We start from the raw sequence: 72,089 nt of genomic DNA, 5'->3' as shown, positions 1-72,089 counted from the left end.
AAACAAAATATATTGCCATGAAAATAATAATACTCATTAAGAGTTGCTAAATTCTGGAAGGATCAAGTAGAGGGAAAAACAAAAAATGCTTTAAATATTGCTTATAAAGGTATAATTTACCAAATTGCTTTCAGAAAAAGTAAGTTTACAAGAAAATTCTTGTCCTTCTAACAAGTGAAAAAGAACCAAATTCCAACTCTGTATTACCTTACTTGTGATATTTATATTAATTTATTTAATTAAATTCATTCTTCAGCTTACCTATATAATTTTTTCTCAGGATTTCTCTTCACAAACCTGAAACTTTCCTCATCCCTTTTAGTTTGCCACTTCTTAACGCATTCAGAAATAACTAACTTTAGAGCAATTTATTTCTTTTCCTTCAAAAAGGTATCTCTGTACTTTATAGTTTCTATTACAAAAATCATACAGCTTCTAACTTGATTAAAATCCTTAACTCTTAGAAACCTCAATTTTTTTTTTTTAGATTTTATTTATTTTTAGAGAGAGGGGAAGAGAAGGAGAGAGGGAAACATCAATATATGGTTGTTTCTTGTGCGCCCCCTACTGGGGACCTGGCCCAAAACCCAGGCATGTGCCTTGACTGGGAAACACCCCGTGACCCTTTGGTTTTCAGGCCAGCACTCAATCCATAGCGTCATACCAGCCACTACAGAAACCTCAATTTTTAATGATAACTAAAATGTAAGCAGTTATCAATTTTTAGATTGATACTTTTATGAGCACATTTCATAACTTTTAGAAACATAAGCTCTTCCATTGGCAAACATACTCACTTTTAAGAGACATACTTCTAATAAAAGACATGTGTTAACAGCTCCAAGTCCATTTTCTAGTTTCTCGGTAATAAATATTCAAAAGTAGGTGAACTTAAGACTTCTCTAGCAATGTTTTAGCATTTTATGTTATTTCAAAATGTCTGGCTATTCAATATGTTTTTATCAAAATTCACTGATTTAGAAAGAGCTGAAATAAGTTAAATCGATCTGCTCAGATGTCTAAGGTTTTTTCCCTTTTGATGATTATTATCTCCCAGAAAACTACATTTAAAAAAATGGTCCAGTTAAGAGTTCTTGAAGAAGACCAAGTATTTATATCTCAAAGGTACAAGGAAAGAAATGAAAGTTCCTCTTGGAAGAACTTTGGTTTTACAAAGCCAATTATCTACAAGATTTTTGAGAAAAGTGACGGAGGTTTTGGGATAGGTGAAAGGATTTGGTGGGAATTGTTTCTGGAGTCACACACCCAGCCTCGTAAGGACTTAATTTGTAAACAAGGGCAGTTGTTTTTAACACCTTCAAGAATTGGTTTGTGACCCAAATGTTGGCAAAGGACCGTCAAATCCATTCACCCATGTTTGGATTTCTTTCTTCCATCTGGTTCATTTTTCTACTTTTCAGGTAGTACTGTCATCAAACAGCACTTGAGGTTCTGCTGCCTTCTGCCACCCTCTAGGCAAAAATTCCCGAGGCAAAGGTTCGGTGATAAAAGGAAAGGAGTCTTTATTCAAAAGCAGTTACTTAAGCCTATCAGGTCACCGCTTCAATCACTTAAACTATCAATTAAAGCTAAACTCTAACACCTGGGTTCTCCTAGCATTTTCCCCTATTAGTTTTTAGTTATTGTAGGGTAAGTGGAGGCAGTTTGGCTTCCCCATCCAGGTGTCTGGGTAACTAAGGGAAGCAGTGTTCTGATAACCTTGAAGGGGCCTGATAAGTAGTGTTCTCATGGCCTGGAAACTGGGTCCAGTAAACTGTTTCCATAACATCAAGTGGGCTCGCATGCGCAGAATTTTGCTTTAAATAATTTTCTGACTGTTTGCATCTAGTACTTAAGGCAGTAGGGGCTCCTTGCTGGGTGCCGTGCTGGGGAGCAAGGGCCACGACATGTGCCACGCAGAGACACGCAGGGAGACACACAGCTTGCCGTGTGTGTGGCTCTCCCCCCCACCCCGTGAATAAAGGCATGTCAGACATCCCAACGGCTCTGTGAATATTTTTCTGTCTGCCCAAATACTGTGAACCTGTCAGGCCTCGAATAGTTGCAACATAGTTATCTTATTTCTATACAGTTAGTTTACAAACTAAAACAACATAAAATACAAAAGCTAACATAATTTTGGAAGAATGGCAGGCTTCTGCCTCATAGGTTGTCCCCCCTAGAACACCTGAAGAAGAATAACCCTGCCACCCTCTGCCAGGCCAGTCCAACCCCAGGCTGTGCCTGGAGTCCCTTCCCATCCAAAATGCCATCCATTGGGCAATGTAGGCAGCTGTAGCATGATCATCCAGGTATGCTTGAGGAAGAGAGGCCGAGAGCCAGGGCCAGCCAGTCCAGGAACAGGAGAGCTCAAGCCACCACTTGAGAGCCCTTCTTTATTTCAAATCTTCTTGCCCATAACTCCCTGTGCTCTGGAGTTACTCAGTTTCTCAGCCAATCCTGTCCTAGACTGTTTACCGTTGACTTGGCAAACTCCTCCTATGGCCCCTCCCTACTTCTCCCCAGTGATCTGATCAGATCTCTCTGTATTAGTACAAAGTTTAGGATCATCCTTGAGAGGCATAAAATCTTGGATTTATGAAACTTCCACCCATTTTCTCTTGTGATAGAAAAATAGGTCTAGCTGCATCAGTATTAAAATTAATGATGCTATTAACTGGCCAAACCTCGCCATAACCCAATTTATACTGGGGCCAGGCTGTGTTGTAAAAGATTAGCCTTTTTCATAAGGGACTTAGGATCAATATTCTCCCAGTTGGTGAGTATGCACCCCAAAAGGAGTCTCTCAGGGCCCTGGGGACTGCTTCCCCATATACAAAGATACAGATATGTAACAGGCCACGAGATAGAGGCGTCTCTCCAAATCTCTGAGTGTAGACTTAGCAACTGTCACAGTGGTGATCAGGCATGGTGACAATGAACTTACTCCACTCAGACAGGTGAACGTGGCTGCACATGAACCTCCTTTCCTCAAGTGAGGCATCTCTGCTCGACAGCCTCTGACCTTAGCTGACCTCACTGGAGGTCTCCCATCATGCCTAGTACCCCTGCTGCTTCAGGTGGAAAGCTCTGACCTTGAGTCATTGAGCTAGTTGGCCTGTTTCCCTGCCTTTCATGTTCCCAGCAGCCTTGGTCTTTTAAGAGGCCCAGTAGGGAGAGGGCAGCTGCCCTTAGTGGGAAAGAGAGGGTCCCTGCTAAGCTGTTTCTGAGACTCTCAGAGAAGTTAATAATGAACAAAATATGGTTAGCAAACATTCAGTCAGCCTAAAATTAGTTTTCTTTTGTGGAGGCTTCTTTAAAATCATTATTTTTCCAGTTATTTCAGTTTCTGATTCATTTAGTTCTAAATATATTTTACCCTCATGGAAAAAAGATATGTGGGCATCATTGATTTCAAGAAAATCTCACCCTATCAGGTGATTTGACTTATGTATATATTCCATATATATAATTCCCCCCGCCCCCAAACATTCCCTAGTTGGAAGGGAACAGGTTCTGATTTAAAAGCAGACATTGGTTGCTCGCTTCTGTTTCTTTTCTCTTTCTAAATTCCATGTTGGTTTTCTATAGCCCTTCTTAACATGACCTGGCTTTCTACAATAAAAACAGACTCCTCTACAGAAGTGTCCCAGCAAACCCCATTTAGTAATTCTGTTGTTTTGCTCCCAGAAACCAGTAGGTATATTAATTGGAACAGGTCAGAATAGCCAGGATCACCTGTCCTAACAGTCAAATTCCTTTGTGAATGCATCAGGGTTCTGGAGAAAGTTGGGGAAATCTCTATAATCACTTGTTTCCCTCTGCCTGAGATCAGTTTTTCTGTAATGAAGCTACCATAATTTTTTTTCCTCTAGTCTCTTCTGGTCTTGTTTTCCACTGTGAGTGTTCCCTAGGTCAGTGGGGAGCTGCAGTGGAGGATCTGAGAAAAGAAAGAGGAGAGGAAGGAGGAAAGAAGAGTAAGTCCGGACAACAAAGTAAAGGGTGCAGCAGGGCAGCTGGGGAAGAGGGAAAGTGGGGTGGGTGGTGTTGGCACTGAGCTGCTTCAGAGACAGGCTCTAAAAGTTCTTACTAACTTCTTGCAGAAAAGAGAATTTATCTGTGCTCCTCCTAGAAGCCTCTAACTTCCAATGAAGTTAAGCTTCCTATTTCTGTAAGTACTTGTAAGTAAATGCTTCGTCTTTGTTGAGTATGTGCAGGAGTATTAGTGGTGGCTGGGGTCTGGGAGTTTTAGCCTTGGGGGTGTGATTTCCCATGTTAATTTTAGTTTTACTTGAGATCTGTAGAGTCTAAACAAAATTTCTAGGGATACTATGTAGTGGGTTGAAGTGTGCTGCTTTTGGGTTGAGTTGCAAGGGGCTGTCCCCTCCCGAGTCATCTCAACCCTCTTATGTGTCTCGGTTTCTCTCCCCGGCTGTGGAATACAGCTGTGAGGGCTGGGAGCACTAGGTAGCCCACCGTTTTGTGCACATGCCTGGATGGGTCAGTTATCTAATTACGGTTGAGTGGGAATTCCCTACGGGGCTTCTGCACATCCTGAGGGGTACCCTCTGACACCTCCACAAAGACTCTTAGTCACCGGAGAATACCCAGGGTTCGAGCTGGGGGAGGAATGCTCCTTATCTTTGGAACCAAGCAAGTTCAGTCTCTCATTTATTCACCAAAAAGTTTTGTTCAAACTCTCAGAAAGCAATTCCAATCAAAAAGCCAAAGTTAAAAAACAGCCACCCATTTTTTCCCCTGTCCTAAGTTATCTCAATCCTTCATCTGTAGCTTCATCTTAGGGATTTTTTAAGAAAACAGCTTAAACAAAGTTGGAGTCTCCTACCTTGCAACAAGGAGGTCTGGAATTCCAAGAAAACTCACCCAAGTTCACCTGATGCAAAGCAAGGTGCCGGTCAGACACGATGGGACCCTGCTGGTACCAAGCATGGGTCCAGGTCTGCAAGGTCACCCTGGTGGGCCCCTTTGGAACCCTGCTGCACCGCACCATGGTAACACCCTCCAAACACCACCCAAGTCACGGCACCATTTGGATCCTGTTTTTTTTTTTTAAACTGGTCTGAGAGTCTGGCCTTTTGATTGGATTGTTTAGTCCATTCACATTTGTTATTAAACATCTGAATTTATACTTGCCATTGTAGTTATTGTTTTCTATATGCCTCAAGTTTTTTGTTTATCTTTTTCTTCTTTATTGCTGTTTTGTATTAATGAAATATTTTCTAATATTGTATTTTAATTTAAAAAATGATTTTATTACTATATTTTTTAAGTTATTTCCTTAGTGGTTGTTTTAGTACTTACCATATTCAACTTAATTACCAAAAATCGCTTCAGAATTACATTAACAATTCTAGTGAGATGATAGAAACATCATTCCCGTATAGGTCTATTCTCTTCTCCTTCTTATTGTTATATGTATTATCTCTGTACATGTTATAAGCTCAATAGTACATTGTTCTAATGATTATTATTTTGCACATTTTTTTGTCTTTTCAGGAAGCTGGGAGGAGAGAGAAGACTGAGCATATTTATAGCTTTTGTTATATTAGCCACCTTACTTATCATTTCAGGTTCTCTGCATTTGTTTCCATATATTCGAGTTAATATCTAGAGTCGATTCTTAGCCTAGTACAGCTTTGTTCTCACCCACCTTCTTTTTCTGTTCTTGGCAAATATATTCTAGTGAAGTTTCCTCCCCACACCCCCTCCGCCTTCCATCCTCTCTCTCTCACACACGCACAATGAAGAAGCGTGTGCTCTGGGAGAACTGTGACTTTTGTAGGGCTCTCTGTCTTCCTGGTGACCTGACCACACCCACCTGTGAAGTTCCACTAATTGCTGGGTGATTGCTCTGTGTGAAAATGCTCTGGGGAATAAAATGCTCTACACACTAATCTAATCGAATTCAGGCTCCTTTATAGGGACAGTTCCTGAGGTCACTGAGGTTTTATTCAGGCTCTAGGAAGGCTCTTCCAGTTGTTTCTTTTCTCAGTTTTCTACAGCAGCTAGCTGGCTTACCGTTTTGCCTGTATCTCCAGTGACTCTATTCATCTCCTCCCAGTTGCCTTTTATCCAAAGTTCTATTGTTTCTCAAAGCACCCTTTGGCTTGAACATTATACTCTGTTGCAAATGAAGTTGGTTCTTTTGGGGAGAGATTTTGAGCTCTGTTTTATGGCCTGCTTTTCATCCCTTGCAAAATCTTCCTCCGGTGCTGGGAGAAGGGACGATAGGTCACTTCTCTCTAAGTGACACCCCAGCTTAAAGAACTGAGCCCTCAGTGGATGTCCCTGGCTTGTCTCCCTGCCCTCTGAGCTGAGGCAAGTGTGGTTGGGACCTCACTGTGCTGTACCCAAGGTAGAGCCTTTGACCTATGAGTGGGGGCTCGGTGGAAGAATGAAGTCCCCACCTCTTTGTTGCACTTGCCCAGAGCTTTGCCTCAGCAAGTGTCTGGAGGACGAATAAGAGATGCTGAAGTCTTGTCTCTCTCAGGAAGACAGCCCTCCACCTGGGAGCTGGGTGGAGTCAGAACCTTGTATTTTTGTCTGTGCCAGTCTGGTGGAGTTCCCATCTTGTGGAATTTGGAATGGGGAGAGAGGATTTTGGTTCAAACACCACAGACTCTTGCAGTCTTATGGAGTTTTATAAAATATTTTTCAATAAATATTTCCTCATATGCTGTATGACCGTACATCATCCATTTTTAAATGGTTGTTTAAAAAATAATTTTATCAGTTTTGCTGAGAAGTGAGTGGGTTGCAGACTGTCATTCCAGAAGTGGAACCAGGAAGAAGAAACTTTGATTCATTAGAGGTGAGCATTGTCTTTAGCTGAGTGCTTGAAGTACCTTTGGTTGCTAGTGGAAGGCCTAAAATGTGTTTGTAACAACAGCCACAATAGTTTCCTGAGAGTAGCATCCCAGAAGCGAATTCTAAGATGGAAATTCCTGTAGGTGATTATTGAGGGAGTCCTCTTAGAAGAAAGCTTTAGAGAAGTAGTGACATGGGAGGACTTCAGATGCCAGGCTTCTCCTGGGGGAGGTGGTGGGAGCCTGTAGCAGCCACCACCCATAGCATCTGGGAAGGGATGCTCTGTCCTAGTAAAGAGATTCAGAGTGAAGTTCAGCAGCAGCTGCTGCACAAATCTAAGTCAACCTCAGAAAATAATCATCGTACTAGTAATAAAAATAATATAACAGCTTCTTTTATGGGCCTATTTCTACTTTTTTAGAACTTTACATGATTATCTAACTCTCATAACAATACAGTAAATTAGATATCACTCCATTTCTATAGGTGAAAAGATGAGACCTGACCTGGTCTAGCTCACTTAGCTTGTTTATAGAGCTTAATCTCAGAGATAGCCTGTGTGACTCCAAGGCTGGTCTTCTGTTTATTACCTACAGAAACCATCCAAGAGAAACTAAGAGAGAGAAATAAAAGGAAAGTAAAGGAAAGAAAAGAATAAAATAGTAAACAAAAAACAGGTCATGCTTCGGAGAGCCCAGACAAGACCAATTTTCCCACTGGCCACTCAGTGATACAAATGCCCTTGACTTTGGCCTAAGCTTTCTCAGATCAGCCTTGTCAAGCTCAGCAATGCTGAAATATCTTGATTAATATCAACCGAGGAGTGAGAATTTTGCAAACATTGCACATGGGTCCATTTCCCACTCAATATACTTAAATTACTTGATATAGCAAGGAGTAGAGCTATTTTCTAAGCAAGATCCCTGTATGGCAAATATTTTTCTTCAAGTTAATTGGCCATGGAGAGGCTTCAAGTGGTGCTACATAACCCCTAATCCTCGTTGTGGTTCAAGTGCTAAATATTAAGGTGTTACATGAACAAGCAATTTCTTCAGGAGCTGTGTGTTTGTAAATAGAGTACGCATGCACCTGGTCTCTCTTTGATAAGTGACAATGTGACATTTCTTAATAAGAACAAAGTGAAAGAGGACTTACAGATTGATCTGTACTCATTGTTATAGGTTATAAATGCTTTCTTCTGTCGCTGAAGATCTTTCATGAAGTAGATCGTAGAAACCATTTTAAAACCTTTGCTTTTAAAAATTAGGTTAAAGAGAAACTTTCATTCATTAAGAATAAGATTCCAGGTGTGACTCAGTGGCCTGAGCACCGGCCTGAGAACTGAAAGGTCACTGGTTCTATTCCTGGTCAGGGCACGTGCCTAAGTTGCAGGCCAGGTCCCTGGGTAGGGGCGTGCGAAAGGCAACCAATCTATGTACCTCTGGCACATCAATGTTTTTCTCCCTTTCTTTCTCCTTCCCTTCTCCTTCTCTAAAAAAATAAATAAATAAAATCTTAAAAAAAAGAAAAGATTCTACTTAAATTATCTTAGGTGCCTAACTAAACAGATCTATGCCAGTGAACCCGTAGTAGGAGTTAGATATTACTTTCTCGCTTTGTCATGCTAATGTAAAATAAATTAGCAGATAAACAACTCTCTCAACTAGCACCTGTGACTCCAAATGGTACACTATTCAAATACCAAAGAAATATTTGAAAGTGGTGATTTTAATCACAAAACAGTAACTCTTATATTCTCCTAAAACAGAAGTTATGATTTTAGACCCAGAAAGAAGCAATGCAATCCGACAAGTTAATAACTCCCAAAATAAAAATCACAAAGATCTCATTGGCATATGAATATTGTGAGAGTTATAACAAAAATACGTGAGAAAAATTTAGAGCTATTATATTCAAATGGAATACTTTCTACAATTTCCTCTAACATCTGCGTTTTCAATGCCAGACAAGATTGGTGATATGATTGCACCGTATTTTTAATCTCTTGGGTTTCACATTGTTTAAATTTGTCATGCCAGAATATTTTTTAACAGATGGCATTTCAATGTTTTTTAAAGGCTCTTTATACAGTTTCCAGGAGAACTTAAAACTAAATTCTCCTTAGGAAATGATTTCTTATCTGTACCTATAAAAATAGATTCAGAAATCACAGCTTGATTAAGTAGAACATGTGAAGCAATGGTACTAATTAGTGACGGGTTTCTATCGATAGATGACTACTTTTGATGTTTAATTCCCTACAAAGTTAGACTGATCTGTAGTTCACCATTATTCCATTAACATTGTGATTTTATGGTGTAGCTAGAATAGTAGACAGTACTTTATGACAATAACAATGTAATAAAATAATACCCCCTACTTTGCATATACCAATTTTTAATATTTCTACATGTTTTCTCTCAGATATATTCCATTTGCAGTGAATTTTTATCTTCAGTAGCCCTATCTTCTGCCTCTATGTCCCAAAACTCCAGACACAGTCAACTCTTAGGGGAGGGGCTCAGACTCCCTGCATGCTTCCAATCTCGTGTCTCCTCTTGTTAGCCCTTGGGACTCTGCCCTAGTTACATCCATTTGAGAAGTGTCTGTCAGTGGCTGATAATGCTGAATATTTGCAAAGATCAACAAAAAGTCATTGAGCATCTACTATGCACTAGATGTAGTGTACGCTTATGTCCTGTGTTATTACGCGCACACACACACACACACACACACACAGATATTACCACAGAAGACGGAAGTGTGACAATGGTCCCAAGATTTTGAATAAGTCAAATATTAGTATTTCCCTGACAATGATATGTTTTCAGATATGAAATATAAACATAATATAATACTCTTTTCCAGAGTCTACTTATGAGTAAGTATGTCATTATTACCTCACAAGGAAATAAGAAGAGATATATCCCATTTTAGGCAAAGTTTTCATATAGCATTCAAAGACTTCATATTGTAAACCAGATTAATTAGGGGGGGGTATTTGTTTTAAGCAAGGGCACTTCACAGAATTTTAAAAAGTGAACTCTGATTTCACCACCATTATTACTAATTAGATACGAAAAATTCGCGTGTGCACTGGCTGTCGGTGTGTACCTGTTACTATTCTAGCTGCATAGATTCACCTGTCTGAGCTACTTTCTGAAAAACATGTCCATCGGGGCAGAGTTTTAAATTTCAGTCAAATTATTTTTCAAAGATTTAAAAACATTGTATTCAGTTCTCTTGCAACACTGAGGGTAGAGAAGAAGGAAGCAGGAGTAACTGACATTTATCTAACATTTAATTTGTCCAGACTCTTCTTCCTGTGTGCCCCATTTAGCATCAGAGCAGCTTCTGAGGTGCGCGTTCCCGTCCTCACTTTGTGGATCAGGAGGAGAGGCTATGGCCGTGCAGCCAGTAAGAACTGGAAAGAAGTTCAGAATGCAGGTCTTTAAATTACAAGACTTAAAAAAAAATGTATCAACCATAACAAAAATAAAAGCAAATAAAAAAAAAAACCCTTACTTTAGAACAGAAATAACAAATAAATATTTTTGGCTACGAAGGGCCAGATCGTTACACTTAACTACATGTAAAATAGCTTTTCTTTTCAAGTTAGCTAGCTATAAGATAATAAACAATTTAGGTTCTTGTAAATTGTGGGTTTAGCCTTTTGAAAAACACTGCAAATTTACCGTGCATGAAGAAAACAATTCACTGGACCAATTATAGATAACTGGCATATTAAATGCTCAGTTTTTATGAGTAAGCCATGCCAAATACAGTCATTTGGCAGTTGCAGTCTGCCTTTATGCAAATAGAAGTTTGCTCTCATTGGTACCATCCCCAGCAATACAGATGAGCTATTTGTTGCATGGTGCCAGCCTGTAGAAAGATCTCAGAGTACCACAGATTGGTCAGCTGTTTGAGTTGGAGCTGAACCAACTACCATATGGCTCCAGTCATCCAATTTGATACTTAGTACTCTTCATTAGTATTCATGTTTGCTCCGGGGATTCAGTCCCACACAAAGGGTGGGCCCCTGAAAGCATCTGGCTTCCCCCTTTCATACCTCTGGTCTTGGATATTTTATTAATTGTAGTATGAATTGGCATCATTTACTAGTTTCAAATGCTCTACAGATGCCATCAGTATAAATATATCTTTGTTCCCACTTTATGAAAAAATCACGAGGCTAAAAATCTCTGGGCCATTATGGTGCTGTATTTTATTTCATTCTCAGTATGGAGTAAACATAGCCAATTTCTCAGAATGTGATGAAAGATTTTTGGTGCCTCACTAGGCATTTTCCTTGTAAGATTTCATTCTATACTGACTTCCCTTTAATCCACCCTGCCTACTCACGGAACTCCTCCTGTTGCTTCTCTTCAACTTTCAGTTCTTTTTCAATGTAATAAATGTCACATCTATGCCACTTCAGAACTTTCGTGTGTCCATATTCAAACAATGTCATGCACTACCCCTTTACCACTAAGTGAATATGGACCAAGAGGTACTCAGGCAACTGAGGGATCTAACCTATGAAATGACCCTTGACCCACTCAATCTCCAGGGTAAAGCCTGGAAAAACAGTCTTCAGACACAGGAAAATTCTGAAATGGCAGATGTGACATCTATTACTTTGAATGAATCCTATATGCTAGGGAAAAGCATTAGAACATCCTAGAACATCCCAGAATGACAGCAGTCCTAGATCCTGCCTCAGAGCCTGCACAACACAGAAGCCCCATGAGGCATAGAGAATGACACATTAGGGTGACACATCAGATATCAGCACAGATGCTGTTTCTCTACGTCAGCATCCATATTCTGGGCCTCGAGATGACATCGCTAGGATTCATTCATTCCTTGTTTTACTCTTCTGTTCACACAATAAATATTTATTGATTGCCTGCTATGTACTAGGAGCTAAGAATACAGCTCACAATCCTTTCATTGGCATCTGGTGGTCTTTCCCCTTCTCTCCCCAGGAATCATAATGATCCCAAAAAGCATTTGCCAAGCATTTGTACTGTGCTAAACACTGTGGTGGTTATCTACATAAGAGAACCTCATCAACATCATAACCTTGCATGGTAGATACTAATATTCCCATTTTATAACTGAGCAAACTGAGACTCAGAAAAACTAGTTGATTATTTCAAAGTAAGAGGTGGAGCCTTGATGCTGTGGACCTGAGTTCTGTTGGACTCCAAGCTCAACTGTATTACTTTTTCCCTCATGAGTGGTAGAAAACCCGTCTGGACAGAGTTAAAATGCTTGACACGCCAGACCCAACAGCCTCCCGCAGCACGTGGGAGCTGTCCCAGCTGTTATCTAAACAGGACCAAGTTCAGGCTTCCTTCCCTCTCCAGGGCTTCTGCTGCCGAAGGTTCTCCAGGAACCAGTCTTTTTCTCTTGTGTCTTTTGCCAAATGTTGTCCAGTTGTCCAGTTAGTAGATTCAACTGTTTTCCTCTTTATTGCTTTTCTTACCTGTGTGTCAACAAATTTAATACCGTTAGTTCTTACTTGTCTTTCCTTTTCCTAAAATACACTTCGCCTTCTTCTTCTATACATGGCTTAAGTTTTCACTCACCATTTCTTGGTGAAAGTGTCTGCATTACATTATCAATTGTCCTACAAACTTCTGCAAGGCTGGGTCAAGTCTGTTCTCTTCTGCCAAAAAGCAATTAACATTGGGCCAGTTATCTAACTAGTATATGCCTCAATTTCTTCATTTCTATAGAAAATTAGTACGTACCTCATAGGGCTGTTGTAAGAAGCAAATACAATAATATAATACTTCACATAGTGACTAGAACTTAACAATATATTAATAAGTGTTAACTCATTAACATTGGGGTTAGACTAAGATTTCTAGTCCAATGTTAAGTAAGAGTGTGAAAGGGGACAACGCTGTCTTTTTCCTCCTCTTAAGGAAAATGCTTTTAGATTTTGCCCACGAGTATGATTTTGGCACTAGGTTTTTCATATATGGCCTTTATTACGTTGAGGTATGCTCCCTCTGTCCCTACTTTGGTGAGTGGTTTTATCATAAATCAATGCTGGATTTTATCAAATGCTTTTTCTACATCTATTGATATGATCATGTGATTTTTGTCTCTCGTTTATGTGACAAAACATAGGCAGTGAAATTTCAGATATCTCGTGTAGCAATATTTTTGCTGAAATATCTCCTATGGCCAGGAAAATAAAGAAAAAATAAACAAATGGGACTACATCAAATTTAAAAAGCTTCTGCACAGCTAAAGAAACCATCATGAAACTGAAAAGGGAACGGACTGTGTAGGAGAATGTAGGAGAAGGGTTTAATCTCCAAAATGTATAAAGAACTTATACAACTCAGCACCAGGAAGACAAGTAATTCAACTGAAAAATGGACAGAGGACCTGACTTCCCAAGGAGGGAAGACACTTCTCCAATGAGGACATACAGAGGGCCCAGAGACATGTGAAAAAATGCTCAACATCACTAACCATCAGAGAGATGCAAATTAAAGCCACAATGAGATATCACTTCACACCTGCCAAAATAGCTATCATTAATAAATCAACAAACAACAATGCTGGTAAAGATGTGGAGAAAAGGGAATCCTAGTGCACTGTTGGTGGGAATGAAGACTGGTGCAGCCACTGTGGAGAACAGTATGGAATTTCCTCAGAAAACTAAAAATGGAACTGCCTTTTGACCCAGCAATTCCGCTGCTGGGATTATACCCTAAGAATCCTGAATCACCAATCCAAAAGAACCTATGCACCCCAATGTTCATAGCAGCACAATTTACAATAGCCAAGTACTGGAAGGAACCTAAGTGCCTATCAGCAAATGAGTGGATAAAAAAATCTTTTAAATGTAAGACATTGTGGCTGTTGTTTATCATCATACTTTTTCATGATAGCAATGCAATTTTCCATTAAAATTTTTGTTTCTTCATAATTTAGCCTGAATGATATTTCCACTAGAATAAATACAACTGGTATATTGAATACACATAGTTTGAGAGATGCAATAAGAAAAGCAATTTTATTTTTTGCCTCCCACTGTCAGTTCAACATGTATTCAGCAAGATAAATGTTTTTCTTGCTGTTCGAAAAGCTCAAGAAGATTTGACAGAAAGTCCTATGATGGCTTTAACTTGCAAAACAGAGCTTGATTCAGAAATTAGTGTGTCTAGTCTAAAATTTTTATTTTTATTTAAAGGTAAGCTCTCCCTCTCTCCTCCCCCTTCCTATCTCTAGCTGCTTCCTAGCAGCCTTGGCAGCGAGGGACTGTGGGTTGCTTCTCCCACCTAAGCAACCTCAGGTCTCTCCTGAATGTTACACTATTAGTGTATAGCTCAGGGAGGGACAAGGGGGAAAGGCCAGAAAGTTTTTATTTGATCCATATTTTTGTTATGTCTTTTTGCTCTCTGTGATGGCTGATGTTTAAAGCTGCCTTTTTTTCTCTAGGACCATCTTGGATCTTTGACAGCTCGCCTGCTGGGCCCCCCTGACCTAAACTCCCCCAAGGTGAGCAGTGCCCCCCATCATGCTGACTACCAGTATCCCTTTGCTTCTAGTTTTCCACCAGTTCAGTCCAAGCCCAGACCCTGCTGGGAACTCTTGCCTTCTGGCCAAAGCCCTGGTTGAGCAGGTGGGATCTCTTTTAAAATGAGTCCAGGACAAGATTCTACTTACCAGCTCTCATTCTCTGTTGATGAGACAACAGCCGCAAATCTTTCAGATGTCTCTCTGACCCATAGCCACAGTGTCCTGCTATTGTCCTCAGACTCATGTCCCACCCTAGCCCAGTGTGGGTTTAAGGGTGGCCTTGGCTCATAGCTGTGGTTGTTGGCAAGAAGCTTCAGTTACTGACCATGTGGAGCACTCTAGGGATTGCTCATGATGTTCCTCCCTCCAGAGTGAGTGGTCTAAGAGAGAAAGAGAAAGTGGGGAGGGGAGGGGAGGGAGGGGGGGAGAGATAGAGAGAGAGAGAGAGAGAGAGAGAGAGAGAGAGAGAGAGAGAGTTCGATCCCCATAAAGAAGCTTCCAATTTATATAATCTAATTTTGGAAGAAACACACCATGACTTCTGTCCTATGCTCTCGGTTGCAAACCTACCCTGGTAAATAATGGGAGGAGACTACAAAAGACCACTGGGAGATAGAGATCATCACTGAGGATTCTAGGAAGCTGATTCACTTCCTCTCCTACTCTTACCTCTTCTTACAGCCCCATTCCAGTAGCAGACCAAGGTCCAGAATCTCATGGTCTAAGTCAGGTCCAGGCTCCTTGGGTGTATTTCCTTAGGTACAGTAGCTCAGTGACAGTGCCTCCTGATCTGTACACTTGTGAACAAAAGAGACAACTATCTGTCCCTCTTTAAAAAACCAATAAACCAGAGTGGGAAAGGCACAGCATAACTGCTACAGATATCCCTGTACAAAGAGGGAAATGGGAGTCACTGTTCAGAGCAACTACAAAACATGGTCAGTCATGCTTTGGAAGATCCTCAATTAGGTGTCTGGGCCTGGGACTACTTCTTTACGGTTCTCAGGGCCTTTTTCTGGGCTCTTGGCATTGTCCTCTGAGTCATCCTTCCTTTTAATGAAAGATAGCACGCGTTACAGCTGAGCAGTTTTATCAGCCTGCTTCCTTCCTGTGGAATTCACTAGTCCAAAGGCCACTTTTCATTAAGCATAGTCTTGCATTCGCAGCAAAAATGGACAACTCCTACTCTTACTGAGGGTTTTATCTTGTGGTTTCTTTCTCTCAGATTTGTGATTAAATGATATGTGAGCAAAGGGTTCCCATCACCTACCTTTTCTTTATAATTACTTCTTCTCTGTTGACTTCTTCTAGTTAACTTTGAACAATCTATTTCAACCTAAATAATTCTCTTATAAAGTTTATTAGTTTGAAAAAATAGATAAAAATGATATAAAAGCCACAATCAAGTATTATTACAGACGTGGCATAGACTGGGTATAGTTGTACCTTTCAGAGAGATACAGAAATGTTTTAGAATCTTGCCAACTATGTAATTCTCATTCACATTTTCAATTTTTTTTACACAGATGCAGAGCAAGGTAGTGTCAGTTCAATAAGTACAAGTAACATTCAATGATCGTAAAAGGTTGGAATGAGATAGAACAGTTACGTTGTCATACACTGTTCAGGCAGGACCTGGAGTTCACTAGGAAAACTGAGGGTAGAAGAAAGAAGCTTACTCCATTCTTCCCTAATATATCCACATGGGCTGTTTGGACTGAGTATTCAACGTCGGGTGATAAAAAAAAAAAGAAAAGAAGCCTATTTCCTAAGGAGAGTTGGCAAACAGGAAAAGTACTGCTATTGATTGACTTTTCAAAAATTAATTTACCCTTCTTGGCCCTGGCTGAATATTGCTTAGGATTTGGAATGAATGAAGAAGCACGGGCTGCCATGGATCTCAAGGCCTGGAATCAGCTACTCTGCCCCTCTCTCATCGCCCTCTTGTGTCCAGAGTTCAATCTTCTGATAGAATTGCTCCCTGGTTTCTCACAGATCCCTCTTGCAGAGTTACATCAAAAATAAAGAACTCTATTCTCTCTCTCATCAGTAAGTAAAAATTAAAAAATAAAGGATTATTGCTTACTCTTACAACCAACTCATTTGAAGCGGAGACCTAACTTTTATGAAGTCACCTGATTTATGTGTTCAACAGTTGCTTTCCTCAATGCATGACAACTACAAGCAGAAATTTAAGAAATCCCAATATACGTAGGTTGACAAAATCATAAGCTTGTGGGAGATTATAAAATTAATAATATCTCTAATTTTCCCAAGTCATTCAATTATCATGACATTGCAGTATATGAAACAATCTACAGCCATTGGAAATAAATAACATCATTTGATAGGTGAAGATACTCGATGGTGATTTGTAACTGTGATGAGAGAGGCACTTCCTAAGCTTGGTTTAATGCTCTGTTGTTGCTGCCTTGACATTCTTAATAATTTTATCCTGAAACTCATGTTTTGTAATTGAAGTCAGAGGGGATAAGAGCATGTGCATAAGCAGAGGAGAAAGGCACAATTGTGCATATTTAATTTTAACTTTGTACTATTGATTTCTAGCTTAATTCCGTTGTGGTGAGATAATATGCTCGGTGTGATTGCAGTTTTCGTAATTTGTGACTTGTTTTATGGCCGAGAGTTAAAAAAAATAAAAGGCTACCTGAAGTTGTTTGATGCAGTGTTTCATATATCAAGTAAACCATTACTGTGTTGTTCAAAACTTCTCTAGACTTAATAATATTTTTGTCTGGTTGTTCTAGTGGATGAGAGAGGCATGCTAAACATTCCCACTAAGCTTATGGACTTACGCATTTTTTCCTTGAAGATTGATCAATTTTTGCTCTGTATCTTTTGTGGCTAGATTATTGTTAGATGCATACAGATTTAGAATTATTGCAATTTTGTGGTGAATTGAAATTTTTATCATTATATGGTACTCCTTATCTATAGAAATGCTTTTTCTCTTAAAACATACTTTTTGATAGTAGTAGGGCTATATCAGTTTTATTTTGATTGGAGTATTTATGGTATATCATTTTTCCATCATTTTAATTTTAATTTTTCTTTATTTTTACATTTTAGAATGTATCTATTGTGAACAAAATAATGGGATTCTTTTTAAAATTTTATTATCCAGTCTCACAATCTTTCTCTTTTATTTGAAGCACTTAATCCATTTACATTTGATATAATTACTGATATATTTAGATTAAAGTCTTCCACCTTATAATTTGCTTTTCATTTTTCCTTCATTTTCCTACTTTTTTTTTCTCCTATCTTACCACTTTTGGGGATTGATTTTTAAAAATATTCACCTCACTCTGTAGGCCAGGAATTAATAATTATTTTACTGTCCTTCTAATATTAGAGATTATAATGTGCATTTTTGCTTATTAAAATATAACATTTTTTCCTATTAGTGGGCAATTCAAAAAGCAGAATGTTTGAACTTCATTTACCTTCCCTCCCAACTTAAATGTTTTTGTTATGATTATAATTTTCTGTATAATTTAAACTTAGAGATAACATTTTAAATTTTTACATTTTTAATTGTGGTAAAATACACATAAAATTTACCATTTTGCTCATCTTTAAGTGTACCACTTCACTGGTATCAAGTGAGAATTTTTCATCCATTATCTCTTCAAATATCCTTTCTGCTTCATTCTCTCATCCTTCTGAAACTCCAGTTAAGTGTATGTTAAACACCACTGTATCCCCCTACCTCATATAATTTACTATATTTTTCATCCTTTTTGTTCCTCTGTGATTTATTCTGGCTTTTTTTCTTATGATCTATTGTCCTCCTTACAAATTTTCTCTTCAGCAGTAATATAAGGTATTCTAACCTGCCTCTAACTTATTATCCATTGAGTTCTAAATTCTAGTGATTTTATATTATTTTTAAATTATAGAATTTCCATGTGATTCTTTTTCCTTTAACCATTTTTAGTGTGTACAGTTCAGTACATTTACACTGTTGTGCAGCCATCTCTACCACCCATCGCTGGAAATTTTTCACAGTCCCAAACTGAAACTTTACACCCATTAAATAATGACTCCTTATTTTCCCTTTTCCCCAGGCCCTGGCAACCACCATTTCACTCCCTGTCTTTGCTTCTGACTGCTTAGGTACCAAATAAAAGTGGAATCATACAACACTTGTCCTTTTGTGACTGGCTTATTTCACTTAGCACAATGTCTTTAGGGTTCATCCATGAAATATCATGTGTTAGAATTTCCTTCTTTTTTAGAGTTCCTGTGGGGGAAAAAAAAGGTTCCAGTTCTCTGCAAACATTCTCAATCTTTAAAAAACAATTCATTAACCATATTAATCATAACTTTAGAAAAGTACGTATTTGACCATTTATTATCTCTATTTCCTCAGGGTCTATTTTTTTTTTTTTAATTTGGTGCTTCTTTGTCTGCCTCATCATATGGTTTGCTACTTTTGATTGAGTATTGGACATTGGAAATTGTATCAGAAAATTATAGAGATTGTTAGAGGTTTAGGATGACATCATATTCTTCTAGGGAGGGTTGGTGTTTGCAAACCTAGATATCTAATCAGAAATTGATGTATTCAAAGCTGAACATCAGTCTCTGCGAGGTCCGTCCCTTTCTGATGTTACCTTTCTCCTATTGTAGGGTCCTTTGGGATTCCAGCAAAAAGCCAGTGGACTATCAAGATCCTCAGTCTTCAGCAGTTCCCAGAACACAGTTTTGACCCATTAACCATGTGAATTTGCTCACATCCTGGCTCAGCTTTTCAGTCCCTCACTTGTCTCTGCTGGAACTGGCAGATGTCCTCAAGTCCGTGATGTTCAGTGTGCCACAAGAATTTTTAAAACATGCAGTATCTGTTTAGTCAGGGACACTGACCTCTTTCCCTTTAGATGGTCAAATAAGAAAATGACAACAGCCAACACAACAATAGCCATATGGTGTGAATGACATGTCTTAAACCATAAATATATAGGAGTTGCATTTTATTGGTCACATTGAATAATAAGGTCATGACTGATTGGTTAATTCTTGGTACCAGAAATCCTTATATACAAGCATGATACCTGATATTTTAAAGTCACTTTGGAGCAAAAGGGTAGATAATTACTATTATTTCTTTTGTAAATCAATAAAAATTGTACTTATTTTTGTCAGATTGGCAAAAAACGTATTTTTTAGTGTGCCACAGAATTTTAGTAATTAGTTTATGTGTGCCATGAGATGCAAGCGGTAAAAATCGCTCCCCTGGGGAAAGTAACCCCAACTGCCTGCTTTAATTTTGCATTTATTTCTCCCAGAATTTGGCCAGCTAATCTTTCTCTACTTTTTTAGTGCTCTGATGCCTTGAGACATATGTTTACATGATTTTTCCCCACCTTTTTTATTTTTCTCAGTGAGAGGGCCAATCTGATTATTTTCTCATTGCTGGAGGTAGAAGACAGGACTTTAATTGAATGCTTAAAATATGGTGTGCTCTGCATAAAGTAACACATCTTTATAACTAAACATGTAATTCTGACTTTGAGTAAGAGAAGACTAAAGAACAAATGAATAAATGTGAGGGGGTTTCACATTTTATTCCTATGAAAAATTTCTTTATTTACTTAACTAAATGCCTCTGCCATGCTTGTAATACTTTGTAAGTAAATGTATTTTAATTATACCCATATGTTTCAGTTTTTTCCACTTGTAGTTCAAGGCTTGACGCAAAGGCCATTTCTACTGTGAAACCTTTTTTTGATGTTTCAAGGCAAAGCAGTTGCCTCTTTTTTAGGACCTCCATATTAATTTGTATAGCTATAAAATTACACTGTAATATTCTATCTTATCTAAATCTATTTTATTTCTACTATACAATTTAAACTCTTGGGAAGAAAAAATTGTGTCTCACTAAAATGTATAGACTCCAAAACACATGGCATAATATTTTGCATATAATAGGAGGTTAATATATGTTTGCACAATAAATGGAGTAGTGAATGAATAAATGAAGATACTGGAGGGCAGGGAAAGGAGTGTTGATCGAAATAAGAGCTGGGTCTATGTGCTGTCTCTGTCTTGGGCAAGTGTTTTCTAAATGTTTTCTCAGTGGCCTCATTTGTAAATTGGAATAAATGCTTGTGGAGTTTTGAGGCTTAAGGACATCATTTATCTTTTTATTTTTTATTTATTGATTTTAGAGAGAGAGAGGGAAGGGGAGAGAGAGAGAGAGAGAAACATTGATTTATTGTTCCACCTTTTCATGCATTCATTGGTAGATTCTTGGATGTGCCCTGACTGGGGGTGGAACCTACAATCTTGGCTTATCAGGGTGATGCTCTAACCAACTGAGCCACCTGGCCAGGGCCAGAACACAATTTATCTTAATGTGTATCATAGAAAATGTACAAGTATAAGGTCATTATTTATATTTTACAAACATGTGGGAAGAAGAAAGAAATGCCTGTAAAGGCATAAAGTAACTTTTGAAGAATACACAAGAAACTCTAGGCAGGGGAACTGGGCGGCGGGGTGATAGGACAGGGATTTGACTTTTAATATTATACTCATTTGAATTTTGAACCATATACATATTTAACTATTGTAAATAAAAGGAACACAATTTAAGAAAAAATACAATATATTCTTATTTCATTTTGTATCAGAGAACTTGGTTCAGCAAAAACACTTTGTGCTGTTAGTAATGATCAAGATCGAGAGCCTTATCTAAACAGTTTTACAGATAGAGGTTTAAATAATTTGCGCGTAAACTACTTTGATTTTCTTTCTTTATTAGAAAGTTATTACTTTTATTATTTATACTCTAGCTCAGAGCCTGGAGTACATATTGATTATTTATTAAATTCATTACATAGTTTGAGTTTGTTAGATTTTTACATAACTAGATTTGGAAGGGTCAAAAGACTAGAGCTTTCTGGAATGTGAGGTTCCTTGCCATTTAGTATAATTTAGAAAGGTTTCCTGAATGCCCTGTCACAAAGACTTTTTCAGGTCACCAAGAAGAGAGGCACATACTCTTGCATCTTCAGTGAGGAGGCCTGTCTCCTGGGTTGACCTTGCATTGGTAGAGATACATGTGACTTAATGAAAAGGGATGGGACCCTCAAAGTCACCCCACTCAACTATCATCCTTGGTGGTAAATGGAGCGATACATGTGGCAACCAAGTGCCCTGCACTCCAGAATTTCTGTAGAGGTTTTCTGAGTCAAATTCTCAGCCATGTAAAATATTTATTAATTATCCAGAAACCTTTCCTAGCTTTTGGTTTTGTTTATGTCCTGGTCATTCCCACTTCCACTAGATGACCAGGGAAGGCAGACTGGGATCTGAAATCCAACCTAGGAAATACTGCTCTCCTTAAATAGTTCTTGAGGAAGTTGACTGGAGGAGGGTTGGAAACTAATGCCTAGTATGAGGATGGTGGTAGCTTTGGAGCTCATCCATCTCTGTCCTTCCCAGGTTGGCAGGAATTAAAAAATACATATTTAATTATAAGATAATTTCTGACTTTTTAGAAGACTTTTCTTATTTTCCTTTCAAACTCTTCATCTTCAATAAATTCAATTTATGATGTTTTAAACTAAATAAACTAAAAAAGACTCTGGGAGGAATATTTTCTATTTATAATTCATTTAGGCATCCCAGTGTCTTAATCATATCTCTCAAAAGACTTGGGTTTTTTAAGTGAACCTTTCAATATCTGGTACATTACCCTTGAGAGGTAATTGGGACGTTTGTGCAGAGCCATGCAATTTCCAAATCTGAAAACAAAAATAAGTCATTATGGCATTATGCTGAAAAATTTATAGCCACCACTAAGCTGACAGTAAAAACTTATTTAGCTTCAGCTTGGTTAAAACTCCTAACAAGTCATTCTACATTCATGACTTTTGGTTCTGCTCCTCAGTGTAAAGTACAACGTGGGCCAACTTTCTAGGTGTTCAGTGGCGTATTGGTTCTGATTTGGGGTGGCTCATTAGAGATCAATAGGTAACTTAACAGGCAATAACAGCTATCCATTTTCTCATGATTTTGCAATTTGGGCAGGGCTTGGCGGGGATGGCTTGTCTTTGCTCCATATGGGCTGGAGTGACTCAGTTGGACCTGGAAGATCTACAAGCTTCATTTACATGTCTGGTGCCTCACCTGGGGTGGCTGGATCAACGAGGGGTCGACACGGCTTCTCTCTTCCTTCAGTGTCTCTTATTATCCAGGGCTTCTCTCGATACAAATGGTATCTATCTATCTATCTATCTATCCATCCATCCATCTATCATCTATGCTTTATCATCATTATCTGTCTATCCATCCATCCATCCATCCATCCATCCATTCATCCATCCATCCATCCATCAATGTACCCATTCATCCATGTAAATAGCTTCTCTCTCTAAATGATAGTTGAGCTTCTTTATATGGCTGCTACCTTGCAACAGAATGAAAATAGGAAATACCATGTTTTTTAAGGCATAAACCTGGAATTGTTAAAGAGTCACTTCTGCCATACACTTTTTGACAAAACAAGTCACAAAGACACGCCAGATTCAAAAGAGGAGAAAGAGATTCCACATCTTCAGGACAAGTGGCGTGGGTATCTAGAAGTGAGAGGATGGTGGCCATCTTTGGAAATAGTTTACTATGTTAAGACAATAAGACCAGCCCATTAAAATATCTCTTTTGCCCTGACTGGTGTGGCTCAGTGTGTTGAGCATCATCCCACAAACCAAAATGTCCAGGGCACATGCCTGGGTTGGGGGCATGGGAGAAGCAACCAATTGATGTTTCTCTCTCACATCGATATTTTCCTTCTTTTTCTCCCTTCCTTCCTCTCTTTCTAAAAACAAATAAATAAAATCTTAACAATATATCTTTTTGATGAGTTCCTTTATTCCTGAAAAGGAATCAGTTCATTCCCCTAAAATGCATCATTTATGGAATATGCCCTTTTAATCTTTATCTGATTATTATCAATGTGCACAGAATTTTTTGTACTTTTCACATTACAAATTAGATGTTTATGTTTGCCTTCCTTATTACGTTTGTAATAACTACACATAACTACACGTTCATGAACACCCTACCAACACACATACATACACACGTACAGACACACACACAGAAATGGTCTCTACAATAAGAGAGCTGTAGTTTTTAATCCCACGTTTTATCACACATTACCTGTGTGGCCTTGGACAATCTACTAAATCCACAATTCTCAGTTTTTCATCTGCAAGTTAGATTGACAGAAATATGTATTTTATAACATAATTCTGGGCTTTAAATGAGATGGGCAGTCTTGATATATAAGCCTTCAATCATTATTAATTATTATCATATCTTCTTTTATGATATTTAAGGTCATTTATAAAATAATGTTTATTTTCACTCTTATTTTTCAAGGTTCCTTGTAGTTTGAGCAACCAGGCAAATGGTGGTGCCATTTGGTGAAATGGGAAAGAATAAGAATGTGTTTTGGGACAAGTAATTTTGTGAGTGAGAAGTTATCCCAGAGGCTATTAAGATGATATATGAGTGTAGGCTAAATTGTGCATATATCCAAGTGCATATGTTTAAGTGTATACAAATACATAGCAAGACATGGGGGTGGGTAGAAAGAGAGAGAGAGAGATTGAGAGCAAGTTGTGAGGGGGAATAATGTTGGAAACAATTATCTCACTGATCAACAGGTGACTAAGGACTATTCATTATTCTTTGCTCTTGGAGGCAGAGATTTTACCTTATTTATCTCTCTAGTCTCCATAATACACACCACTGTTTATCACCTCCATGAAGTATTCATATGATTCTTTACTGAGTTGTATTAACACTTTCCCTGTAGAGTTAGCTTGGGAAATGACCTGGAGACAACTTTTGGGGCTCCTCAGTATTCCATAGATTGAAATCATGCTTTTCATTTGCTGAGTCCTTTAAATATCTTTCTTTGCTTACTCAGTATTGTAATAGAATGAGGGAGTATATAATATTAAGTATTCTCCTTTCTTCTAAGGCCAATAACTTCTATTAGAAATTGAACAAACAGGTATGTTTTATTATTTATTAATATTCAATACTAGTAAACATTTATAGTTTATAAACCATTTTTGTAGTCATTACAAGATTTGATAGAGATGAACTGTTGGTATCATCATTATGCCCACAGGACAGACAGGGACCTATGCTCAGAAAGTTTAAACATGCAAGTAGTGGGGTCAGAGCTGGGACTCAAGCACCTGCCACCTGCAGCATCTATGCAACGATAAAAGGATTGCTAAAATAAGCAGCTTTGGGGAAGTATGGGAATTCAAATTATTTCTGGTTTCTATTATCATAAATAATTTGAAATGACTCTACATACATTTTTCAAAATGTCTAATGAAACCATTTTGGTAACATTCTTTTAAAAGACACCATCTGTAACTCTTCACCAACTTTTCATACTGGATCCGTGGTTTACTTTAAATTCATGTTATTAATTCATAATTAAAGTGAACTACAGTGCCAGTCAGAGAAGTTCATCACCAGATAGACCTATCATTAAAAAGAGAATTTTAAAAAGTTGTCCTTTGATTAGTTATTCATAAGATTTTTGAAATTAGTTATTCCTATTATAGCAAGCTGGTATTTAATATATCAGGTTGTGAGATTATTTTGATTTGCATATTGTCTTTACTCATAAACTTACCTATTTAAACATACAGAAAATTGCATTAAGGAGACCTGTCTCCCTCCAGCAATTTGACACCCATGGTACAAAGCTGGCATGAAGTAATTGGATCTATGTGTATCTTCCATTGTCACTTACAAATATAAACCTCACTTCTAGCCAACGTGCACCCGTGTTTCTGGCCCAAACTTTTAAGAAAAAAATCTTTTGTTTTAATTCTTTAATTCAATTATTTGTTTATTTATTTATTTATACTTAGATACTTTGTATTTTGTATTATAAAGGAATTCTAGCATTTATTTATTTTTATTTTTTGTGATGAAAACAAGTTTTATTTTTATTTTTTAATATATTTTATTGATTATGCTATTACAGTTGTCCCATTTCTCCCCTTTATTCCCCTCTGCCCTGCACACTCCCTCCCACCCAAATTCCCCCCCCCCTTTAGTTCATGTCCATGGGTCATACATATAAGTTCTTTGGCTTCTACATTTCCTATACTATTCTTAACCTCCCCCTGTCTATTTTCTACCTACCATTTATGCTACTTATTCTCTGTACCTTTTCCCCCTCTCTCCCCCTCCCACACCCTCACTGATAACCCTCCATGTGATCTCCATTTCTGTGATTCTGTTTCTGTTCTAGTTGTTTGCTTAGTTTGTTTTTGTTTTTGTTTAAGGTGTGGTTGTTAGTAACTATGAGTTTGTTGTCATTTTACTGTTCATATTTTTTAATCTTCTCTTTCTTAGATAAGTCCCTTTAACATTTCATACAATAAGGGCTTGATGATGAACTCCTTTAACTTGACTTTATCTGGGAAGTACTTCATCTGCCCTTCCATTCTAAATGATAGCTTTGCTGGAGAGAGTCATCTTGGATATAACATAAGGTCCTTACCATTCATGACTTGGAATACTTCTTTCCAGCCCCTTCTTGCCTGCAAGGCTTCTTTTGAGCAATTAGCTGATAGTCTTGTGGGAACTCCTTTGTAGGTAACTGTCTCCTTTTCTCTTGCTGCTTTTAAGATTCTCTTTTTATCTTTAATCTTGGGTAATGGAACTATGATGTGCCTTGGTGTGTTCCTCCTTGGGTCCAACTTGTTTGGGACTCTCTGAGCTTCCTGTACTTCCTGGAAGTCTATTTCCTTTGCCAGATTGGGGAAGTTCTCCTTCATTATTTTTTCAAATAAGTTTTCAATTTCTTGCTCTTCCTCTTCTCCTTCTGGTACCCCTATGATTTGGATGTTGGAATGTTTAAAGTTGTCTTGGAGGTTCCTAAGCCTCTTCTCATTTTTTTGAATTCTTGTTTCTTCATTCTGTTCTGGTTGAATGTTTCTTTCTTCCTTCTAGTCCAAACCGTTGATTTGAGTCCCGGTTTCCTTCCCATCACTGTTGGTTTCCTGTACATTGCCCTTTATTTCACTTAGCATAGCCTTCATTTTTTCATCTAATTTGCAACCATACTCAACCATTTCTGTGAGCTTCCTGATTACCAGTGTTTTGAACTGTGCATCTAATAGGTTGTCTATCTCTTTGTCACTTAGTTGTATTTTTTTCTGGAGCTTTGATCTGTTCTTTCATTTGGGCCATTTTTTTTTTTGTCTTGGCACACCTATTATGGAAAGGCGTGGAGCCTTAGGTATTCACCAGGGCAGGGCAACCCACGTAGCTGCGCTGTGATGCTGTATGTGGGGAAGGGGTTTGAGAGGGAACAATGGCGCTTGCTCCACTCTCTGCCAGTTTTCAGTCACTTCCTCAGCTACCCACAATCAAATTGGGCCCTTCTGGTGCTGATTCCCGGGTGGGTGAGTTTGTGTACATTCTAGGACCCTGTGGGTCTCTTCAACGAACTCTCCTGTGAGGCTGGGAGTTTCTCCCATTGACTCCTCAACTCCCACAGGTGTTTTCACTCAGAGGTTTGAGGCTTTATTTTCCCAATGGGTTTCTCAGTCCATCTGGCTCCCCAGTTGTTCCTCCTGGTTTATCTGCACGCAAATGTGGGACCGCCCGGTTCCCAATCCTCCACCTCACTGGATCCGCCAGCTGCCACCTTGCCACAAGTCCTCTCCGCCCGGCTGTCTGTCTCCACCCCTCCTACTGGTCTGGATGAATGTTTCTTCTTTAACTTCTTGGTAGTCGGACTTCCATACAGTTTGATTTTCTGGCAGTTCTGGTTGTTTTTTGTTTTTAAATTTGTTGTCCTTCTTTTGGTTGTGCGAGGAGGCACAGTGTGTCTACCTACGCCTCCATCTTGGCCGGAAGTCTCTAGCAGTTATTTTTTTTAACATACAGACATTGTTATTGCTTCCTAGAGTTAGACTTTTAATGCATAAACATGAATAAAAGAATTAAAAACATTTATATAGATACAGAATTAGTACTACCCATGTATAATATGCACTCTTATTTTTCCCTCCAAAATCTGGACAAAAATGTATGCATTATACATGGCAAGATACATATCTGAGGCAGGGTGGGAGGTTATTAACGTCAAGCAAGTGGAGATCCAATCCTGACGCTCAGAATGTGTTTTCATGAAACAAGGAATTACAGTCAGTGTGAAAGTACCATGATAGATCTTTCCAGCTGAGCACAGCAATGCCCTGCTTTTCAGATGGCAAAAATAAACCCAAAGGCTATCACTCATGGAGAGAATGCATGTTCCATTTGTCATTACAAGGAAAGGCTCAAAATGGTTTCTAAGTCTCATTGTCCCTTCTTGACCTGTGGTTTATTTAAAAATATGAATATATTTCTAGTTACTTTTTATTTTTGATTACTAGTTTAGTTTATTGAGGCCATAGGTAGTCTATAATGATTTCAACCCTTTGAAATTTGTTGAGAATTGATTCTGAGGCTCTGTTATTATAGGTATAAAATCTTGGAAATACTGTATTTTCCTCAGGAATTAATAGGTTTTTCATTGTGAAATGACCCTGTTTGTCTCCTTTCTTTTCTCCTGCCCTATCACCTCCTGCTTCTCCTTTCCTTCCTCTCTTCCTTCTTCTTCTACATACTATGTACACATTGCTTAAGACAAAGAAAAAAATGTTGCTTTGTCTTAATTTCTCAGAAAATTAATACAATTGTTCCGAAATAAAATGTAATGATTTACAGGAACCAGGTCAATCTCCTGAATAACAAATGCCCGGGTACATCTCATGTGAGTCCGTGTGAGAGGTGCATTTGTTTAGAAACTGGCTGATGGGAATGGTCTGCCATGACACACAGCTCTTTCCTTGTGGTTGACAATATATAGTATGTCTGCTGAACACCTAATATCTTCATTTATCAATATGTCTGGAAAAACCTCTTTGTATGACCTATCCTAATACAACAGTTTTTGTGTTAATTTGGCTTTGGGTTTTCCATCCTACAGCAAGCTCAGTATTATACTGAAGTTCATTCTTGGCAGATGGATTCTTCGCTAGCACCAAAATGCAGCAGCATGGAATTGTGGTTTCAACACCACTGGCTGGACTGGCTATTGCCCTGGATACTGTTATTGATGATTGGAGCATTTGCTAGATTGCCTTTCTGAACAGCAACTGATTAAAGGCTCTTCTCTTACTAACAATAGCTAATATGTGTTTACTAAGTCCTTGGCCTGTGCCCGGCATTATTATAGAATTATATCTCATAGAGGCATTTAGTTCCTGACATGGTATGATAGTTCTGTCTAACCTTTTAAAAAAAACAAACCCTAAACTAAATTAGGTGACACAAATGGTCATTACTCAAGGGAAGCTGAAACACTTCTGTCATTTGTATATTCTTAAAAGCTTGCAAAACACTTTCTTGGGTTTATTTAATTCTCCGGATGGCTTCAGGGGCAGGTATTATAAGTGATATCTTACAATAGGAGAAACTGAAGTTTAGAGATGTCCCTGTAGTGGTGGCAGAGTAGGGTCCAGGGGCACAGTGCAAAGAGCAGGGTGTCAGGGAGGTTCACGTTCAAGTTTCATCCCCTCTGACATTTCCTAGTTCTATGACCTTGGATGGGTATCTGCAATATATCTGAGCCAGTTTCTTCATCTTCAACAACAACAGGTTGTTGACAGGATTAAATGAACTAATGGGTGTGGAAGTGTCGGCCATCTGAAAAGTGTGTGTAAGGGTTAGTTACAGTATTTAGCTTTTGGGGAGGAGATTGAAGGTGGCACGGGGTTGTAAACCACAACATTTCACATCAGACGGACATGATAGAGCCTGGTGAGCACAGCAGCAGGCTCTCAGGAGGCACTCGGAGAACATTAGGGCTCCTCTCTCAGGCTCCCAAGCCTGGAGCCAGTGTTAGGACAGTGCTGTCTCCTTAGAGAGCACTGAATGACTTAGTCTAGTGTAGAGGAGCTTTAATGGACCATGCAGGTCATTTCAGGGATGAGAAATCTGAGACCCAGAGAGACAACTGACTTACCACAGTCACAGAGCTAATGGCAGAGTTGAAAGTTGAACACAATTCTGATTTCAACTCGAGTAGATTTTTTTTTTTATAATATTAGAGTAACCTCCATAATAGCATTATTTGTACTTGTCCTTGCCTTGTAAAGCAATTTTTATTAAACAGTTCAATCAAGCCTGAATTGTTCTGTTTCACAAATAGCCAGGCATAGGATGTTAAGAATAGTAAGATTTCCCTGTGTATCTTGGACTATTCTCTGTAGCAGAACCACAGGCGACACCTGGTCTCTGTGCCTGGTGTTCACACCTGTACTGCCTTGTCTACGTTTCATTTGGTTTCAAATTCCCTCTTGCTACTACTCCAGAGACATGTTGACTGAACAATGTAGTGGAAAGAGCTTAGCACTAAGGCCTCAAGAGACCCAGATCCAAGTTCTACAATTTGGTGTTGACTAGTTGTTAGACCTTGTTGGAAACATGTGTACTACTCCTCTGACAGCTCTAAAGATCTCGAAGTGAGTCTGAAATATTGTAGCTGCATTGGTTTCCTATGGCTGCTCTAACAAATCACCACAAAGTTGATGGTTCTCAAGGTCTGAGTCAGAAAGGGGTCTCATGGGGCTAAAATCAGGAGGCTGGCTCCTTCTGGAGGTTTGCAGGAGAATCCACTTCCTTGCCATTTGCAGCTACTGAGGTTGTCTACCTTCCTTGCTCACCGCCTCTACCCAGCCTCACCCCATCTCACTTTCACTGTCCTACCTCTCCTCCTCTCCCTGACTTCTCCAGTGCCCCTTTTATACGCGCCTTGTGAGCACGGGGGACCCACCTGCAAAATCTGGCATCAGCTTCCCTTTGACTAGGACCTTTGCCTAGGTCCCATGTGCGCAGCCCCTTTTTGCCGTATGAAGGAAACATTGAGAGTTTGAGAGATGAGGCCATGGACATATCTGGGTGGGGCATTATTCAGCCTACCACAGTAGCCAAAGTGGTCAATGATACAGAACTGGGGAATTAAGTAGGAAAGAATAAACTTATTTTTAGTAATTTCAGTCATTTCTTCAAATTGTGAGAAGATGGCAAGGAATAAGGTGTATGAACTTCAGAGTCCGACAGACCTAGATTTAAATCCCACCACACCACATACTAGCCATGTGACCTCAGGCAAGTAACAGCATCTTTCTGAGTCTCTGCTTCCTCCTCTGTGAAATGGAAAAAATAATATGGATGTTTTTGTTTTCATCTGAGGATTGAAGGAGATGATGTATGCCAAGCTCATAGCATAATGACTAGTACAGGTGAAGGCCTCAGGGAACGAGGCTATCAACACTACTAAGCCCAGACTTTGCTTCTAATTTGGTATGTGACCATAGGCAAGTTCCCCTATCTTTTTAGTTTTAAAACTGGACCTTGCATGCAGAGTTAAGTTCACTGGAGTCCTCAGTATTAGTATATGCAATGTATCACTTTTGTTTAGTTTTAACATAGTTCTTCTCATTCCCACTTCCTCCATTGCTTTCTCAACAAACCCTCTCTGATGTGCTTGTTTTATGTCTGTGGATTCTTACGTATTCTTTAAAAATATGTACTATTGTGTAATACATGTATATGTTTTTAATTAAATGCTATAGATTATACCATAGAGTGCATCTATTTCGTCCCTGTTTTCTCTCATGTTAGCATTGTTCAGGATTGTCCATCCCAGCATGACAGTTATCGACTCTGCGGTGACAGGCATCCACCTCCTACAGGTGAGTGTCTGCTCACACGAACCTTCATAGACAGGTGCCAGCGGTTCTCTGGGATATACACCATTGGCTTTATGTATTCCTTTACACTTTTAGTCCCTTAATCCGTCTAAGCTCACATTTGTGTGCAGACCTATTTCTCAACTCAATATTTAATTCCATCTATCTATTTGTCCCTATATGAGTACCATGTATCTTTAAAAATTATAATGGATATATAGTACGTCTTAATTTCTAATAGGCAGAGTCCTCCACTTTTCTTTGCTTAAAGAATAACTTTGGTACTCTATTCATGAACTTTTATTCTTCTACATCTTAAATTTGCTGAGGTCCCCTAAAATTTCTTTGTAATTTTGATTAGAATTCAATGAAAATGGCATGTGTAACCTTTGATTCTTGGCACTGGATGAGGCCTGAAGAACACTGTCTATATACACTAGAGAGCTATTTCCAGCATTTACTATAAATTATTAAGGAATAAATAGTTCATTTATGCATAGGGACTGGGAATTACCTTTGAAATATAAACTGAGGCTTTTTGCTTAAACTGTAATTACAACAAAAGGTGTAATGTTATAATGCTGCTTCTATAGTTGTAAAATTATAGCATCCAAATAGCACTTCATGAAGTCTTCTCACGTACAGACACAATTGCAAACACAGTCTCCCACCTTCAGGGGGCTTCTGGTTACTCATCTCTACACAATGTGAGCCCTGTGGGCTATTAGGGTCTTTCTGGTGTGTTTTTAGTCCAAAGCCTTAATTCTGGAGCAAGAGATTAAATGTATGCTTTGGGGTTGCTATAGTTACCTAAACATTTATTTCACTCTGGAGGCATCGTTTTTTAAATATTACCATTCTACACAAGTTCTCTGACTTTGTCACAAAGGCAGGTCTCTATTTCTAGGAGCACATACTCTGAAAATGCTGCCATGGAACGGTGCCAGGGGGAAAATGTTTGCTCTGTTCTAAATGGAGTTGGCCTGGCATGAAATTCTGCAGTCGCCCCATCTGCCTTCAGTACACATCTGTTGTACAGATCTGAGGGCCCACTCTCCCACTCCTCAGATTCTGAGTCTTTGCTGCCCTTATCAGTTGGCTCCCAGGGAGAACCTGAAACTCTTTCAGATCCAAGCATGAATAACCTATAAGGGTAAGGGCTGGCTGTCCCAGGAATGTGCATTACAGCAGAAATCTCAGCCTCAAACTGAAGATCTGGACTGTCAAGGTGAGCAATGATCCCTTCTGATGCCTAAAAGTGCAATTGCAATTCACATCCCATTTATGTGCAATCAGCTTTAGAACTAAAGAAAGGATGCCAGAAAGAAAAAAAAAAAACCCCAACTTAGCTCTACTTGCCATTCATTTTGAAAATGTACTGTTACCAGGTTGCCTCTCGTGACAACAAAATTCAGCATAGCTCCCGTCCTGTCCCTTCAGCTCCAACAAGCTAGATTTGCTGTGAGACTCTCAGTGAATGGTGTCAAAGTTGTTACCCCTCTCCTCTTTCCTCCCCTCAGGCCCTCTGCAGGGGGGTGAGAGGAGGGACCCAAGCACTAAGAGGAGGTCCAGGGAGGCTGTGTGGCCCACCCTAGCATTTCCTAGCCTTGCTGACCTAAAGCCCTTCTAAGAAAGACATGAGGATTCCAAAGGTCGTGTCCTTGGATTTGTCCTAGATAATTACAACTGCCCATAAAAGGAAAAGGAGACTATGGTTTTAGCCCAGCTTTCTGAAAAGCAACCAGTCACAGAAGAGGTTCCTTCCAGCTAAATCAGTAAGTTCAGAAGAAATATCCCTTGACTACTATAACAGTTCAACTGAAAGGAATATGATACTGGTTTTGGTTAAATTTTACCCAAAATGATTCAACTTAAGCTCTAAAAAAGCTTAGGTCAACATTAGTCAGCACCTGTTTTTTGCCAAGTGTGAACTAAACTTTCCAAAGGCGTGTTGGGGTTGGAAAGAGCCAATGGGAAAGTAGGAAGCAAGAGGTCATAAGGAGTTCAGCTCAGGATTTGGGGCGTGCTTTCCAAAACTCTGCCATTCCAGGCTGCCCACACGTTAAGCAGTGCAAAATGATTAACAAAGCAGTACCTATGTGTGTGTATTGAGGACACAGTCAGCCATGTCAAAAATGCCCTCACTGACAAGAATGCATTCCTCAAGCAAGGAGCAAGAGAAAAATGATCATCCTCCGCAGCTGATTTTGGATGTGGACTCCTTGCTCGTGGCGAAAATCTCAGCGTTAACTCTGGAGTTAAATAACTTCCACTCTGTTCCTTCCTGGTTACCTGGAAACCCTCAAAGATAGAGACAATGGCTCACTTGTTTTTACTCCCTAATATTCAGCAAGATGTCCAACACATAATAAATGCTTGATTTACATTTGTTGAATAATGGGATAACACCAGCAGACTAATACAGGGGAGCAACTTCATAATCTGGCTATGCTATGAGGCCCCTCAGTGTGGAAGCACATGCAGATGTAAGTCCATGGGGAAAAAGCCTTCTAACTTATAGCTAAGCACTTATGTGCTTAGAGACCAGGAAGTACCAAACACAGAACTTCCGGATGAGCTGATCAGGAAAGGTAGCCATCACCTGGCATAGGATCCGAAGTAACGTCAATATTTAGGACAGAGTGGAGAGTGGAAATGGCGGGGAGGGGGTCTGAAGGCAGAGAGAAGAGAAGGAGGTGCTTTACAGGAAGAAAGGATCGGAATACTTAAGAGATTAGAAGAGATGGTTCTATTACAGTGGTTGGTCAGACTTCTGGGCCTGCTAGACTTCCTGGATTTACGGCAGTCCGGGAAGCAGTAGCAGATGGTCTTGCTTTAACGAAACATTTGATAAGATGCAGGCAGATCTCCATACTTCATTGTCATTAAGCAGTAAGAATGGTGTGGAAAAAATTGAAACCCATAGACAATACACCAAATTTACTTTCCCCATGATAATACTTCACCCCTTTTCCTATTAGACCTTGTCCTGAGTGTTCCTGCCTTCTTTTCTACCACCTCTTCTTTTGTGATGGGAGAAATGGGTGAAAGGAATTCGACAGGAAAAGCAAAGGGCCTAGGTGGCTCATACCTGGGTACTAAACCTCAGGGGATAAACGTCAGAATCAGATTGGGGAACAGTGGAATTCTTGATCTCCTCCACCCTTTGTTCTTCCCATCCTGCAGTTGGTGAGGGTCTCTGAGTGCGAGCACTGCCTAGTTGTGCAGTAGAGGTGGTCATCGCTACTAGGGGAAATTGTGTTGTGGGCAACGGAACACTGTAACGACATGCCTTTCCTGGCCCTCACGTGGAACGACATGCCTTTCCTGGCCCTCACGTGGTTGCACGTGGGCCTTTCTGGGCTCCACCTTTGGCAACTCTGGTCTGATCTCATTTGTCTTAAATGACACACCTGTTGCTTTCTGAGGTCTTGGTTCCTCCCTGGTCCCCAGGCTTTAGGGAGCCACATCATTTCTTGTCCCTTGACTCGGATCCCAGCCCATAGGATCCTGGGATGTGGCTGCAATAGACAAATACACATGGACTACCGAGTCTTGTGGAGGAAAAGGGACAGCACGGGACACTCAAGAGGAGAGCTCCCCAACCTTGTCTTGACAGGCTTTTATTCTTTTCTGGGCCCATTACATTGAGGATGATCTTCATTTACTATGCACAGGTTCACTGTAGGTGATTACCTTTTATGGACAACAAAGGACAGAATACTGGTAATTACTTCAAAGAGAAGGATGTTACAGTTCAGGCAGGAAAGTGGTTGAACTGGTTACACTCCATACTTGGGTGGTTTAGCACAGACTTTAGGAAGTTAAAGATACTCAGTAAACATTTGCTGCCTCAGGGTGAGGGAGTTTTAGCAAGATCAAGTCTCATAGCAGCCTAGGTACAACGCAGGCCTGATTTCCCATCTGTGGACGTGGGTCCTGCCCGCCAACCTCGCTCCCCACTGGTTTTTCCAAGTGGGGGCTGGGCCACATTTCCCACGCGAGGAACGGTTCCCCATAGTCCCTCCCATACTCTGCCTTCCAGGGGAAGCCCTTTTTCTGGCCTGGGGAAAGCCTGTCTTTCTTGCCTGCTTCTTCCAAGACACTCTGCTTCTAATTTTACTTTTTCTCTTTTCTACAAATCTTTTAAATTTTCCCATGAGTTTGGGATTTGAGAAAAAAAACCTGGAAATCATTACTTTTGGCCCTGCTGCACACCTCTCTGAAAGCAATAAAACAGTCAGCTATTGTTTTGAAAGAGGGAGAAAAAAAGGAGAAAATACAGGGAGGAAAAAACCTCATAAATTAAAGGCTTAAACATATTTTTTTTTCAAGTATATATGTCTGTGCAGGTGCTCCAATCTCAAATCATCACAATAAAATAAAGAAATAAAACTTTGGACACCGAAGAGGAGACATTTACAGACAGGTAAGACTCATGGAGCGCTTCAGACGCTACTGTATTTGCAGTTGTTCCCAGGTGAATATAAAACTACCCTGGAACACAATATCTTGGAATATTTGCTTACTAATATTTCCAGCCATTTCCAAAAAGTTCTTTGTTTTTTTTCCCTCGACTTTTTTTCATCCCGTTTTGCTTTACTCATTGCAGGTTCTGGTGAATCAGGTTTCCTTACCTCTTCCTTTTACCATCTTTGGTTCATTTGCCTTGTTTTTCTTCTAACAAACTTTTACAAACTTTACAAAAAGTTTGAAAGTGTATTACAAACATGCTTCTTTATAAAATTTATTTTAAAGTCTCCCTCTCCTCTCCTCTCCCCTCCCTCTGCCCCTTGTCTCCCACTGTCCCTAAGTTCTCTGTCCCCTCTCTTTCAAGGCCTGTAAAGGTCGCTGCCGCCCTTAAAAAAACAAAAACCGAACAAAAAACCCCTCTGCTGCCTCCTTGTGGATATCTTTTGATTAGCAGGCATGCTTCTCAAAGCCGATGAAACTGGCTGGTAGAGTGGTTGAGAAAATTAGGTGGGACACCACCTGCCTCCCACCAGTGGGCTCCTTGTATTAATACGTTGCTTCCCCCTCTCATGGGAGACAGGACACTGACCCACAGTTGCAGCTACACTAGTTTTTTTCAATTTAGTTTGATAGACTCAGCTAGTTTCCTATTGCTAGTAACATAAAGGCAATTTCTCCTATTTTCCTGTCTCAGTCCCAAGGTTTGGAGTCAAAAAAGAAAGCAAAGGCATTTCTTCATTAAAATGTGGAGAGTGGACTTCTCACTTGGAGAGGGCAGCTCGCCACTTGTTGGGTTATTACCTGCTGGGATCAGAACAGTCCTTCCCTGTGTCCAGACGGACCATTCTGGCCATCAGAGAGTCACTGTCGGCTTTTTCTGCTGCTGCTTTGTTTTTTTAAAACCCTCCAGGGTGAGGCATAATTCTTTTTTTATTCTAAAAGTACCCTATTTGTACATTCTTTTGGAAGGGCAGATAGTGAAACAAACAGTAAATGTCACTCAACATACTGTCACGCTGACAGTTTGCATTGTATCACCCTCGTTATACATATATCTCTGCAAAACTGAATTCTGCTTTGGAACAGAAATGGTTTTATATCACTTTTCACACAACAACCTATTGCAAACATTTTCTATGTGGGTTGCACCATCCTCTCACGCTGCGTAGCCTTGCTCATGCTCGCATTGGAGCCTTTGCCCTGGGCTTTCCTTTGTGAGGACAGGAGGTGTTCCCCTGGTTGGCTCCTTGTCATTCAAGCCTCAGCCCAACTACTACCAGCCCAGTGTAGCCTTCCATAACCCCTCAACCTAGGGAGGCCCCTTGTCATTTCCTTCATGTCCTGTGTCACTCCTGTCTGAAATGATCTCGTTCATTTATTCATTTGCTTGGTTTTGGCTTTTCCCCTTGTAGCAGGTAGGCCGCAAGAGAGCCGAGACCTTCTCGGCCTTCCTTATCGCTCTGTCCTCAGGGCTTCGGGTGGTATTTGGTGGGAGAATTTGCTCGGAGGATACTTGTTGACTGACTGAATTCATTCTCTGCCTGGACTGACTGTACCAAATGCATTTAAACCATCTTTAATTGCAGAATGTTTAAATGGTACTTTGTATTTTAATATTTTTTACAGCACTATAATAAGCCTTGTGCACATGGATAATTCTTTTCTCCCTCCCAACGTTGAATGTTGAATTTAAACATATGAAAAAGTAGGAAGAATGTTGTAATGAATAACCCTATACCTTCCATTAAAATTAAAAATTTGTTAATATTATGCCAAGTTTATTTTCTCTCCCTCTTTCTTTGCACACTTTTTTTGATGAATGATTTAAAAATAAGACTCCATGATTCTTCCCCCCTAAACACTTCAGCATGTATCTCCTAAGAGCAAGAACAATCTCATAAATAAACACAATGCAAGGAGCATACCAAGGAAAATTAATAATAATAATTCTATAATATAACCTGATAGCTTATAATTAAATTGCCTCAATTGCCTCTAAAAATAGGTTCACGGCTGTTTTACTTATTTCAACTTTTGAACCAGATCAAACCAAGCTTCAAGCCTTGAATATTTTTGTATCTGTTTAGACTCAGTCTAGAAGAGTCATCCTGTGTTTTTAGTTTTTTATTCATTTTTTAATGATACTGACTTTTTGAAGAAACTAGATTAGTTTTCTTGGAGCATACCCTGTAGGATCTGCCTGCTCATTTCCTCGTGAGGTCATTTACCTCGTTTTTTTTCCCTTATGTTTCCTAACGCTGGAAGTTAGATGTAGATACTTGCCTGGGTTATATGATCATTATCACTTATAGTCATGATTCTTTCTGATGTTAAAACTGTCCCAAATTTGTCCGTGGAATGCTCCATTAAGCTAGCTTCTCTACCTTTTTTGCTGTGACCCCATTAATCAGTAAGTATGCTCTTGTTTTCAGCCCAGAAATATGTCATAGCCACATCTTGTATTTTACCTCCTGCACCTGAAATATGTCATTTTGCAAGGAGCCCTGTTTGCCATTTTGTTTTTACTTAAAGTGAAAAAAATTATTTAAAAACCTAAATTTGTGTGCTGGATTTGCTCATTATTATAAAATTGCTATTCCTTCAAGGACCTTTTATTGTGTCAAACTATTATATATACTTTTAAAATTTTAAATTCAAATTTAAATTAAAAAAGTTTTTTAACTTCTTTTATTTTATATTTTTATTTTTAACTCTCACCACCCAAAATGCCAGGAAAAAGTTAGATTTATTTAGCTTATTGCAGGAAGGGAAAATGCACACAATAGAAAATCTTGGGGCACCCCAAAAGAGGGGCTGTGGGAAGGATTGGCGTGTGTTGAAGTTAAGCGTGAGATAGTCTAAGCAGCGATTAGTCAGGATTTGTAAAGTCCTCAAATTGCTGATTTAGTTTGCCATTTTATCTTTAGAACACATGGCTCTGCAGGACTGTGGTCTCTTCCAAAAACTGTGGGCTGAAATGAGCTGGCATTAAAAGAGTTAGAGCTTAGGTAACTCGTCTTGCATGTTAGGGTTTGGTACAATTTATCTATTTTGTGAACCATAGCCCAGGCATACGAATTGTGGTTTCAGCTTCAATGATTAATTTCCCCAAACTGTACTTTTCAGGTACACACCAACCAATGCCAAACCTGTACGCTAACTACCTCCTCTATTAGCTCTCTCACTCTGGATCACTATCTACCTGCCCTGATCATGTAAGGGTCAGATATCAGACATCCATACACAGCTCTATGCCCCAGAACCCACTGAAATTATTCAAACTAGGCAATTCAAACCATGCTTACCACGCCTCGCCCATTCATTCTTGTAGAAATACCAACAAAATTCTTGCCCATGTTTCACGTTGCGCCCTCTGCCTCCTCACTGACCCTCATGCTTCCCTGTGTGGCCCTGCATGGTGTGGCAAGCCCCCTACTCTTGGGGATAGAGAAACAAAATGCTTTTTCAATGTCAATTGTCTTCTCATCTCCTGGCCTCATCGTATTTGGATAATAATAAAAAACATACACTTCTAAAAAAGATTTTATTATTTTTAGAGAGAGGGGAAGGGAGGCAGAAAGAGAGGGAGAGAAACATCAATGTATGGTTGCCTCTCAAGTTCCTCCTACTGGGGTCTTGGCCTGCAACCCAGGCATGTTCCCTGACTGGGAATAGAACCGATGACCCTTTGGTTCGAAGGTGGGCTCTCAATCCACTGAGACACACCAGCCAGGGCTAAAAACATACATTTTAAAATGAACCCCAGGTTGCAAATATGTGATAGCCAGTGTGTCCTTATAGCTCCGCAGGGATCTTTCATTCCCCAACCCCTGCCCTGCCCACCTCCCCACCTTTGCTCTTTTTCTTTTCCAGATTGGCCCACATCAAAGTTGGGCATAATCCACTGGGAGTGAGGGACAGATTTACTTCTAGTTCACACTTGCTTTGAAGGTTTATTCCAGTTGTCTGCCTCCTTGACTGCAATTAGAATCACAAGATGAAGCATCTTTAAAAAACACTCATGGTCAGCTCCAAGTCCAGACCTACTAAATCTGAGTCTTTCTGATGAATCCAGAGTTCAAGCATGAGTATTTTTCTAAAAGTGCCCCAGTTGATGTTTATGTGCAGACAGTGTTAAAAATAACTGATTTGTCTTTTAACATCTAAAGGAGGTTTTCTAGTAGACTTGTGTTTTCAACATCTAAAGGACATTTTCTACTAGATTCTCTTTTTTCTCTCAACACCCTTACTGATAAAGTATTTGAAGTCATGAAAGGCAAGGACCTCCATGCAAGATTACTAAGAGTACTTGGTTCAGCAAAGCTATCATTTAGAATGGAAGGGCAGATAAAGTGCTTCCCAGATAAGGTCAAGTTAAAGGAGTTCATCATCACCAAGCTCTTATGTGAAATGTTAAAGGGACTTATCTAAGAAAAAGAAGATCAAAAACTATGAGCAGTAAAATGACAACAAACTCATAACTATCAACAAGTGAACCTAAAAAAAAAAAAGCAGAAACAAACTAAGCAAATGACTAGAACAGGAACAGAATTGGAGAAATGAAGATTGCATGGAGGGTTATCAGTGGGGAGAGGAAGGGAGGAGAATGGGGGAAAGGTACGGGGGATAAGAAGCATAAATTGTAGGTACAAAATAGATGGTGGGGGGGAAGGTTAAGAATAGTACAGGAAATGGAGAAGCCAAAGAATCTATATGTACCACCCATGGACATGAACTAGGGGGCAAATGCTAGAGGGTGGTGGGGCACAGGGCAGAGGAGGGATATAAAGGGGTGAAAAAATTGGGAAAACTGTAATAGCATAATCAATAAAATACACTTTTTAAAAAAGAGCTCCTGGTACATATGAAGTGCTCAATAAATAGTATTTTAAAAAAAGATTTATTCTCATAGCAACTTTCAAATATACAATAGCGTGTTAACTCTGCTGTATATTATATTCGATAGACTTTTTACTTCGAACAAGCTCTGGCTTTTGAACTCTGGCCCCTTATTGTAAAACTAATGGTACATTCCCTTGTTTGGAACATGCTATTAGGAAAAAGCAGCTTCAATGTTTCTCTGAACTCTTTGGGTCCCCATTTTACCTTGGAATTTGACTTAGTAATGTCATTCATTACTAGGTTGCAAATTTTTAAATTGTTTTTGAAAAAGTTAAACTTTTTTTAACCCAGAATTTTAAATATTATTTAAATTTGCCAATACTTAGGCTTCAGTTATTTCTGATACTTATTATCTGCTCATTTTGTCTCTTTCCTCTGCTCTCAAACCCACTGTAGCTGTGAAGTCATGGTATCAGTCAGCATAAAGCTATCTCAAATGTTTTTCTCCTATTGTCTCTCAGGCTGTTCTTTAAGCTGTTAAAGACAGCCCATTTTGCACAAGCAAAGCCTATAAGTTCAGGGAGATTGAAGACCCCTATGGACACTCTGTGTCAATGGGAAACATGGGTTATTGATAAATCCCCACACTGTCATTCCAAAGAATAATTCTGACATGGATTCTAAGTTGTTCTTCAGAATATCCGTGTTGGGACTCATCTTCAGTTTCCCACAGTGGTAACTCGATAACTTACCTTTTTTACTTCTTCAATTTCTCTTATTCTTGCTTTTCTTCTTCTTTCTTCTTCTGGCTCCCTGCCATCACTTCCCAAATAAATTACATGCATCCAAGTAGAAACACATTCTCTCCGTAGGAGCTTAAGACATTACCACTTTCATAATTTTAATTAACTTTTAAAGAACCTACAATTATGGTCAATGTTTGTCAGGAAACATATAGAGGGAAAATTATCATTACATGCATATTTTTATGTGAGTTTCTACTGTGTTATAATCATATTTCTGTAAATTCTCCATTGATTTCAATAAAGCAATTTTCAGAGAAAAGTTTATGGTATTGAGTCACCACACGATGGCAGTACCTGCAAGCCTTTATATCGTAGGTATGGCCTTGGGCTGCGTCCACGGGAACTGTGGTGTTCCCAGTCTGCGCGTGGGATGGACAGGCCACATCTAGGAAATGCAGGCAGAAATGCCCCCACTCAGGCCAGTGTCACCTTGACATGTACCCAAATGCTGGGCTTCCTTGCTCATTCACAAAGGCCTGCAGACCTGGGCTGGTGTCTCCCCAGTCCCTCCCTCCCAAATCAGCCTCTTCCTAGTTACCACTGACTGTATTTCACCACCACATGTTTCTCTTTGGCCTAGCTAGAAGCTACTTGCAGTGCTCTGTTGTTGGGAGTTAGACAATTAGTTGTGCAGGCGTGTGGATGCCTGGCCCAGGCACCCCGGTAGGAACTCACTTGGGTGATGCTCAGATAAATGGAGTAAATACATTCCCCTTCCATATCTCTGTTCCAAAACACTGAGAACTTTTTTATGTATTGTTGACTCAAATGCCCCTAGAAGCAGACACAGATGGAGATTCTGGAATTAGACCATTGGTCTGTTAAGACAATGATACATGGAGTGGTCACCCTATGACAAGCCCCAGCAACATCACATTTACCTAAATCAAGGATGAGCAAACTATGGCCCATAGGCCAAACCTGTCCCATTGCCTGCTTGTGTAAATAAAGTCTTATTGGAAGAGTCCCACCCACTTGTTTACCTATTGTCTGTGATGCTGTCATGATAGTGGTGACAGAGACCTTACAGCCTGCAAATACTAAAATATTTATTTACCTCCATTGGTAAGGAGGATGGTGAGGTAAGTGCAGAAGGTGAATTCCCTTCATCCTCACACAGCCCAGCTTCCTCAGGTGACCTTCCCACAGCACCTCTCATTTTCCCGTTGTGCACGTGTCCACTCTTTCCTCACAAATAAAGCATGCATACCCAATCACTTTCTCATCTGACTGAATCCATGCCCCTGGAACTGGGTAGTTGGCTAAATTTCTGTAGATAGGGGGTGCCTATGTTAGGAGAGTGTCTGTGTTTTGGAAATGCATAAGAATAAATGCTGGTCAAATATTAATAGTGAGCCTCTCTGGATAAAACAATGAATGGTTATTCATTTTTATCTTACTTATCTTTATTTTCTAATGATTGTATTGTAAGAGATAATTGTTTAATTAAGTATATTTTATTCATTTATTTTTATGGAGAAAGGAAGGAAAGGAGAAAGAGAGGGAGGGAAACATTGATATAAGAGAGAAGCATCAATTGGCTGTCTCTCGTACTCACCTGCAACCCAGGTATGTGCCCTGACCCAGAATCAAACTGGAGACTTTTTGTGGGATGACGTCAACCAACTAAACCACACCGGTCAGTTCTTAACTTAATCTATATTAGGGAACAGATCAAAATGCTATCAATAAAATCTCTTCATTGACCAAAGGCCCCAGGAATCCCAGTAAGAGAAAAATGCTGGAAATACACTTGGTTTATACAGCTTCGCTTATATTTCTGCCATGAATTTTCTGTTTTTCTTGTGTGCCAAGGAAAATTAACCAATTGGGAGGGATGTATTGTAAGAGAGGTCGTGAAAGCCTTTCAGGACGCTGAGGGCACAAGATGGCTGGTGGAGTGTGTTTGCTAGGTGTGACTACCCAGTAACTGAATTTTTTGTAACCTCCTTCATGCTGCACAAAACACCCATATGCATGCCTTTCTCATGTGTTTCAGCATGACCTTGCTAACTCTAAATATCCCATGAACTGCTTTTACTTTCAATTTCAGTTTGATGACATTGTTTTTGGTTTTACTAGACCAATGGTTACTTTTCTCAGTCTTTTTTAGTCCCTATAAAGGAGGGACAGAAAGGTGGAAAGAGCACAAGAGAGCTGAGAGCACCTGAGACAGTTCTCGGACCCGTGTTGCTGTTGTGTAAGTAAGTCTATCTTTTACCTGTCATTTTGTCTGGAACTCAAGACTTGACTTCTGATTCAGAGTGACCACTGAAGAGTGGGCAGGAAGGGCAGCTTGCCTGTTATCTGGTCTGCAGGGGTCTGGGGCCAGCTTCAGTTCTGAGGAAGCTCAGCCTCTTTGCAAGGTGGCAGTTAGGTGCAGGTGTCCCCCTGGATGTGCTGCCCTGGAACCTCATCTTAGGGCAGCAGCAAGCAGAGTGGAAGGAGCTCCCACAGCAGCCTGCCTGCCTTGCCGTGGCAGTCTCTGTGGTGGGCATTAGAAAGCACAGCACATGACAATCCTGTCAAGAAACTTGCAGGCAATTGTAACCTGAAGAAATAGTTTCTATTAGTTATATGTATACAAAAGTTCTATAATGTCTGTATAGAAATAAATTTAGTTTCCACATCCCTGATCTTTATTAGTTAAAAATAGCTAGTCAAAACTCTCCCTCCCTTTCTCTGCACCCAAGCTGAACCCCCAACTCACTCTCAGATTCTTTCTCTGTCTCAGTCTGTTTGTTTTCATAAGAGCATTCCATCTGGGTTTAACAATCCCTTCAGGTGTTGCTTCTGTAAATGAATTTTGAACACCAGTCCTGAACACAATCGAACAGCTGTGTTTTGTTATTTTAAAGCTCAACTTTTGTGGCTCGTTCACATCTAAGAACCCAGAGGCCAAGTTTTCATAAAGTTGTTTGCAGTTGTTGCTGTCACATCTCCTTACAGCTTCCTTTAATCTTCACTCTAAAGAGGGGAGTGTACAATTCCAGCCATTATAACACAGCAGTCTACACCACAGCCTTTGTTCCCCACCGGCACTGAAGAATCAGGCTAAAGGGAATGGTACAGGAGCAGTGTGTTTGAACTTGCTTACTGCTTTGCTGTGATAAAAAGTGATATTGTACACCATGTTTCTTAGTATACTACAATTTGCAGATCATGTTGAAATGTGTAACCCAGTGCACTTTTGGCTCAATGCAATTATTGTCCATTAATCTCCATCTGATTCGACACAGATCCGGGAATGTTATTTTGTGCTGCATGCTATGCTAAGATATAAGCTTATAGTATCTAATTTTATTAGCAAAACATCCTCTAGTCAGAACTTCAATTTTACTTCCATGATCTCTATAATAATCCTTAAAAACCTAGGCATAGGTAGGTGAGGCTACTTCTTTAAGCCACATAAGTAGTAACTGATAGAGCTGGTATTTTAAACAGTATTAAGTGCATCTTGAATATTTGATTTAAAAATATAAAACTGAACATTTGAGACATTTGAATGTAAAATCATGTTTATATATTCTGACAATGAAACATATATAGATATCACAGAAAACCATTTTAATATTTACAATGGCAATAAAAAATTTGTCAGGAGACCCATGGGATAATTGTTCTTTTCTCCTCACCAAGGATTTTCTTCCTTTCTTTTTTTAGAGAGAGGGGGAGGGAGAGAGAAGGAAAGGGAGAGAAACATCAGTGTGAGAGAGCGGTACTGACCGGCTGCCTCCCACCCGTGCCCCAGCTGGGGAGCGGGCCTGCCGCCCAGGCAGACATGTACTCTCACCAGGAACCCTATCTGTGATCTTTTGCTTTGCAGGATGACGCCCAACCAACTGAGCCACACGGGCTAGGGTGGATCATTATACTTTATTTAAAGAAAATTTTATTTATTTATTTTTAGAGAGAGGGGAAGGAAGGGAGAAAAAGAGGGAGAAAAACACCAGTGTGTGAGAGATGCATGGACTGGTTGCCTCTTACACACCCCAAACTGAGGATCTGGCCCACAACCCAGGCAAGTGCTCTCACTGGGAATTGAACTTGTGACCTTTCAGTTTGCAGGCCAGGACTCAATCCACTGAGCCATACCAGCCAGGGCAGATAATCGTACTTTTAATACTTAATTTTTAAAATGAAATTTTACTTTGAAAAGCAATTACAAGAAAATTTCATATACCTTTTACTGAGATTCACCCACTGGTGACATTTCGCTCGGTTTGCCTTATTTCTCTTAATATATGTATATGTCTCCCTACGAAATATACAATGATATGTGCATTTTTATTCTTATTCTCACTTATGGAAGTAACATGCAGAAAGACCCTTCTCAGTTAAGTACTTCATCCTGTATCTCTTAAGATTCAGGGCATTTGCTTGCCTTTCCTCTTTGAAATAGATTCTGAATTTCTTAGATTGCCTTTATTCCCACACAGCTATTCCTTCTTCCACTTACGGCTCCTATTCCTATCACTCTTCTAACACTGCAGATAAAAGATGAGTACATAGGGTCACACTAAGACATTAGGGAGCACATTTTGGTAAGTGGTGGTCGCTACAAATCTACCAATGGGTTACTGGTGAGGAACTTACAGTATAACCAATGTCTTTGAGGAAGATTATTCTGCCAAGTAAGTTATTGTAGTAGCAATGCATAGAGAAATAGATGATCCAGGGTTTTTTTGTTATTGTGGTATCTTATTTTTTCCTTGTGGTAAAACCTGTATAACAAAACTTGCCATTGTAGGAATTTTGAAGACACACATCAGTGGCACGCACATTCACGGTGTTGTGCAACCATCGCCACCATCCATCTCCAGGTATTTTCAGCAGCCCAAATAAAAACTCGGTGCCCATTAAATGATAACTCCCATTCCCTCTCCTCCTAGCTAAGAAAACCACTATCCTACTTTCTGTGTCTATGTATTTGGCTATTTTAGGTATTTCCTATAAGTGGAGTCATACACCATTTGGCCCTTTGTGTCTGGTTGATTTCACTTAGCATAACGTCTTCAAGGTACATCGGTGTTACAGCATGTATGAGAAGAGTCTTTCTACGGCTGAATAATATTCCGTTGTATGTATATATTCTGCATTTTGTTTATCTGTCTATCCCTCGATGCACGTTTGGATTGTTTTCGTCCTTTGACTATTGCGAATAGTGGCTGCTATGACCATTTGTATACAAATATGTGTTTGAGTCTATGCTTTTAATTCTTTTGTTTATATACCCTGAAGTGGAGTCACTGGATCAAATCGTAATTCTATGGCCAATTTTTGGGGGAACCACCACGTTTTGCACAGTGGCTGCACCATTTTATAGTCCCACCAGCTGTGCAAAGAGTTCTAGTTTCTGCACATCCTAGTCAACACCTGTGGTTTTTTTCCTTGTTGTTGTTTGATTATTTGCTACCCTAATGATTGTGAGGTGGCACTTCCTGGTGGTTTTATTTGCATTTCCTTAATGATTAGTGATGTTAGGCATCTTTTCACATGCTATGGGCCATTTGTTTATCTTTTTTGGAGAATTGTCTAGTCAGGTCCTTTGTCCATTTTTAAATCAAAATGTTTTTGTTGTTGTTGAGTTATAGGAGTCATTTATATATTATGGATATGAATCCCTTATTATATATGGGATATGAAAATATTTTCTCCACTCTGTTGCCTCTTTACTCTGTTAATGGAGTCTTTTGATGCACAAAAGTTTTTCATTTTGGTAAAGTCCAATTTATTTTTAAATTTTTACTTTTTGATTTCATATTTAAGCAATTATTGCCAAATTCAGTATCATGAAGCATTTCCCTTGTTTTTTTTCCTCTACAAGTATCTAGTTTTTATCTCACATTTAATTTACTGATCTATTTTGAATTAATTTTTATATATGGTGTTAAGGTAATGATCCAGGTTCATTCTTTTGCATATGAATTTCCAATTTTTCTCAGCACCATTTATTAAAAAAACTGTCCTTTCTCCCCTTGAATAGTCTTGGCACCCTTGTCACAAATCATTTGATCACATGTGGGAAGGTTTATTTCTGGGCTTTCTGTTCCATTCAATTGGTGTAGGTGTCTGTCTTTATGTTAGTACCGCACTCTTTTTTTATTATTACTGTAAGATTACCGTAAGTTTTGAAGTCAGGAAGTGTGATATCTCCAAATTTTTTTTTTCAAGATTATTTTGTTCAGTTAGGATTCCTTGAGATTTCATATGAATTTTAGGGTGAAAAATTTTTAAACATTTCTGCAATAAATTTGTTGGATTTTAATTGGGATTGAATTGAATCTGTAGATCACTTCATTGATATTGTAATCTTAACGATATTATGCCTTCGAATCAATAGACAGGATGTCTTTATTTATTACTTCTTTAATTTCTTTCAGCAATATTTTATAGTCATTGTGTAAGTTTTTGATCTTCTTGGTTAACTTAATTTCTAAGTATTTTATTCTTTTTGGTACTATTATAAATGAATCTGTTTTCTTAAATTTCTTTTCAGTGTTTTCATTGTTAATGTATAGAAACAATTTTTTGTGTGTGCTTATTTTGTGTCTTGCAACATTACTGGATTTATTTATTTTTTCTAATAGTGTTTTTGTGTCTTCATGGTTTCTACGTATATGCTCATATCATCTGTAAAGAGAAATAATTTGTCTCTTCCTTTCCAATCTGGATGTTTTATATTTCTTCATATTTCCATCTTTATCTGGCTGGAACCTCTAATCTATGTTGAATGTAAGTGGCAAAACCAGGCATCCTTGCCTTGATTCCGATTGTACAAGAAACTCTTTCAGTATTGCACTGGTAAGCATGATGTGAGCTGGGAGTTTCTCACATTGTATGGCCTCAATTATGTTGAGATAATATTCTTCTATTTCTAATTTGCTGAGTGTTTTTTTTTATCCTGAAAGTGTGTTGAATTTTGTCAAATGCATTTTCTGCATCAAGTGATCATGTCATTTCTTCTCCTTCATTCTCTTAATGTGGTATATTACATTGATTTTGTATATAGAAACATTCTTGCATTCCAGAAATAAATGTATGATCATAGTGTGTAATCATTTTAATGTGCTACTAATTTTGATTTGCTAATGTTTTGTTAAGAAATTCTGTGTCAATATTTGTAGAGGATATTCTGCAATTTTTTTTTCTTGTAGTATGTTCATATGGCTTTGGTATCAGGGTAATGCTGGTTTCAGAATCAGTAAGAAAATGATCCTTTCTCTTCAATTTTTTGGAAGAGTTGGGAAGAATTGGTGCTAGCTCTTTAAATGTTTGGTAGAATTAACCAGTGAAACTATCTGGCTCAGGAATTTCTTTCTTGAAAGATGGTTGATTATTAATTTAATCTCTTTACTAGTTATAAATCTATTCATATTTTTATTTCTTCATAATTTAGTCTTAGCAGATTTTGCATTTCCAAGAATTTGTATACTGTATCTAAGTTACCCAATTTGCTGGCATCCTTATTTATAATACTCTCTTATAAATTATTTTTATTTCTATAGAGTCTTTCATAATGCCCTCACCTAGATATCTGCTCTCGGCAATCTGAGTCTGCCTTTCTTCTCCCTAGTTATTCTAGCTCAGGTTTTGTCATTTTTGTTGCTCTTTTCGAAAACTAACTGTTGGTTTTGTCAATTTTCTCTACTGCTTTTCTATTGTTCATTTATTTATTTCTGCTGTAATTTTTAAATTCCCTTTCTTCTGTTAGTCCTGCGTTATTTTTCCTAGTCCCTTAAGGCATGAAGTTAGGTATTTATTGGAGATCTGTTTTCTTGTCAGTATTTACAGTTATACATTTACAGCTTGGCACTGCTTTTGCTACATTAGCTTCTTATGTTTTTATTTTACTTTATCTTTAATTATTAAGTAATTCCTTCCTTAAGTAATATTTCTTTTTTGACCCATTGGTTGTTGAAGAGCATGTTGCTTAGTTTCTATATATTTGTGAATTTCCCAATTGTACTTCTGCTATTGATTGTAGTTTTATTCTATTGTGCTTTATATGATTTAAATCTTTAAACAAGCAACAAAAATATAACTGGAGACATTGAAATAAAGAACAAACAGACAGTGACCATAGGGGAAGGGGGAGGGAGATAAGGGGGAGAATAGGGGAAGGATCTTCAAGGAACATGTATAAAGGACACATGGACAAAGCCAAAAGGGGGTAGGACTGAGGGTGGGAGGTAGGGATGGGTGGGGAGAAAATGGAGACAACTGTACTTGAGCAACAATTTAGATAAATGTTAAGAAAATAAACAAATTAAAAAATTAAAAAAGGACTTTTTTGTGACCTAACATATGATCTTTCCTTGAAAATGTTCCACTCTGGACTGCGTGAACTCAGCGAGGGGTAAAAGTCACAGTGACAGAAGCAAGCCAAGGTTGGAGGTTGTGGAGTGCTGCAGTTACCTTTCTGGTAAGAGAGAAAAGTGGGGCTTTGGAGACAGGTTCAGAGGGTAAGCCAAGGATGAACTGCTGCTCCCCTAGTTGGAAGTCTTGTGGGCATGCTCTGGAGAGAACAAACGTGCTATGAGTCTTTTGTCTTGAGGCTTTTTATCTTTCTTTAGCCAGCAGGGATCCTAGCTGGGCGTCTCAGAAGAGGGTCTGAACAGAATATTCATTAGCTTTCCAGGTATGTCCTTCAATATGTTGATTCATCAAAACGTATGTATAGAGGGGTCAGGGATATTTTCTGGTTAGTTTCCTTTTTAAAGAACATCATTGAAGAGAAGCTGGGACTGAGGCCAGACTGTCCTGGGATCATTTGGAATGTGTAAACCATTTGCTCCTAAGTGTTCTTGGTTAGAAAAGATAAAACATTTTAATTCATTAGCTGGCTATAAATTGCTCACATTGTTTGGCCTTGGTTAATTTTTGGTCTTAGTTTCCCTTATTCCACTTGTTAAGGACTTTTTAAAAGTGTAGAAAATACAAGTGGAGTTACAAGCCCAAATTACTGGTTTTATTTACCCATATATTTCCCCTTCCCAGAAATCTTTATATTTTATATGGTTTCTATTTGCTGTCTATTGTGTTTTAACCCAAAGGATTCTTGTAAGAGTTTCTTGTAAGGCAGGTCTAGTAGTAATAAAATCTTCAACCTTTCTTTATCTGGGAATGTCTTAATTTCTAACTCATTTTGAAGGACAGTTTTGTGGGTTATAGAATACTTGATTGATTTCTTTTTCCTTATAAGTACCGCACTCTAACCGATTGCACCACTGGAGCTCCTGATTTCTTTTTCCTTTTAGCACTTAAATATATAATTCTGCTGCCTCTGATTTCCAAAGTTGTTTGCTGAGAAATTGTCTAATAATTTATTGTATGTGACAATTTTCTTCTCTTTTGTTGCTACCAAGGTACTCCATAGATTTGTCCTACTTGAAGTTGCTAAGTTTCTTGCATTTGTACATTATGTCTTTCATCACATTGGATTTCTTTCTTTCTTTCTTTCTTTCTTTCTTTCTTTCTTTCTTTCTTTCTTTCTTTCTTTCTTTCCTTCCTTCCTTCCTTTCTTCCTTTCTTTCTTTTAAAAATAGGTTTTATTTATTTATTTTTAGAGAGACAAGACAGGAAGGAGAAAGACAGGAAGGGAAACATTAATCTGTGGTTGCCTCTTGCATGCTCCCTACTGGGGACCTGGCCTGCAATCCAGGCATGTGTACTGACTGGGAATCTAACCAGCGACCCTTTGGTTCTCAGGTTCCGGGTCTCTTCAGGGATGCTTTCAGCCACTAGATTTCTTTCTTTTTATACATACTGACTTTAATTTTTTATCCTTATTTGAGAACATGTTTATTGATTTTAGAGAGAGGGGAAGGGAGGGAGAGAGGGAGGGATAAAATAACATTGATTGGTTGCCTCTCATACATGCCCCGTCTGGGGACTGAACCTAGGCATGTGGCCTGACTAGGAATCAAACCCATGACCTTTTGGTTTATGGGAGGACACTCCAACCAACTGAGCCACATTGGCCAGGGCCATACTGCTCTTAAATGTCTTAATTCCCCAAATAATCTCTCCTGAGGACTTTGGTGGTCTATTTTTTGTATCTACTCTAAAAATGAAAAATTACATTTCTCCCCTCAATAGTTTATTCTTTTTTTTTGGTCATAAAATATGTATAGTTTATTCCAGCTCTAGGAAATGAAGAAAGAGAAGGATAGGGAACATATCCTTCCACACACCATTCTAATTTAGCTGGCATTAATTAGAAAAAGCTAAAGCAAATACGTATGTGTATATGGATTTATAGATACACATACATATTTTTTTCAGGTTTCAGTATCATAAGTGTTCACATATTTACTCTATTTTTCATAAACATCCTTAAAATTCTTCACATGCATCCTAATAGTACTTCTGCCTCTTCACCAATCATTTAATATTGTTTGGACTGCATTTTCCTGTTTGTGTTTAATCACTGATGTGATTGGTCAACCTATACATTAGCAAGTGTAAAGAATAAATTTGCTTTAGAGTAATGCTTTATGCATTAATTACCCATGACATGATTTTTTCATCATTATTTGGAACTTCACACATCTGTGGTTCTCTGTGTAGACTGTTTCAGCTTCTAGTGCTGTGCATATCTGCATCTTCTGGATGGCACTGCCTGCGATCCATGAGCTTGGGGTCAGGCCCAGATTGTGTAGCACCTGAGATGGATTCTGATTTGCTCTTCATTTTAGATCGTTCTGTTGGTGAAGCCAATGAGTGTTTCAGGTCGTCAGCTGTCTTTGTGGGCGTTTCTATTTCAGCAGGGCTTCCTAGCTTAGTTTTTCCTTTAGGTTTGGGAAGTGACTCTTTTTTGTTGTTTTTCATCCACAATGATTTAACCACTTCATAAATTTGCTGGCTTGTTGCATATGCCTTGTTTTCTGGTTACCTTTGCAATTATTACAGACTGAACTGGGTAACAAACTGTTGCTCCTAAAGTGGCCAGTCCCAAGGGATAAACAATTTTCTTAAATCTAGAACCTTTTCTTGCTGACAGCAAACCTGCCAATCCAGAAACAGTAATCACTCCAATTTTCGGGAGAAAACCTCAAGGTGGACTCTACAGGTAAACATATGCATCTTTTCCAAATTGTACTGTATTCATTATCCCATTTTTCATGAAGACATAAACGCCCTTGCACCACCCAATGCAATGACCAGTGGAGGTGCAGATGAAGGCAAAGCCCATTTGTAAATTACCAGGCTGGATATTTATTCAACATATTTAGACTGGAGAGGTGGTGAAGTATATATGGGGAGCTGCTCTGGTTTCACCAGCTGCTTTTTAGATTCCTCTTCTTTGGCTGCATGCACACTTAGAGATGAAAACATCAGACCGGAAGGTGTGGTTGTCAGCTTTGCCATCCTCATGGCCGCCATGTCTGTGACCCTCTCCCTTTTTTAGTTTATTCTTAACACTTCACCTTGGTCAGTACATGTGTGGTCATTTCCCTGCACTAAACAATTCTGACACTAAATGTCTGGAGTTAGTGCATGCTCCACAGGTGAAGGACTCTGTCCCACAAAACTGCCCCATTTCAGACGCCAGACACAAGTGCAGGTTGTCATTTATACTTATGTATGATGGACTATAAATTGGAGGTTCCCATGACCTCCCCCTCAAGTTTAATAATTTAACGAAATAGATGATAGAAGTCAGAAAAAACTTAGTTACTAGATTATGGGTTTATTTTTAAAAAGGATAAAATTCAGGAACAGCCGGATGGAGGAGATTCATAAGGCAAGGTTTGGGGAAGGGGTGTGAAACTTCCATGCTCTGTGTTCTCTCTGGACACGCCACCCTCTGAGCACCCCCCATGCGTTTACCAGCCCAGAAGTTCTCTGGACAACTTCAGTTGGAGTTTCTTATGAAGGCTTCATTAAATAGACATAGGTGAATAAATCATTGGCAGTTGGTGATTACTTCAACCTCTAACCCCTCCTCTCTCCCCAGAGAGGATGGAGTGTGTGAGGCTGAAAGTACAACTCTCTGGTTACATGCTTGGCTTCCATAGAAACTGGCCTCCATTCTGTGATTATTTAGGAGCTTTCCAAAATCACCTCATTAACATAAATTTAAGTGGGGTTGAAAGGGGCTTGTTATAAATATCAAAAAACTGTCATATCTTGGTACTCGTCAGTTTTGGCACTTGTCACAAGTTCTGGAACAAATTAACAATGAATATCAAGGTACCACTACAGTCTCTTTTCACCTTTATATCCCTGGATTTCTTTTGAGATTTGAGGACAAAAGACCAAATATTAGAAAAAAATATACTCCCATCATTTTCATCCCTTAGAAAATTACAAGGGTTTATGAGTTGTGCCAGCAACAAGAAGGAAGACAAAAATACATATTTTTAAATTATAAATCACAATATCATATATCTATAATGACTTGCTGCAGGTTTCTGCAGGTTTCTGCAGGTGTGTTTCCCTGCAGCTTTCCCAAGGGGCACCCATTGCTTTTCTCTTACTGAGATCCAAATTAGGCAAAAGTGACAAGTCTTCTGGGAAGCCCTGCTAAGTTAGAACAGAGTAAGCAAATTCTTCTCCGCTCCATTCAGTTTGAAGGAGGGAATTGGGAACTGGGCTGTTGCCTTAGATGGTCTATTTTATGTCTTCACTCATAATCTCTTGGCCTAGGCTTCTGTGGGTCGGTTTAGCTGCAGTTTTTATCAGCAATGCCCACTACTTTTTTCCACCTGAGATATAAACTATGCCACGACCTCCTCATCTGTGGCCCTTTTGAAATTCATGTGAAGTGAAACAAAGACATGAAGAGGTAGCTCCCAAGCAAGATAGAACGTTGCAAGTAAGGTCTCCACTATTCCCTCTGATCAAGGGAGAGAATTGAGAACTGGGTAGTCACCTCCTGCAGACAAAGACTATACCACATCGGGGAATATGTGGGGGAAGGGCAAGCATAAACATCACAGAATTTCCGGCCATTTGGAATGTGGCTTTTTTTTTTTTTTTTTGATTGGGTATTTACTTGGTTACTTTAGGCTTTTGACTGTATTTCAGAAATGCTATAAAGTTATTTTAGTCCGTTTTTGAGTCTTTTTTGATGTCTCCATGGGAAACAAGGACTTAAAACTTCCTGGTCTGCCTCTTGATTGTCTAGGTTTTAATACTGGCTCTATAACTTACTTACTCAGCCTTTGTGAGACTCATTTATCTCACTGGAAAATGGTTATAATAATTTTTAACTTGCAGGTTCTTGTAAGTTCCAGTGAGGGTAGGTATATACGGTATGTATCTCAGAGCTTGGTGTATTGTAGGCCCTCAGTGTATGGTAATAATTTTTTGAATTTTATTATACTATGGAAGTGGAAATTTGGAAAGTGATAATACCCTATATATTATCATTAACATCATCAGAGATTTGGGGGGATGATGGATCAAGCCGTCTATAGTCTGCTACTCAAGGTTACATTTGCTCCCATAGAAAGTACAGAAGTCTCACTCAGTCCTGTGTTGATGATTGCTTTGTATAACTCTGAGTCAGAGAATAAATTTGCAATCTTATCTCTACCAGGAGGCTCTTCCAGGTTGCCAGGCTGCCATGGCATCTAGACCCAACATGACAGCCCCCATTTGTCTGGTGGAAAACATCGATGAGCAGCTGTCAGTGAATCAGGAAGCTCTACAGATCCTTGACCAGATTTCTCAGCCCGTGGTGGTCGTGGCCATTGTGGGGTTGTATCGCACAGGCAAATCCTACCTGATGAACTGTCTCGCAGGACAGAACCATGGTGAGTATTGTTTTAGGCAGAGGACAATTCTTTTTCTTAGCTTTCTTCACTGGTCACATGAAAGAGACCTAAACTCCTTTCAATAAACCAAACTTCTAATTCTAATTCTTACAAATAAATAACTACCTTACTGCAACCTGTTACCATATTTCTTGTTTTATTCCTATTAAGGAAAATCTTTATTACTAATGCTCAGGTTCCTATATTCTTTTATCTGTGTAAGCACTGGGCTCTTGCAGTTGTGTCTCTGTTGTCTCACAGCATATTTTGCTTTCTTTGTGGAATATTTCCACCAACACATAGAGATGTTTGACTATCTGTTATCTTAAAAATCCTTTGTGAGTTCACATTCCATTGTGGCCACTAGCCCCACCTCCTTTTTATCACTTTGCATGGCAAAAAATACAATTTCTCAATTTTCTTTTTCCACTTTTCCCTTCCGGTGTCTCTCTTTACTTAATTTCTCCCCTGACTTTGAACATCAACATTCTTTCTAAATGTTCTCGTTATGGTTATCAGTGGCCTCTCTTTTGGTGGTTCATATATCCCTCTTTGTCTCCATCTGGATCTCTGGCTTAGTATCATTCTCACAGTTAACATCCCTTTCTCGATGTATGAAGTAGGAAATTCTTCAGAAACAGAGGAAGCAACATGTATGCTGAGATATTTACATTTTAACAAGTCTGATAATGTAGCTCCTTGACTGCATAAGTTATCTGCTGTCACATATGTGACTTTTTCATGTCCCTTTCAGGTTTCCCTCTGGGCTCTACGGTGCAGTCTGAAACCAAGGGCATCTGGATGTGGTGTGTGCCCCACCCCTCCAAGCCTAACCACACTCTGGTCCTTCTGGATACCGAGGGCCTGGGAGATATAGAAAAGGTAAGTCAGAGAGTCACAGATACATCCTTTTCAATCTTATTTTCTCCTTATTTCTATATGCTAGTTGGTAATCTAACTGCTGTGACTTGTGAAATCTAGAAATCCAGCTATAGTAAACAAGACAAACTTTTGTTTGTTTGACTTTCATTTCTAGGTAAGGTATCATGTGTACTGGGTCAATTTTTTTCATTATTTCTTGCCAGTGGGTAAATGATTTGATTCAATTTAATAAATACTATTAAACACTTGATTTCTAGGTGTCTGGGATTAGTACTGTCAATATTACTGACCAAAGTATAAGTCCTGCCCTCAAAACATCTACAGTCCTATGGTGAAGTTCGTCAAGTACTCACGGAGCATTTGCAAGGCTTTGGCACACTTCTGAATGAGCTGGTTCTATAAAAGCACGTGTTTGTCCTACAACAAATATTTTAAGATGGATTTTTGATATTGTAGCTTTATATGAAGAGGTGAAATGCATGACTTCTTCATTTTTGGCTTCCTTTGAGACTTATGGAAAATAGTATCTAAATTTCTATACTGGTCTATTTCTACTGAAAGAGGAATTAAAAATTCTGTGTTAATTTTTAAAGTTATACATCATACAATGCTATGTAGTCTTGGTATCTAAATACTGTGTTTGTTACCAATGCCATTTCCTCTTATCTTAATTGATTATTTTTGAAAGGTAGTGGTCAGGGAAATAAATTAATTAGTAGGTTATTTTTCCTCCAAACTGCTGTATTGAGTCTTTTAGGTATAAAACCCAGTTTTTACATTTGCTCTAGGGAGTATCTTTTGACAGCATTTATTATAGACATAATTTCTGGATTATGCCATTATATGACAATGTTATAATTTATGCAAAAAATTAGCCTGGCCTTGAAGGCCTTTTGTCTGGCTGCATTAGGCTCACTATCCAGCCTTAACCTCTGCACCTAACCTCTGATCCAGTCAAATCAAATAACACAAAAACACACGTATCTGGCCATCTCTAATTTTGCTTCCATGAGTCTTTCTACCTATGGGATTACCTTTTCTTCTTTAAGTCTACATTTTAAGAATTCTTTAACACTCAGGTCAAGACTTTGATGATGACTTCATATTATGTACTCATTTTCAGCTTTCACACCTCTGTTCTTCCTTGATGGATATCTGAATTTCAATGTAATATTACAGCTATAGGTTTCACTGCTTATATACATTATTAAGATGTAAGCCTGTTATAGATATTGTCATCCTTGTTGCATTCATTGTTATGGATATTTGTCACAATTTTGAAATAGTCATCATAAAAGAAATAATTGACATTTTAAACTTTGCTTTTTAAATTTAAAAACAGTGGGAAACATTGATTACCTTCCCATGAACATTTGTTGAATTTAATTGGATACCATTTGAATCCCTGGTTATGTCAACTATTGTGTATTTTTATGGCCTATGACCAACAAATATATATAGCACAGATATGTGTCAATACTTACCACCGAGTACCTGATGGGGATCCCGGCCTGTGGGATCCGTGTGCTGTGGCAGCAATAGACAAATACACATGGATTACAGAAATGCTGTGGAGAAAAAGGGGCGGCATGGCCATTCTCTAAGTGAGAGAGGGGGAGAGAGGGCCAGAGAGAGCCCAAGAGAGAGCCTGACCCTTGGTGGACAGGCTTTTATTGCTTTTCTGGGCACATTACATCGATGATGGTCCTCATTTTCTATGCACAGGTTCACTGTAGGTGATTACCTTTTACAGACAACAAAGGAAAGAATGTTGATAATTAATTCAAACAGAAGGATGTTACAGCTCAAGGGAGAAAGTCGTTGAACTGGTTACACTCCATACTTGAGAGGTTTAGCACAGACTTTAGGAAGTTAAAGATACTCAGTAAACATTTGCTGTCTCAATCCAGGGTGAGGGAGTTTTAGCAAAAGCAAGTCTCATAGCAGCCTATGTGCAATGCAGGCCTGATTCCCCACGGGAGAACCTGTCCGTGGGTGTGGGTCCTGCCTGCCGGACCTCACTCCCACTGGCTTTTCCGAGTGGGGGCTGGGCTACATTTCCCACGCGTGGAGCAGTTCCCCATAAGTACCTAGTTGCACTCCAGGTAATCCATTAGGTTTTCTATATATGGTATTTTATTTCATCCAATTAAATTTAAAGAAGACTTGTAGAGACAAGAATCCGCTTATCTATGAAAAAATCAGTCATAAGAAATGCCTTTTTAATCGTCAAAGCTGATATCTGCATCTATGTCTGTCTTCAAACTTACTGCTTTGCATGGTGAGGATGTTAGCTGGAATAAAAACAACAGACTGGTAGATTTAGTGTCTGAATGAATTTCCATGCATAAACTCCAAGAGATCTGGCCCTAATGTCCTTCCTAGGGTGACCCTAAGAATGACTCGTGGATCTTTGCCCTGGCCGTGCTTCTGAGCAGCATGTTTGTCTACAACAGCATGGGCACCATCAACCACCAGGCCCTGGAGCAGCTGCAGTATCCTTCCAGGGACCACACCACCATGGTCCTGGGGTCTGTGGGAGTGGAGATCCAGTCAGCTTCTCCTTCCCTCTCACTTAGTTGTCTTTGGTGGACCAGAAGGAACCAGAGAAAAAGAGTTTTACCATGTATTTTTTCTTTTAGAGAAATGTGGGATTGTGGGTAGGAAGTTTCTTTTCCTTAACCAGGTCCTAGTTATGTGACAGAGCTGACAGAACTCATCAGGGCAAAGTCCTCTGCTACACTGTATGGAGTAGAGGATTCCATGGAGTTTGTGAGTTTCTTTCCAGACTTTGTCTGGACTGTACGGGATTTCACCCTGGAGCTGAAGTTAAACGGTCACCCTATCACAGAAGATGAGTACCTGGAGAATGCCTTGAAGCTGGTTCCAGGTGAGAGAGCATGACTGGGCGGTGGACGGTCCAATACAGGGTGGGGGGTGCTAAACACTGTCTGTTATCTCTGGAGTTGTGCTTGTGTTTTAGACCAGATGAAATCTGTAGAAATGGTGGCTGGGAGGTGGGTTGAAAGGCCCTAGGGATTGGAGCTTAAGTTCACTTAAGAAGAGTAGAGCTTAAAGAAGTAGAGTATAATTAAAGTAGAGTATAATTACTCAAACCCCATGTTTTTTATACATTATAATTTGGCATCCGATTGTAACCTAGAATACGGTGCTGCTAAAATGTTGTAAAGACCAGGCACTTGTGTTTTTATTTTGGCTTCTTTTTTGTTTTGAGCAAAACAACTGACCAGATATTTGTTACACATGGAATTACAATGAAAAACATATTTAATGAAAAAACAGTTCATGGAATTAGATTATTACTTTTCTGAAATAAGGATATAGTTTCCATTTAACTGTATAGCTATATCGTCTACAAAAAATGACTTTATATTCTAAAACACCTGAAGCGTGCATTGTTTCAATCTATGCTACTGTCATATGCCTGATATCAGAACATTCATTTTACTTTCAATGTAATAGCTTTTAAAAAATATTTATTTTATGTTTTTTTACATTATTTTATTGTTGTTCAATTACAGTTGTCTGCATTTATCACCCACACTCCCCCTCTACCCCAGCCATCCCCACCTCCCTCCCTTGCTTCCTCCCATCCTTGATTTTGTCCATGTGTCCTTTTAGTAGTTCCTGACAACTCTTCCCCCCATTATCTCCTCCCACCTCCCCTCTGGTTACTGTCAGATTGTTCTTAATTCAATATCTTTGGTTATATTTTGCTTGCTTGTTTGTTTTGTTGATTAGGTTCCAGTTAAAGGTGAGATCATATGGTATTTGTCCCTTACCACCTGGCTTATTTCACTTAGCATAATGCTCTCCAGTTCTATCCATGCTGTCGCAAAGGGTAGAAAAAAATGACACTTGATCACCAACTTATACCATATACAAAACTAGATTCAAGGTGGATAAAAGACTTATATTATAGCTTTTTAAAAATTCCCACATTTACCCATGCCATAATTTCAAAACTGGAAGTTATTTTAATGGCTTACATTTATGTGAGTGTATATCTGATGAAACCTTAAGAGAAATATCAATTCTGATTTATTGATTCTTGTGTTCATACTTCTATTTATGTTTTCTCAAAGCATTTAATGAGAAATTGGCTAGGCAGAAGAGCAACATTGTCAAATCAAATATACTTTTTTATATTAAAGAGTTTATAGATTAGGGGTGACATCTTAAAACAAAATTTTAGTCACATATACTCTTGGTTTCTACTACAAAAGAGCGAACACTGTACACATTGTTATTATTATCCTCCCCCGAGGATATCTCTACTGACTTTTTAGAGAGAAAGGGTTGGGGGGGGAGGAGAAAAAGAAAGAGAGAGAAAGTGAGAGAGAAAAGGAGAAAGATCGATGTGAGAGAGAAACATGGATTGGTTGCCCCCTGTATATGCCCTGACCAAGGATAAAAAACCCCAGGTATTTGCTCTGACTGGGAATCAAACCTGCCACCTTTTGGTGTACAGGACAATGCTCCAAACAACTGAGATACCCAACTAGTCTGTACACATTATTTTTAGCATCAAAATAGTTTTCCTTAAATAATCAGGGTGTCATTACCAATATTGTTCCTTTATGCCTTTTTTTGTTTCTCTTCTTTTTGGTTCCACAGCTGAATTTCTAAATGGGATCAAGTAGACCAAAAAATTACATTTGACCTTTCATTCCAATAGTCATTCATTCAGTAAACCTATATCCTGTTTAGGTCTAGAGAGGCTGCAATAGGCTTTTTTTTTTTTAACCAAAGTTAGATCTTACCCCAAGTTTCTCTCCAGGTTTGTACCATTGATAAGTTTGAAATTTAAAGAAGCATTGTGTGTCTATGCTACAGGAATTATAAACATAGAAGATAACGAAGAGACACAAAACATTTTCATAAAAACCTTTATGTTCCTTGTTCAAGACTCTTCCTACTGTAATCTCTGGGTCTTTTTTTCCTCAGGCAGGGGTCACAAAGCCCAAATGTCCAATTTCCCTAGAGAGTGCATCCATCATTTCTTTCCAAAACGGAAGTGTTTTGTCTTTTACCGGCCAATAAATGACAACAAACTGCTAGCCAATATTGAGAATGTTCCAGAAAACCAACTGGATCCTAAATTCCAGGAACAAACAAAGAATTTCTCTTCTTACATCTTCACCCAAGCGAGGACCAAGATCCTCAGAGAGGGAATCAAAGTTACTGGGAAACGTGAGTCCCCTTTTCACATACTGAAGGGCTCAGTATATGTTAAATAAATTATATGATGTGTTTTCTAGATTTTTGTTTGATTCTATAAAGAATTTTGGGTCTAAAGATATTTATACTGCATGAAGAAATGTGTGTATTTTACAGTAGTCACAATTTTAAGAGTATACAAATTCTCATCAAAAATTACAAACTTTATCAGTAATATATGTGGCTTATGCATACCTGAAAAAATCCTCTACAGATAAAAAAATTTCTAATTAGATATAAAAAAAAGAACATACTGCCCTGACTGGTGTGTCTCAGTGGATTGAGTGCCCGCCTTCGGACCAAAGGGTCATCAGTTCTATTCCCAGTCAGGGCACATGCCTGGGTTGCAGGCCAGGTCCCCAGTAGGGGCACACGAGAGGCAACCACACATTGATGTTTCCCTGCCTCTCTTTCTCCCTCCCTTGCCCTCTGTCTAAAAATAAAATAAATAAAATCTTTTTTTTAAAAGAACATATTATTTTCTCAAGGAAAGTCCTATGTAATAAGTGCAATTTGCAAGAAAAATACAAAGATATTTTGGGAATTTACAGCAGTCCAAGAATAACGATCAGCACATAAATCCTCGAAAATACACTGGAAACTTCAGAATTAGGAGGAAATATATCTGATTTACCCAGCCTCATTTGTCTACCTATTAAACATTTATGCTTTTAATTTTTAAATAAGAAATTATGTTTTATCAGATAACCTTTAATGAGTTAGATGATGGTAGACATCAAAATTTTTTTTAGCTCTGTGGCCAAAAGAACCATAAAAATGAAGAGTCAGTAGGACAATGAAGGTGATAATAGTAGAAGGAGGTAGAGTAGTGGTGTGTGTGTGATTCAGAAATGTAGTTTCATATATTTCAATTTGTTGAGTGATAACTTGATATTTTCTCCTTAAATTTCTTGGCTTATTAGGGCTGCAGACTCTGGTGGTGACTTATGTGGATGCCATCAATAGTGGAGCAGTGCCTTGTTTGGAGAATGCGGTGACAACTCTGGCCCAGATTGAGAACTCAGCGGCTGTGCAAAAGGCAGCCGACCACTACAGTGAGCAGATGGCCCAGCAAGTGAGGTTCCCCACAGACATGCTCCAGGAGCTGCTGGACCTGCACGCAGCCTGTGAGAGGGAAGCTATTGCAATCTTCATGGAGAACTCCTTCAAGGATGAAAACCAGGAGTTCCAGAAGAAGCTTGTGGTACTTTGCCTTAGTACTTATTTACCCTTTGTGGCCATTCCCTTTGGAGAATGAAGCCTAGAAGTGGTTCTTCTCTGGTTCATGGATCAAGTAGTCTGAATTCTTATGAGGAATAGAGTTTCAAAAGACTCCATTTTCTTCTTCCCCTTCCCCCAAACCTCAGATACTTTATCGAAAACACTCTCTGATCTCTGAGGCTTGATCAGTATAGATATATTTCTGAAGCAAATACTACAATTGATTTCAAACCTGCACAGGACACCCAAAAGCTATTCTTGGGATAGTTGATTTTGGAGAACACTCCCATTCCCAGGAATAAAGTTTCTCTTGAGACCATCTCTCCAGACTAGTTTCAACTTCTGTCACTCCTTGCAGTATCATTGTGTCACTGAACATAGAATCACTGAATATTACAGTAGCAAGGAACCATGGGAAGAAGGAAATGGAAATCCAAAATTTTTTATGAAGAAGCTGAAACCCAGGGAGGTTAAGACTCTTTTTCCTGCCTCACATTGAATTTTTAGGGTTGTGAGGAAATGAGGTCTCATATTCCTCTTTCATTCCATGTTCTTTAAAAAAAAAAACAAAACATTCAGGACTATTTATTTAAAGCTTAATTTCTCAAGCATGCCTTTTTCTTTTTTTTAAATATATTTTATTGTTTATGCTATTACAGTTGTCCCATTTTTCCCCCTTTTATTCCCCTCTGCTCTGTATCCCCCCTCTCACCATCATTTCCCAACCTTAGTTCAGGTCCATGGGTTGCACATACTTGGCTTCTCTATTTCCCATACTATTCTTACCTCCCCCTGTCTACTTTGTACCTACCATTTATGCTTCTTATTTCCTGTACCTTTTCACCCATTCTCCTCCACCCCCTCCAGGCTGATAACCTTCCATGTGATTTCTATTTTTGTGAATCTGTTCCTGTACGAGTTGTTTGCTTAGTTTGTTCTGTTTTTGTTTTTTTTAGGTTTGGTTGTTGATAGTTGTGAGTTTGTTGTCATTTTACTGTCCATATTTTTGATCATCCTCTTTTTCCTAGATAAGTCCCTTTAACATTTCATGTAATAAGGGTTTGGTGATGATGAACTCCTTTAACTTGACCTTATCTGGGAAGCACTTCATCTGCCCTTCCATTCTAAATGATAGTTTTGCTGGATAGAGTAATCTTGGATGTAGGTCCTTGCCTTTCATGACTTCAAATACTTCTTTCCAGCCCCTTTTTGCCTGCAAGGTTTCTTTTGAGAAATATTCTGATAGCCTTATGGGAATGCCTTTTTAGGTATGTCTCTCCTTTCCTCTTGCTGCTTTTAAGATTCTCTCCTTATCTTTAATGTTGAGTAATGGAATTATGATGTGCCTTAATGTGTGCTTCCTTGGGTCCAACTTTTGGGACTCTCTGAGCTTCCTGGACTTCCTGGAAGTCTATTTCCTTTGCCAGATTGGGGAAGTTCTCCTTCATTATTTTTTCAAATAAGTTTTCAATTTCTGGGTCTTCCTATTCTCCTTCTGCTACCCCTATGATTCGGATGTTGGAACATTTAAAGTTGTCCCAGAGATTCCTAAGCCTCTCTTCATTTTTTTGAATTTTTGTTTCTTCATTCTGTTCTGATTGAATATTTATTTCTCCCTTATGCTCCAAACTGTTGATTTGAGTCCCAGTTTCCTTCCCTTCACTGTTGGCTTCCTGTATATTTTCCTTTATTTCACTTTTCATAGCCTTCAATTTTCCTCCCTGTTGTGACCATACTCAACCATTTCTGTGAGCATCCTGATTACCAGTGTTTTGAACTGTGCATCACATAGATTGTTTATCTCTTCGTCACTCAGTTGTATTTTTTCTGGAACTTTGATCTGTTTTTTCATTTGGGTCATATTTTTTAGTCTTTGTGCACCTGTTATGTAGTAAAGGGTAGAGTCTTAGACACTCACCAGAGTGGGGCAACCCACATTGCTGTGCCGTGGTGCTGTATGTGGGGCAGGGGTCTGAGAGGGAACAATGGGGCTTGCTCAGCTTTCAGCTGGGTTTTAGTCACTTCCTCCAGTACCCACAAGCAAATTGGGCCCTTCTGGTGCTGGTTCCTGGATGGGTGGTTTTGTGTATGTTCAAAGACCCTGTGGGTCTCTCCAATGAACTCTCCTGTGAGACTGGAAGTTTCTCCCACCACTGCAACCCCCATAGGTTTTTTCATTCAGAGGTTTTGAGGCTTTATTTTTCCACACTGGAACCCTGGGTTGTGTGGTCTATGTCACTCCCCAGTTGTTCCTCCTGGTTTATCTGTGCATGAATGTGAGACCGCATGGTCCACCAGCCACCACCTTGCCTAGTCCTCCAGCGGCTGCCTGACCACAAGTCCTTACTACCACAGCTGCCCATATTTGTCCCTCCTACTGTCTGGATGAATATTTCTTCTTTAACTCCTTGGTTGTCAGATGTCCATACAGTTTGATTTTTCTGGCAGTTCTGGTTAGTTTTTGTTTTTAAATTTGTTGGTGTTTTTCCTTTGGTTGTGGGAGGAGGCAAAGTATATACCTATGCCTCCATCTTGGCCTGAAGTCTCTTATTCCGTGTTCTTCTCTGATAGAATGCTTCTCTCTTGAGAACCAGAGCTAGACTTCCTTCTGCCACATTCTTTGGAATTTTATCTCCTATGTTCCTCTCTTGGTGACATCCCTCTGTACTTCCCTTGCAGGAAATCATAAAGGATAAGAAGGATGATTTCATGCTGCAGAATGAAGAGGAATCTGTTAAGTACTGCCAGGCTACCCTTGATCAGCTTTCAATGGCCCTCATGGAAAATATTTCAGCAGGAACTTTCTATGTTCCTGGGGGTCACAAGCTCTACTTGGAAACAAAGGAAAGCATTGAAGGGGACTATTGCAAAGTGCCCAGGAAAGGAGTGAAGGTGAGGAATATGTGAGCATGGGGATCCTACAGATTAAAGTCAGGCGGGTCTCCTGAAAGTCTGAGAGCACAGCACCTGTTGTGGGTAATAGGAGAGCATGGGGATATCATAGCTTTAGCTTTTGAGGCCCATTATTTAGTTTTTATTCTGTAGGAGAGTAGAAAAGTCCATTCTCAGAAATGAATATGGATTTCTGAAATCCATAAGAGACAGAAGAGAAATAATCATTTCTTTATCCAACAGCGGGACATTCAGTGTGCCAAAGGCAGACAATTTACAAGTTAAAGTCAGAGTTTTTGTATTCAAAGCTCATCTAAAAGAAAAGGAAGTCAACCATGTAGACAATTGCATATAGGCTTATAACTTATGAACCTGAAGAGATTGGCGACATAGGTGGTTTTAACACAAATCAATATTAAAAAACAATGATAATAATGATGCACTAATATATTTTTAAATGTTACCATCATAGGCATATCTTTAAGCTCTTTCTCTATATATTTTAATTTAATCCATTAAGTAGCATTAAAAAGCATCTACACTTTTTGTGAACATTTTACACATCTGAACTGAGAGGCAGAGACAGGTTAAAATGGCTTGCCTAAAGTTACAGTCAGCAAGTGGCAGAGGAGAGGAGCAATGTTAACTAGAGATATTTCACCCTGGGGAAGCAAATATAAATAAAAAAGCACCAGAGACAGTGGGTGTGTAGAACTGACCATGGTTCTCACTGGCTGGAACCTAGAGTGCAGGCAGGAAGGAGCACTGGGAGAGAGCTGGGGGAGGGTGGGGGCAAGGAGGGAGACAGGAGGCAGGGTGTATGGAGAACCTCTGGTCACGCTAAGGAGCCTGGACACTGTGTGTGGAGCCACGACACAGTTTTAATCATGAAGAAAAAAGTCCATGGACTTACTCGTTCTTGTAGCAGTGTTCTTCCCAGTGGAAATCAAAGTCCTTTGTTCCTTCTTATTTCCTTAGGCAAATGAGGTCCTCCAGAGCTTCCTGAAGTCGCAGATGGCCATAGAGAAATCCATCCTGCAGGCAGACAAAGCGCTCACAGATGGGGAGAATGCCATGGCAGGTATGGGGCAGGGCAGGTTCCTGCATTGTCTTTGACAGGTGTGAAAACAACACCTTCCCAAAACAAGGAGCTCTTTTCCTGAAAACAACAAGGGAACATCAGCCAGTCAGGGCCTTTGCCATCACATACTGAAATCTGTTCTTGATGGTGTGGTCAAGGGAGGAGTTCAGAGATTTTTCCAGTTTGGTTTGGGTTCTGAGCTCAGGATGGTAGAGATCAGACTTCACTTACTTTTCTTGCCTCTCTCAAACCTCCCTGGGGCAGCGGAGCGGGCCAGGAAGGAGGCTGCTGAGAAGGAGCAGGAGCTGATGGCACAGAAACTAAAGGAGCAGGAGCAACAGATGGAAGCCCAGAGGAAGAGTCTCGAGGAAAACATAGCCCAACTGAAGGAGAAGCTGGAGCGAGACAGAGAGAACATAATAAGAGAGCAGAATATGATGTTGGAGCATAAACTGAAGGTAAGTCCTGTTTTGGCCTCAGTAATGCTTGAAGATCATTGTCCTGGGCCCTCAGGTGGGATTGAGAAGGTTACAGCAAGACCATGGAGGGAAGCACGTTTACTGCTTGTAATTTATGAAAACCTTGAATCCTTTGATTCAACGTCCTCTTTCTCTTCCTCTTCCTTTTCACCCTCTTCATACTTCTTCCTCCCATTCCCCCTTCTACTCCTCCCCATCCGTCCTCTTTCTTCTTCAGAGCTTTTGAATCTACTCTGTAGGTAAACTCTGGAGAAGTCAGGACAAGCATGTGCCCTCCAATTCCTGCAGAATCTAAGTAGAGTTTGAGCTGCTGTTTTGGGTAGTTTTTAAATGATCCCGTAAGGCCTGATTAAACAGATATTCCAATCACATGCATATCATATGAGCAGTAATTGTTTTATTTTATTAATATCACTGGCAATTATCAGGAAACCTACTAAAATCCAAAGCCCTTGAGGAAGGTCTATGCTTACATAAAACGATTGAAAATGTCCAATATTCAAAACACAGGGAAGTAATAGCTTTAAAGCTTGTTGCATTGTCTCCAAATGTAGATAGGCTATTCAAGTTATCACATAGTATAGGGGGAATGCTCTGATTATCTTTCTGGACATGTTTATAACAGGTTTTTGGTTGGCTATATTACCCCATGTGGGGTCTAGAATTAGTGCCAACAGACCAAGGCTACCTCCCAACTGGTATTATTTCTCTGGAACATATTACATTTGTCCTCGTGTTAGGCTTAGCATTTTTGCAAAACCCTAATGGTGCATGCGTGTTAGTTAGGCTGTGAAATATGCTTCCTCTCAATGTGTGTGTCTCAGCTAAGACACATTCCTTGTTCCAAAATTCCCCTTGATAATGTAAGAGAGAATAATTTTAGTACTAAAACAAAGAAGGTTTGGCCAAGTTCTTAAATATAAAATGTATTTCTTAGAAAATTGGGGATTTTAAAATCAGTTCTTCCCTCCTCACTTTTTTTTTTTTAGGTCCAAGAAGATCTGCTTAGTGAAGGATTTAAAAAGAAAGCTGAAGAATTGAATGCAGAAATAGATCACTTGAAAAATATGATTGATGCTACTCAAAAAGATGATACACCCTGGGTTGCAGGAGCATTAGAGACACTTAGCAATGAGATCACTTCAATATTGTCAGCTCCTGCTAAACTTGTTGGTAATATTATGACAGGTATAAGTTCACTACTTAAAAAGAATTAGCTTTTCTTTTTAAAAAATTATAAAGTGTGGATATATGCTCTGCCCTATTTTTGGTGTGTATGCTTTTTGTTTTCAATCAGTCAAATTTTAACCATAAAAAGTGCCCACTAGAGGATATCAATGCCTGGCCTATATTAGATAGAATAAATGCCTGTAAACTTTGATATAGTGTGTTTACTTTGGGAAATATACATGTGCAAATCATATATTACGTATATATACACAAGTTGGAGCAAAAGTAGTTTAAAATTGTATTCACTTTCAAATACAACAATTAATAAATATTTAATAATACAAGAATAAAGTGTGTTTTGTGTGATTTGAAAGTGGATACAACTTCAAACCTACTTTTGCCCAACCCTGTATCTGAGAAACCCATCAAAACATCACTTTAAATGACAAAAGATTGAAAACTACAGAAATATTCAGCTATGTTAACTGGTAATATAAATTTAGATGTATGTATACTAAATTACTATGTAGCTAATAAATAGAGAGTTGAACTCTGTTTTTACAAATATAGAACAATCTTGAAAATATAAAGTGAACACATGGTGTGTCACTGTAAAAGAATATAATTATTGTGCACAGACATACATATGTATTCACGGAATGTCTCTGGAAAGATTAGGAACTAGTGTCCTTGGTAATTCTGGGGAGAACTGAGTGGCATTGGGGTGGAAAAGAAACATGCTTTTCATTTTGTGCACTAACTCTTGAATCTTGTAGGTAAAGCTGTATTACCATTTCATAAACAAATAATAAGGATATAAAGTATAACAGTATTACTACTAATGGAAGGAAAGTGAAATTGGTTACTAGGTGATGAAAGTGCTCACGGCTTCTAGACACAGTGTGGGGTCTAAGACTAAGATCAGAGTATGTGACAGCACAAAATCCGCACCCGAATCTTATTTGTATTTTGGTCTTGGTTCTTAATCCTGTATATTTGCTCAAAAACTAAGATATAAACTTTCACGTTGCCCTTTGAAATTGCAGAAGAGTATCTCCTCTACTTCCTACCTTTGAATTATACTTTTAAGGTGTTAGAAGCAAATTGCTAAACATAAGAATATGCAATCATGAGAGGGATTGTATTATCCTCAAGAGCGCAGTGGTGGGCTCTCTGCTATAGGCAAGAGTAGAAGACACATGTGCCATTGCAGGACTGGGTGGCCTGATAGTGTTGGAAATGATAAACTCTGACACATGAAGGCCAGGTGTTGGCACTTCAATATCAGGAGCCAGGTACATACAATGATAGTAATGAGCATCACTGTTAGTAATGAGCATCAGCTCACGCTACCATACCAAGTTACCATAGACTGGGTGGCTTAGACAACAAACCTTTATTTCTCCCACTTCTGGAGGCTGTTCATCTGAGGTCAGTGTGCCAGCATTGGTGGGTTCTTGATAAGAGCCCTCTTTCTGACTTAAAGAGGGATGCTCTCTTGATGTGTCTTCTCATGGTGGAAAGGGGAGGGGAAGCTCCAAAGATTGTTTGCTCTAAGGGCAGTAATCAGACTCATGAATGCCCCACCCTCATTACCTAATTACTTCCTAATGGACCTACTTCCAAATACCACCACATGGAGACTTTGGAGGTTAGGGTTTTATTAAAAAAATTTTTAAGGGAACACAACATCCACTTCAAAGCACGGTTGGAGTCACAGCAAGCTGGGCCTGACCAGAGAGAATTTTGAAATGGTGAATACAACAGGGCATCTGTGGGCTCACAGGGATGGGGAGAAAACCACCAAATGAAATCTAGGTGTCATCAGGATGCTGAGGGTTAGTCAGGACAAAATGTCACAACCCCTAGCCTTGATCTGAGCCAGTTTGGGATTCTGAACCTGTCTCTTGGAGGGTAGGACAAAATCTCAAGACAAAGGGTCTTTCAACCTTGGGACAAGGAATAATAATAATAATTTTCCCAGTCCTTCTCTTAGAATACCTCTGCCCATTTCCTTGGTACCTGTGTCCTAAGGAGATGGGAATGACTAAACAATTTGAGCACTTGGAATCAGGGTCTGAGTTGGCGGTGATACCAGATATGAGAAAGACATCACAGTCTCCTTGTTAAAGTAGAGGCACGTGGTATTCAGATAATAAATGCCATCTTGGCCTATGTGCAACTGATTGGTGTCTTGTGTTTGTTTTCAAATAAAAGTGAAGTTCATCTAATGACACGAACCATTACATATACGTATTTCTACATGTCTCCAAGGAGTATGTTTAGGCACAGAATGTCGAAAGGCATCTTCCGGGAAAAAAAAGGTTGACACGTGAATGTTTTTACCAGAATTCTATAAACACATCAAATATTTAAGGCAATAGTTACTTTGGATTTTTGATATTTGATTAAGATCTCTAAGGTGATCTAAAGTTTAGCAGAACAAAAAGACCTTTCCTGTGTCGTTTGCTCTCTGTGACCTTGTGTCCCATAGTCTCTGTGCCTCTGTCAAGATGTTAACGCATCTACAAAGCAGATTCTAAGATGCTCCTTCCAGCTGTGACTTCAAATATTCAAAAGAAAGAATGACTTTGCCTGTTAAGAAAGAAATCATACAGTAATGAATATGTGACCAATAAATAATAGGGTTTAATGGAAAAGCAAACTATTTTATAGAAATGTCTGTTCCCATTGAGAGCTCGAATTGAAGTCCTAATCCTGAGAGACACCCTGGATTGAAGAGCACAAAGAAAAAGGCTTGACTACTTTAGATTCCACATGTAAGTGATATCACACACTGTTTATTTTTTTTCTGTCTGACTTATCTCATTTAGCAAAATGTGCTCAAGATCCATCCATGTTCTTTCTCATGGCTGAATAATATTCCATTGTGCATATACACCACATATATTTTATCCATTCATTTCTTGCTGGGCACTTAACTTGTTTCGATATCTTGGCTATTGTGAATGATGCTGGGATAAACATGTAAATGCATATTATATCTTTGAAATGTTATTTTAATTTCTGTTCAATAAAAATTAAAAAAACTCCAACATGTATTGACCACTTAAAGGCCAATGAAAGGCTCTCAAAAATAGTTAACATGTTATTCACATATCCATTCTAATATTTACTAAAGAGTAGTTAGTTTTGATTATTTGTATTGTTTGCTAAATTCTCACTTTTAACCTGCTTTTGTTCTGTATTATATGAAGAGAGAAAGGCAAATATCATGTCCTTGTGCAGTTTATAATCTATGGATACCTTAAAAAATAAGTAAAAATAAATACCATCATTTTAGTCAGCAATAAATGCTGTGAATATATATTTCTGCAGTGGATAGTGAGTAAAGCTCAGAATAGAAACCAATAGTAGTTCTTTAAGTTTATCTTCAATCTAATTCTTCTTTTTTAAAGTATATTTTATTGATTATGCTATTACAGTTGTCCCAATTTTTTCTCACCTTTACCCCCCTCCACCATGCATACCCCTCCATCCAGCATTCCTCCTCCCCTTAGTTCATGTCCATGTGTCATACATATAAGTTCTTTGGCTTCTCCATTTCTTATACTATTCTTAAGCTCCCCCTGTCTAGTTTGTGCCTGCCAATTTTGCTTCTTACTCCCTGTACCTTTTCCCCCATTCTCTTCCTTCTCCCTCCCCACCAATAACCCTCCATGTGATCTCCATTTCTATGTTTCTGTTCCTGTTCTAGTTGTTTGCTTAGTTTGTTTTTTAGGTTTAGTTGTTGATAGTTATGAGTTTGTTGTCATTTTACTGTTCATAGTTTTGATCTTCTTTTTCTTAGATAAGTCCTTTTAACATTTCATATAATAAGGGCTTGGTGATGATAAACTCCTTTAACTTGACCTTATCTGAGAAGCACTTTATCTTCCCTTCCTTTCTAAATGATAGCTTTGCTGGATAGAGTAATCTAGGTTGTAGGTCCTTGCTAATTCTAAATGTGTGGAAATATAATTGCTTGTTTCTTGAGGAAATATTCATTATTGAGTTGTAAGGGCCAAATATCA

General features: G+C 39.0%; 1 protein-coding gene and 1 pseudogene across 13 annotated transcripts; one reads left to right on the top strand and one right to left on the bottom strand.

Moving 5' to 3' along the window:
- Window positions 1-43,390: 43,390 nt before the first annotated feature.
- Window positions 43,391-71,353, top strand: LOC112309312 (guanylate-binding protein 6). 13 transcript variants are annotated; one of them, XM_071220953.1, is made up of 16 exons: window positions 43,401-43,527; window positions 45,234-45,344; window positions 46,074-46,146; window positions 49,677-49,748; window positions 49,900-49,964; window positions 52,329-52,397; window positions 54,873-55,089; window positions 55,844-55,971; window positions 58,357-58,466; window positions 58,665-58,861; window positions 60,940-61,185; window positions 62,136-62,416; window positions 65,113-65,325; window positions 66,304-66,406; window positions 66,671-66,864; window positions 67,875-71,353. In XM_071220953.1, exons 7-16 carry the CDS (start codon window positions 54,900-54,902, stop codon window positions 68,100-68,102), a joined length of 1,890 nt encoding a protein of 629 aa, XP_071077054.1. In that variant the 5' UTR covers window positions 43,401-43,527; window positions 45,234-45,344; window positions 46,074-46,146; window positions 49,677-49,748; window positions 49,900-49,964; window positions 52,329-52,397; window positions 54,873-54,899; the 3' UTR covers window positions 68,103-71,353. The 13 variants fall into 13 exon arrangements, with proteins under 13 accessions (XP_024421293.2, XP_045055463.2, XP_045055468.2 ...); XM_071220951.1 differs by lacking the exon at window positions 52,329-52,397; XM_071220952.1 differs by lacking the exon at window positions 52,329-52,397 and having other exon boundaries at window positions 43,411-43,523.
- LOC112309314 (MICOS complex subunit MIC27-like) lies at window positions 51,902-52,711 on the bottom strand (annotated as a pseudogene).
- Window positions 71,354-72,089: the final 736 nt, after the last annotated feature.

This window comes from Desmodus rotundus, chromosome 3, assembly GCF_022682495.2.
Source record: "Desmodus rotundus isolate HL8 chromosome 3, HLdesRot8A.1, whole genome shotgun sequence".
NCBI lineage: Eukaryota > Metazoa > Chordata > Mammalia > Chiroptera > Phyllostomidae > Desmodus > Desmodus rotundus.
Note: the sequence above shows the minus strand (reverse complement) of the source record. Positions and strands in the feature narration are given on the sequence as shown.

Excerpts from the sequence above, each read along its gene's own strand:
- LOC112309312 (XM_024565525.3), top strand. The coding sequence starts at position 54,900 with ATGGCATCTAGACCCAACATGACAGCCCCCATTTGTCTGGTGGAAAAC. Across the intron at positions 65,326-66,303 it reads TGCCCAGGAAAGGAGTGAAG|GCAAATGAGGTCCTCCAGAG; the intron begins GTGAGGAATATG and ends TTATTTCCTTAG. Across the intron at positions 66,407-66,670 it reads TGGGGAGAATGCCATGGCAG|CGGAGCGGGCCAGGAAGGAG; the intron begins GTATGGGGCAGG and ends TCCCTGGGGCAG.